At 45.1% G+C, this 72,089-nt stretch overlaps 1 protein-coding gene across 4 annotated transcripts; it reads right to left on the reverse strand.

Moving 5' to 3' along the window:
* Nucleotides 1-15,985: 15,985 nt before the first annotated feature.
* Nucleotides 15,986-49,838, reverse strand: LOC311117331 (14-3-3 protein beta/alpha-A-like). 4 transcript variants are annotated; one of them, XR_014611596.1, is made up of 7 exons: nt 48,622-49,838; nt 44,450-44,773; nt 37,463-37,586; nt 22,435-22,598; nt 20,064-20,159; nt 17,317-17,768; nt 15,986-16,422 (listed from the first exon to the last, which is right to left on the reverse strand). XR_014611596.1 is itself a non-coding variant. In XM_084192293.1 (6 exons), exons 2-6 carry the CDS (start codon nt 44,759-44,761, stop codon nt 17,712-17,714), a joined length of 753 nt encoding a protein of 250 aa, XP_084048419.1. In that variant the 5' UTR covers nt 44,762-44,773; nt 48,622-49,838; the 3' UTR covers nt 15,986-17,711. The 4 variants fall into 4 exon arrangements, 2 of the variants coding, with proteins under 2 accessions (XP_084048419.1, XP_084048420.1); XR_014611597.1 differs by having other exon boundaries at nt 16,521-17,768; XM_084192293.1 differs by having other exon boundaries at nt 15,986-17,768.
* Between the last annotated feature and the right edge of the window lie 22,251 nt (nt 49,839-72,089).

Below are 72,089 nucleotides of genomic sequence, written 5' to 3' on the forward strand. Positions count from 1 at the left end.
AAACCTAACATCAATACTCATGTTAGCTAAAATGGTGAGATTATTACGTTAACATGCCAATAAAACCAACTGAACAAAAGCCCTACCTGGTTACTGGCTATAGTCATGCTAGCTAGTAGTAGCTAATGGAAGTAAATTAGTCCCTCAACCTGCAACAAGATGAAGACAAAGATGTTTATAACTACAGTGAAATCTTTTGTCTTGTCCATTCACCCTCTAAGGCTTAGAAATCCTTCTTTAACCCGTCTCCTCCCCTTCATCTACATAGATTGAAGTGGATTTAACAGGTGACATCAATAAGGGATCATAGCTTTCACCTGGATTCACCTGGTCAGTCTATGTCATGGAAAGAGCAGGTGTTCTTAATGTTTAGTTCACTCAGTGTATGTATAATCTAGATCAGTCTATAATCTAGATCAGTCTATAATCTAGATCAGTCTATAGTCTAGATCAGTCTATAATCTAGATCTTCACAATAATGAATCATGACCTATAGGCCATGTCCTCCCTGGGAGATGTAAAGGGAGGGGGAAGCCCATATGAGACTGGCCATTGGCCGTCTATCCTAAACAGTTTAGCCAATAGGGATGCAATGCACTATAGCTACACAAGGAAGCAACCCGTCTGTATGATGCGAGAAATGGAGGTGGAAACGCCTTTATGGGAAAATATTGATATAATAACCATCATATGGAAGTAAACGCGATGACATGTTGTGTGGTTCTCCCACCACGACTCAGGAACCCCTGCAGTTTATTAGGCTACAGATTCAATCATTTATGATGAACTTCACAGGGCGGTGAAAGGGCACGGTGATGAGCTTGATGCTCCTTTCCAATAAATATCCAGGGTCTGATTCTGGTGACGTGATGATCGACGCTTGACTGCCGTTTGACAAATAAAAATATTCTCGCTCTTATCCATAATATAATGTCATCATGTAGACTAGCCAACCCACGCAGCATGACTATCTGCCAGCTGTTGGCTAGAGCGCAGGTGCCAAAGACCAGAGGAGGCACGTTCGCTTTTCAACGCAACAGTTTTTGTGACAAAACTATCCGTAGAGTTGAAAATGCAAAACAGATTGAATTAAAAATGACTTTTTGTGTGCACTAGGGAAAGGGAATACCTAGTCAGTTGCACAACGGAATGCATTCAATCGAAATGTGTCTTCCGCATTTAAAACAACCCCTCTGAATCAGAGAGTTGCTGGGGGCAGGGAGCAGCTGTTGTTGGGGGTTAACTGTCTTGCCGACTCGGGGATTCAAACCAGCAACCTTTCAGTTACTGTCCCAATGCACTTAACTGCAAGGCTACCTGCCGTTAGGGTTAAGGTTAGGGTTATGAGTTAGGTTAAAGGGTTAGGAGTTAGGTTAGGGTTAGCTAACATGCTAGTAGTTGCAAAGTTGCTAATTAGCTCAAATGCTAAAGTGTCCATGATGAGATTCAAACACACAACCTTTTGGTTGCTAGACATTCGTGTTATACACTTACTCATCCACCCTGACCATCCACCCTCCTTTAGGTTTTTCCTTATGTAACCTTCTGTCTTATGTAACTGTACAAAACCTAACATATCATACTAATTTGAGTGTCCCGGATTTACGTTTCCTCTGTTACATCTAGTTTATGAGACCAGGCTGGGACCATAGACGTTATAATAACAACAAAGTCCAATGTTCAGCAACAGTAATACAATAAATAGTCATTTAGCAGACGATCTTATCCAGAGCAATTAGGGTTAAGTGCCTTGCTCAAGGGCACATCGACAGATTTTTCAGCTAGTCGGCTCGGGGATTAGAACCAGCGACTTTTCGGTTACTGGCACAACGCTCTTAACCACTAAGCTACCTGCCGCCCCAGGTAATAATAATGATAATATTGTTCCTTTTACCAATTGAGGGGGTGCCTCATCATCGTCTTATGCTGAGGGAAGCATCACAGCTTTAGGCTAGGCTGTGTGATATGTTGTGTGGATAACATACCAGAATATAGAGCCAGTCATATTGGGGTTAGTCTAGATCTGTCGGCTCGTCCCCTTGTGTGATGTTGTGTGGATAACATACCAGAATATAGAGCCAGTCGTATTGGGGTTAGTCTAGATCTGTCGGCTCGTCCCCTTGTGTGATGTTGTGTGGATAACATACCAGAATATAGAGCCAGTCGTATTGGGGTTAGTCTAGATATGTCGGCTCGTCCCCTTGTGTGATGTTGTGTGGATAACATACCAGAATATAGAGCCAGTCGTATTGGGGTTAGTCTAGATCTGTCGGCTCGTCCCCTTGTGTGATGTTGTGTGGATAACATACCAGAATATAGAGCCAGTCATATTGGGGTTAGTCTAGATCTGTCGGCTCGTCCCCTTGTGTGATGTTGTGTGGATAACATACCAGAATATAGAGCCAGTCATATTGGGGTTAGTCTAGATCTGTCGGCTCGTCCCCTTGTGTGATGTTGTGTGGATAACATACCAGAATATAGAGCCAGTCATATTGGGGTTAGTCTAGATCTGTCGGCTCGTCCCCTTGTGTGATGTTGTGTGGATAACATACCAGAATATAGAGCCAGTCATATTGGGGTTAGTCTAGATCTGTCGGCTCGTCCCCTTGTGTGATGTTGTGTGGATAACATACCAGAATATAGAGCCAGTCGTATTGGGGTTAGTCTAGATCTGTCGGCTCGTCCCCTTGTGTGATGTTGTGTGGATAACATACCAGAATATAGAGCCAGTCATATTGGGGTTAGTCTAGATCTGTCGGCTCGTCCCCTTGTGTGATGTTGTGTGGATAACATACCAGAATATAGAGCCAGTCATATTGGGGTTAGTCTAGATCTGTCGGCTCGTCCCCTTGTGTGTTGGGCTTGATGTGCTTCTCGAAGAAGTTAGAGCCTCCTTGGCCTCCTTGGCAGTGGAAAACGTGTGTGTTGTATTCTGGAAGGTCAAGATTATCCCAAAATGCAGTGGCGCAACTTTCACTAGGGACGGGGGGGGGACATGTCCCCCCCACATTCTGAAATGTCATTTTTGTCCCCCCCCCCAGTTTTATAATTGAAATGTGATACAAAACGAGGCAACGGTGTGCTTTAAGACCATGCGGACGACTCCGAGTGGTCGGGTAGGCTGTTTGGAGTGTTTATCCGACTGATTAAAAATAATAATAATAATAATAATAATAATAATAATAATGAATGTCCCCCCCACTTCTAAAACCAAAGTTGCGCCCCTGCCAAGATGTTACGGAGCCCAACATTCCCATCAGGCTCCTAAAGGTCCCAGTACATTATACTGTCTTATTATTATAGTAGGGCTGACCCCATTTGGTCGACTGGTCGATTGTTTGGTTGATAGGTCGATAGGTCGATAGGTCGATAGGTCGATAGGTCGATAGGTCGATAGGTCGTTAGGTCGATAGGTCGTTAGGTCGATAGGTCGATAGGTCGTTAGGTCGATAGGTTATTGGACGACCGAGATTTCTTTAGTCGAGCGGTAGCAACAAAAAAAATATATCATGATGTACAAGACGCCTGTCTGATTGGCTCCTGTCTGATTGGCTCCTGTCTGATTGGCTCCTGTCTGAGTGGCTCCTGTCTGAGTGGACTGATCCATTGTGGAGGCCGTGGGGATGGCACAGACCATCAGTCTAAGACATGTGCTCCTGAAATTGTATATGGTTATATTACATAAGAACAATGGTGCAACACTAATAAAAATTATATTATTTTATAACAAATGCACTTTCTTCCTCTTTTGATGGCGGTCGCTGTCCACTATTCTGAAACACATCAGTGTGCTGTTGAATTGGCGCCTTTTCCTAGACCATGTTGCTATGTGCATAACAGCCAAGTTAACCAGCATATTGGTGTTGAGAACAATGTGGCGGAGGTAGCAGCAGAATGAGGAGATGAGAAAACAGCCCTCGCCTTATTATCGAAGTGAGGAGAGAGGAAACAGCCCTCGCCTTATTATCGAAGTGAGGAGATGAGAAAACAGCCCTCGCCTTATTATCGAAGTGAGGAGAGGAAACAGCCCTCGCCTTATTATCGAAGTGAGGAGATGAGAAAACAGCCCTCGCCTTATTATCGAAGTGAGGAGAGAGGAAACAGCCCTCGCCTTATCGTCTAAGTGAGGAGAGAGGAAACAGACCTCGCCTTATTATCTAAGTGAGGAGAGAGGAAACAGCCCTCGCCTTATTATCGAAGTGAGGAGATGAGAAAACAGCCCTCGCCTTATTATCGAAGTGAGGAGATGAGAAAACAGCCCTCGCCTTATTATCGAAGGGAGGAGATGAGAAAACAGCCCTCGCCTTATTATCGAAGTGAGGAGATGAGAAAACAGCCCTCGCCTTATTATCGAAGTGAGGAGAGAGGAAACAGCCCTCGCCTTATTATCGAAGTGAGGAGAGAGGAAACAGCCCTCGCCTTATTATCGAAGTGAGGAGAGGAGGAAACAGCCCTCGCCTTATTATCGAAGTGAGGAGAGAGGAAACAGCCCTCGCCTTATTATCGAAGGGAGGAGAGAGGAAACAGCCCTCGCCTTATTATCGAAGTGAGGAGATGAGGAAACAGCCCTCGCCTTATTATCGAAGTGAGGAGAGGAGAAAACAGCCCTCGCCTTATTATCTAAGTGAGGAGAGAGGAAACAGCCCTCGCCTTATTATCTAAATGAGGAGAGAGGAAACAGCCCTCGCCTTATTATCGAAGTGAGGAGAGAGGAAACAGCCCTCGCCTTATTATCGAAGTGAGGAGAGAGGAAACAGCCCTCGCCTTATTATCGAAGTGAGGAGAGGAGAAAACAGCCCTCGCCTTATTATCTAAGTGAGGAGAGAGGAAACAGCCCTCGCCTTATTATCTAAATGAGGAGAGAGGAAACAGCCCTCGCCTTATTATCGAAGTGAGGAGAGGAGAAAACAGCCCTCGCCTTATTATCTAAGTGAGGAGAGGAGAAAACAGCCCTCGCCTTATTATCGAAGTGAGGAGAGAGGAAACAGCCCTCGCCTTATTATCGAAGTGAGGAGAGGAGAAAACAGCCCTCGCCTTATTATCTAAGTGAGGAGAGAGGAAACAGCCCTCGCCTTATTATCTAAGTGAGGAGAGAGGAAACAGCCCTCGCCTTATTATCTAAATGAGGAGAGAGGAAACAGCCCTCGCCTTATTATCGAAGTGAGGAGAGAGGAAACAGCCCTCGCCTTATTATCGAAGTGAGGAGAGGAGAAAACAGCCCTCGCCTTATTATCTAAGTGAGGAGAGGAGAAAACAGCCCTCGCCTTATTATCGAAGTGAGGAGAGAGGAAACAGCCCTCGCCTTATTATCGAAGTGAGGAGAGGAGAAAACAGCCCTCGCCTTATTATCTAAGTGAGGAGAGAGGAAACAGCCCTCGCCTTATTATCTAAGTGAGGAGAGAGGAAACAGCCCTCGCCTTATTATCTAAATGAGGAGAGAGGAAACAGCCCTCGCCTTATTATCGAAGTGAGGAGAGAGGAAACAGCCCTCGCCTTATTATCGAAGTGAGGAGAGAGGAAACAGCCCTCGCCTTATTATCGAAGTGAGGAGAGGAGGAAACAGCCCTCGCCTTATTATCGAAGTGAGGAGAGAGGAAACAGCCCTCGCCTTATTATCGAAGGGAGGAGAGAGGAAACAGCCCTCGCCTTATTATCGAAGTGAGGAGAGGAGAAAACAGCCCTCGCCTTATTATCTAAGTGAGGAGAGAGGAAACAGCCCTCGCCTTATTATCTAAATGAGGAGAGAGGAAACAGCCCTCGCCTTATTATCGAAGTGAGGAGAGAGGGAACAGCCCTCGCCTTATTATCGAAGTGAGGAGAGAGGAAACAGCCCTCGCCTTATTATCGAAGTGAGGAGAGGAGAAAACAGCCCTCGCCTTATTATCTAAGTGAGGAGAGAGGAAACAGCCCTCGCCTTATTATCTAAATGAGGAGAGAGGAAACAGCCCTCGCCTTATTATCGAAGTGAGGAGAGGAGAAAACAGCCCTCGCCTTATTATCTAAGTGAGGAGAAGAGAAAACAGCCCTCGCCTTATTATCGAAGTGAGGAGAGAGGAGACAGCCCTCGCCTTATTATCGAAGTGAGGAGAGGAGAAAACAGCCCTCGCCTTATTATCTAAGTGAGGAGAGAGGAAACAGCCCTCGCCTCATTATCTAAGTGAGGAGAGAGGAAACAGCCCTCGCCTTATTATCTAAATGAGGAGAGAGGAAACAGCCCTCGCCTTATTATCGAAGTGAGGAGAGAGGAAACAGCCCTCGCCTTATTATCGAAGTGAGGAGAGAGGAAACAGCCCTCGCCTTATTATCGAAGGGAGGAGAGAGGAAACAGCCCTCGCCTTATTATCGAAGTGAGGAGAGAGGAAACAGCCCTCGCCTTATTATCGAAGTGAGGAGAGAGGAAACAGCCCTCGCCTTATTATCGAAGGGAGGAGAGAGGAAACAGCCCTCGCCTTATTATCGAAGTGAGGAGAGGAGAAAACAGCCCTCGCCTTATTATCTAAGTGAGGAGAGAGGAAACAGCCCTCGCCTTATTATCTAAATGAGGAGAGAGGAAACAGCCCTCGCCTTATTATCGAAGTGAGGAGAGGAGAAAACAGCCCTCGCCTTATTATCTAAGTGAGGAGAGGAGAAAACAGCCCTCGCCTTATTATCGAAGTGAGGAGAGAGGAAACAGCCCTCGCCTTATTATCGAAGTGAGGAGAGGAGAAAACAGCCCTCGCCTTATTATCTAAGTGAGGAGAGAGGAAACAGCCCTCGCCTTATTATCTAAGTGAGGAGAGAGGAAACAGCCCTCGCCTTATTATCTAAATGAGGAGAGAGGAAACAGCCCTCGCCTTATTATCGAAGTGAGGAGAGAGGAAACAGCCCTCGCCTTATTATCGAAGTGAGGAGAGAGGAAACAGCCCTCGCCTTATTATCGAAGTGAGGAGAGGAGGAAACAGCCCTCGCCTTATTATCTAAATGAGGAGAGAGGAAACAGCCCTCGCCTTATTATCGAAGTGAGGAGAGAGGAAACAGCCCTCGCCTTATTATCGAAGTGAGGAGATGAGAAAACAGCCCTCGCCTTATTATCTAAGTGAGGAGAGAGGAAACAGCCCTCGCCTTATTATCTAAATGAGGAGAGAGGAAACAGCCCTCGCCTTATTATCGAAGTGAGGAGAGGAGAAAACAGCCCTCGCCTTATTATCTAAGTGAGGAGAGGAGAAAACAGCCCTCGCCTTATTATCGAAGTGAGGAGAGAGGAAACAGCCCTCGCCTTATTATCGAAGTGAGGAGAGGAGAAAACAGCCCTCGCCTTATTATCTAAGTGAGGAGAGAGGCAACAGCCCTCGCCTTATTATCTAAGTGAGGAGAGAGGAAACAGCCCTCGCCTTATTATCTAAATGAGGAGAGAGGAAACAGCCCTCGCCTTATTATCGAAGTGAGGAGAGAGGAAACAGCCCTCGCCTTATTATCGAAGTGAGGAGAGAGGAAACAGCCCTCGCCTTATTATCGAAGGGAGGAGAGAGGAAACAGCCCTCGCCTTATTATCGAAGTGAGGAGAGGAGAAAACAGCCCTCGCCTTATTATCTAAGTGAGGAGAGCGGAAACAGCCCTCGCCTTATTATCTAAGTGAGGAGAGAGGAAACAGCCCTCGCCTTATTATCTAAATGAGGAGAGAGGAAACAGCCCTCGCCTTATTATCGAAGTGAGGAGAGAGGAAACAGCCCTCGCCTTATTATCGAAGTGAGGAGAGAGGAAACAGCCCTCGCCTTATTATCGAAGGGAGGAGAGAGGAAACAGCCCTCGCCTTATTATCGAAGTGAGGAGAGAGGAAACAGCCCTCGCCTTATTATCGAAGTGAGGAGATGAGAAAACAGCCCTTGCCTTATTATCGAAGTGAGGAGATGAGAAAACAGCCCTCGCCTTATTATCGAAGTGAGGAGATGAGAAAACAGCCCTCGCCTTATTATCGAAGTGAGGAGATGAGAAAACAGCCCTCGCCTTATTATCGAAGTGAGGAGAGAGGAAACAGCCCTCGCCTTATTATCGAAGTGAGGAGAGGAGAAAACAGCCCTCGCCTTATCGTCTAAATGAGGAGAGAGGAAACAGCCCTTGCCTTATCGTCTAAATGAGGAGAGAGGAAACAGCCCTCGCCTTATTATCGAAGTGAGGAGAGAGGAAACAGCCCTCGCCTTATTGTCGAAGGGAGGAGAGAGGAAACAGCCCTCGCCTTATTATCGAAGTGAGGAGATGAGGAAACAGCCCTCGCCTTATTATCGAAGTGAGGAGAGGAGAAAACAGCCCTCGCCTTATTATCTAAGTGAGGAGAGAGGAAACAGCCCTCGCCTTATTATCTAAATTAGGAGAGAGGAAACAGCCCTCGCCTTATTATCGAAGTGAGGAGAGAGGAAACAGCCCTCGCCTTATTATCGAAGTGAGGAGAGAGGAAACAGACCTCGCCTTATTATCGAAGTGAGGAGATGAGAAAACAGCCCTCGCCTTATTATCTAAGTGAGGAGAGAGGAAACAGCCCTCGCCTTATTATCTAAATGAGGAGAGAGGAAACAGCCCTCGCCTTATTATCGAAGTGAGGAGAGGAGAAAACAGCCCTCGCCTTATTATCTAAGTGAGGAGAGGAGAAAACAGCCCTCGCCTTATTATCGAAGTGAGGAGAGAGGAAACAGCCCTCGCCTTATTATCGAAGTGAGGAGAGGAGAAAACAGCCCTCGCCTTATTATCTAAGTGAGGAGAGAGGAAACAGCCCTCGCCTTATTATCTAAGTGAGGAGAGAGGAAACAGCCCTCGCCTTATTATCTAAGTGAGGAGAGAGGAAACAGCCCTCGCCTTATTATCTAAATGAGGAGAGAGGAAACAGCCCTCGCCTTATTATCGAAGTGAGGAGAGAGGAAACAGCCCTCGCCTTATTATCGAAGTGAGGAGAGAGGAAAGAGCCCTCGCCTTATTATCGAAGGGAGGAGAGAGGAAACAGCCCTCGCCTTATTATCGAAGTGAGGAGAGGAGAAAACAGCCCTCGCCTTATTATCTAAGTGAGGAGAGGAAACAGCCCTCGCCTTATTATCTAAGTGAGGAGAGAGGAAACAGCCCTCGCCTTATTATCTAAATGAGGAGAGAGGAAACAGCCCTCGCCTTATTATCTAAGTGAGGAGAGAGGAAACAGCCCTCGCCTTATTATCTAAATGAGGAGAGAGGAAACAGCCCTCGCCTTATTATCGAAGTGAGGAGAGAGGAAACAGCCCTCGCCTTATTATCGAAGTGAGGAGAGAGGAAAGAGCCCTCGCCTTATTATCGAAGGGAGGAGAGAGGAAACAGCCCTCGCCTTATTATCGAAGTGAGGAGAGGAGAAAACAGCCCTCGCCTTATTATCTAAGTGAGGAGAGGAAACAGCCCTCGCCTTATTATCTAAGTGAGGAGAGAGGAAACAGCCCTCGCCTTATTATCTAAATGAGGAGAGAGGAAACAGCCCTCGCCTTATTATCGAAGTGAGGAGAGAGGAAACAGCCCTCGCCTTATTATCGAAGTGAGGAGAGAGGAAACAGCCCTCGCCTTATTATCGAAGGGAGGAGAGAGGAAACAGCCCTCGCCTTATTATCGAAGTGAGGAGAGAGGAAACAGCCCTCGCCTTATTATCGAAGTGAGGAGATGAGAAAACAGCCCTCGCCTTATTATCGAAGTGAGGAGATGAGAAAACAGCCCTCGCCTTATTATCGAAGTGAGGAGATGAGAAAACAGCCCTCGCCTTATTATCGAAGTGAGGAGATGAGAAAACAGCCCTCGCCTTATTATCGAAGTGAGGAGAGAGGAAACAGCCCTCGCCTTATTATCGAAGTGAGGAGAGGAGAAAACAGCCCTCGCCTTATCGTCTAAATGAGGAGAGAGGAAACAGCCCTCGCCTTATCGTCTAAATGAGGAGAGAGGAAACAGCCCTCGCCTTATTATCGAAGTGAGGAGAGAGGAAACCCCAACTTAATTAGGTCTGTAATCAATAGCTTAACTGTTAAATGGGCCTGGCTTTAGAAATCATCAATATATCTACAGAAAATAAGACAGATCTTGCTTCTGTTGCCTGTTTGAGTGTTTATTTATAATAATAATAATATGCCATTTAGCAGACGCTTTTATCCAAAGCGACTTACAGTCATGCGTGCATAAAAAATTTTTTTTTTGTGTATGGGTGGTCCCGGGATCGAACCCACTACCTTGGCGTTACAAGCGCCGTGCTCTACCAGCTGAGCTACAGAGGACCACATATTTAATAGTCTACTGATTCCTTGAGCACCAAGCATCACACAACGACTTGTTAAGTAACAATTTCACAAATTCGTCTGTTTTTAATCTTTGCTCTGCTGTAATAAAGGCTTTACACTTTTTTGTTTTGTTAGAACTCTCTGGTATTATTTATAATTTATTCCAAATTATCCGAAAAATGATATTTATAATAATTATAAAAATAACACTCATTTTTCTTGATCTCCTTCTTATTGTCGTTATTACTGTTATTATGATCATTATAATAAGTCATGTCATTATTTCGATATTTATATCGGCTCCTCTATCAATCAATCATTCATTCGTCCAGGTCATCACACAGCATATGAGTCATTCATGATTTGAAATGCAATCAAGCATTTTCGTTTTTTAAAATAAAATAAAAAAAGTGAGCCTTTAATAATTAGCTTAAACAATAAACAGTTCCATTTCGGGAAATTGCATTCACGAATGAATGCGACTGTTTTTAGTCTTTGCTGTTATAAAGGCTTAACATACTCTCTGGTCCGCTTATACTTCATTTAGTGTTGTTTACGTTGTTCCAAACGGTTAAAAAAAATTTATATTGTAATCTATACATCACCTGTTTGGCACACAACGTTTTCTGACGCCTACAGGCTGGAGATAACATGTATGACAATGTAATGAGACGGACACTTCTTTTCTGCAGGTTTCTCCGATCAAATAGCCTAAACTAAATGGCGCTCAATCAAATAAGAAATGAGCTGTCATGTTAACAAACAACATATCCTAAAAACAGAGGACAGGTCCAAATAAAATGGACAATATGGAATGGACAATCACAACTGTTGTCCGGGAGTTTCAAGTGGTTTCAAGTTTGTACCGGTGACAAGCTTATCATTGCGAAAAAAGAAAATACTTCTGCATTTCCCGCTGTGTAAACACTAGGCCTAGGCGACATGATCTGTGTCAGTGTGTCTTTCTCTGTTTTCTTCCAACCTCGACTGCACCACAGCAGCTGATCTGACACAGCACTCGGCCCTGCAGAACCAGATCTTTTAGCAAATAAATCGGTTAATTTAGCAGCATCGGCATCAACAGCCCTTTTTCTCAGCACTACCTTTCGGGGGTTTTCTGTTCTGACTGAGTGACTCAGAGTCAGGGCGGGTTTTATGCCACCTTCAAAACAACTGGGAACTGGGAACTCGGAAATCTCCAACTTCAATGCATTCAAAATAACTGGGAACTCAGAAAAAAACTAGCTTGACTGGGAAAAATAATTTTCAACGGTCATCCAAGTTGGAAACTCTGGCATCTTTCTAGAGCTCCGACTTTTCGACCTGAAGATCACTGACATTATGATTTGACCTTGTTTTTTTTCGAGTTCCCAGTTGTCTTAAAAGCACCGTCATTCCCTCTGATGATGCACGTGGTTTGACTTTGAATGTGAATTTACGCCACCTCAGCTCAGCCAATCAGAATACCAGGTTGGCCCACACCTCAGCTCAGCCAATCAGAAAACCGTGCTGGCCCATCTTCGTAGGTCAGCCAAATGCTCAATACAGATTATTATGACAACAGAAAAATTGTGCAAAAGTCATCAATAAAACAGGCCCATGTCATGATTATTATTGAATATATATATATATATACACAATATTAAGCTGCCCATGGTGGCCAGTTTATTAGGTACACCACCACGCTCACGAAAATGGTTTGCTCCTACAGGCAGTGTGGCTGTGGCTTGCTATATAAAGCAGGCTGACAGTCATCCAGTTACTGTTTGATTGAACGTTAGAATTGGAAACAATTGTGACCTAAGTGACTTTGAGCGTGGTATGATCATCGGTGCCAGGCGCGCCGGTTCCAGTATCTCAGAAACAGCCGGCCTTCTGGGATTTTCACGCCACCACGTTCACAACAATGGTTCACTCCTACAGACAGTGTCTAGGGTTTACAGAGAACAAAAAACATCCAGTCAGCGGCAGTCCTGTGGGTGAAAACAGCTCGTTGATGAGAGGTCAAAGGAGAATGGCAAGAATGGTGCAAGCTAACAGGCAAATAACGGCGCAGTACAACCGTGGTGTGCAGAACGGCATCTCGGAACACACAACTCGTCAGTCCTTGTCATGGATGGGCTGTTGCAGCAGACGACCACACCAGGTTCCACTCCCATCAGCTAAAAACAAGAAGAAGTGGCTCCAGTGGGCAGGCCATCACCAACACTGGACAACTGAGGAGTGATAATGGCGCCGGAGGGGATGGCCGCCGTTTTATGGACTCTTAACCAACCGTGCTATTTTGTGTGTTTTTTCATATTGGTTTTAACTTATTTTGTACATTTGTTGCTGCTACCGTCTCTTATGACCTGTTGTATCGCGTCGATGCTGGTACTTATTGCTGTCAAACAAAGAGTCCGCTTAGGCTGCACTTTGATTATAAGTTTTATTTATATCACAAGATTTCAGCATAAGTTTACAGACCTGCAGTGTCTGGAGAAACAGTGTCCCAAATTAATCTGTCTGTTCTAACCCCCTCTGCCTCCAGCATATACTTATAAACAATGCAAAAATATGGGTTGCTCCCTCTGCTGTCCAATCACCTGTCTCCCCTGGGGCGTCACCCTACAAATGGCTACTTTTGAACTAAAATAAACATCCTTTCAGTTCCACATGAAAAACATTAACAAAGACATAATCCTAATACACTACAGACCGAAAAGAGCTTCTGGACATCAGAACAGCGATTACTCACCTTGAACTGGACAAATAATTTTTCTTTAATGAGTCGGACGAGAGGGATTTGCTCCCCGACAGGTAGAGTATATCATGTAGACCACACTATTTACCAAGAGAGTTTTCATCTATATTTTTCATAGCTGTCTATTTACCACCACAAACCAATACACTATCGTTGATAGAAAGCGAAGCTGCCCAGTGACACAAGACTTCCAGACGAGCTAAACCACTTCTATGCTCGCTTCGAGGCAAGCAACACTGAAGCATGCATGAGAGCACCAGCTGTTCCGGATGACTATGTGATCGCGCTCTCCGTAGCCGATGTGAGTAAGACTTTTAAACAGGTCAACATTCACAAGGACGCAGGGCCAGACGGATTACCAGGACTTGTACTCCGAGCATGCGCTGACCAACTGGCAAGTGTCTTCACTGACATTTTCAACCTCTCCCTGTCTGAGTCTGTAATACCAACATGTTTCAAGCAGACCCCGTGCCCAAGAACACTAAGGTAACCTGCCTAAATGACTACCGACCCGTAGCACTGACGTCTGTAGCCATGAAGTGCTTTGAAAGGCTGGTCATGGCTCACATCAACACCATTATCCCAGAAACCCTAGACCCACTCCAATTTGCATACCGCCCCAACAGATCCACAGATGATGCAATCTCTATTGCGCTCCACACTGCCCTTTCACACCTGGACAAAAGGAACACCTATGTGAGAATGCTATTCATTGACTACAGCTCAGAGTTCAACACCAGTGCCCTCAAAGCTCATCACTAAGCTAAGGACCCTGGGACTAAACACCTCCCTCTGCAACTGGATCCTGGACTTCCTGACGGGCTGCCCCCAGGTGGTAAGGGTAGGTAACAACACATCCGCCACACTGATCCTCAACACGGGGGCCCCTCAGGGGTGCATGCTCTGTCCCCTCCTGTACTCCCTGTTCACTCATGACTGCGTGGCCAGGCACGACTCCAACACCATCATTAAGTTTGCCGATGACACAACAGTGGTAGGCCTGATCACCGACAATGATGAGACAGCCTATAGGGAGGAGGTCAGAGACCTGGCAGTGTGGTGCCAGGACAACAACCTCTCCCTCAATGTGATCAAGACAAAGGAGATGATTGTGGACTACAGGAAAAAGAAGAGGACCGAGTACGCCCCCATTCTCAACGGGCTGTAGTGGAGCAGGTTGAGAGCTTCAAGTTCCTTGGTGTCCACATCACCAACAAGCTGAAGAGGGCACGACAAAACCTATTCCCCCTAAGGAGACTGAAAAGATTTGGTATGGTTCCTCAGATCCTCAAAAGGTTCTACAGCTGCACCATCGAGAGCATCCTGACTGGTTGCATCACTGCCTGGTATGACAACTGCTCGGCCTCTGACCACAAGGCACTACAGAGGGTAGTGCGTACGGCCCAGTACATCACTGGGGCCAAGCTTCCTGCCATCCAGGACCTCTATACCAGGCGGTGTCAGAGGAAGGCCCTAAAAATTGTCAAAGACTCCAGCCACCATAGTCATAGACTGTTCTCTCTGCTACCGCACGGCAAGCGGTACCAGAGCACCAAGTCTAGGTCCAAGATGCTTCTAAACAGCTTCTACCCCCAAGCCATAAGACTCCTGAACAGCTAATCATGGCTACCCGGACTATTTGCATTGCCCCCCCCCCCCTTTACGCTGCTGATTCTCTGTTTATTATCTATGCAGTCCCTTTAATAACTCTACCTACATGTACATTACCTCAATTACCTCGACTAACCGGTGCCCCCGCACATTGACTCGGTACCGTTACCCCCTTTATATAGCCTGTATATAGCCTGTATATAGCCTCCCTACTGTTATTTCACATTGACTCTGTACCGGTACCTCCTGTATATAGCCTCCCTACTGTTATTTTTACTGCTGCTCTTTAATTATTTGTTACTTTTATTTCTTATTTTATATAGTATTTTTTGTGTGATTTTTTTTGGTATTATTTCTTAAAACTGCATTGTTGGTTAAGGGCTTGTAAGTAAGCCTTTCACTGTAAGGTCTACACCTGTTGTATTCGGCGCATGTGACAAATCAAATTTGATTTGAAAAACATGTCCAGGTCCAACGAATCCCGGTTCCTGTTGCGTCATCTTGATGACAGTCAGGATTTGGCGTCAGCAGCATGAGTCCATGGACCCATCCTGCCTGGTGTCAACGGTACAGGCTGGTGGCGGTGGCGTAATGGTGTGGGGAATGGCCCCATCCTGCCTGGTGTCAACAGTACAGGCTGGTGGCGGTGGTGTAATGGTGTGGGGAATGTTTTCCTGGCACACGTTAGGTCCCTTGATACCAATTCAGCAACGTGTCCATGCCCAGAGAATTCAGGCTGTTCTGGGGGCAAAGGGGGGTCCGACCGGGTGCTAGATGGGTGTACCTAATAAACTGACAATTTGGGTGCACCTAGGACACGGAGTACACAAAACATTAAGAACACCTGCTCATTCCATGAAAGACTGACCAGGTGAAAGCTATGATCCCTTACTGATGTCACTTGTTAAATCCACTTCAATCAGTGTAGATGAAAGGGAGGACAGGCTAAAAAATGATTTTTAAGCCTTGAGACAATTCAGACATGGATTATGTGCGCCATTCAGAGGGTGAATGGGCAAGACAAATACTAAGTGCCTTTGAATGGGGTATGGTAATAAGTGCACCGGTTTGTGTCAAGAACTGCAATGCTGCTGGATTTTTCACGCTCAACAGTTTCCTGTGTATCAAGAATGGTCCACCACCTTGTGGGGGGGGGAGGTTCAACCAACAACCTTGTTTCCTCAGTTGAAGGGAAATACAATGTTTTGTTTGTGAACCAGCCAACCTGGACTGTTTGCAGTATGCCGATCCCTTCATTTCATACTCTGGAGAGTCATGGGACCAAAAGACTGGGTCACGGCGTTGCCAGATTTGTGATCTCTTACAAAAGGTGTGAGGAAAACTGGAGATTGGAGCTCTAAAATAATTCAGACTGGACACTGTAAACTTTTAAATTACCTTTTTATTCCACATACATGAAATAACATTTCCCTCCAGATAACAGTTATGCTTGGGTGTTTTGTATGAAAATTCCAAAAGACATGGACAAAGCTAGCCAGCCCGACAACAATCCCCTTTTCCTCCCCATTAACTAGTTCTTAGCCACAAGTATCAAAAGAAAAAACCTAAATTAAAATAAAAACCTTAACTGGAAAAAGCAGTAACTAGATAAGCATATGGGGAAATTCATCCTGCTCTGCTGGTTCAAACAGTCCCAGTATTAAGCATGTCCTCTTTGTTCTAGACTTTTCTATACCTCCTAAATGACACAGAAATACAATGACGTCAGCAGGTCAGTCAAACTGAAGAAGAAGAAACTGGAGCAGTAGAGAGACAGATTTATGGAATGTAACTATCCAAGGTCTCCTCTCAAACGGCACCCTATTCCCTTCATAGTGCACAGGTTTCTGACCAGGGCCCATAGAGTTCAGGTCTAAAGTAGTGCACTATTTAGAGAATAGGGTGCCATTTGGGGGCGCAGACAACACCACCATCGATAGATGCCTCAGGACTATCCCCTACTGCTCTTGCTGTCAGTTGTCTAGGTAGCTGTCAGTTGTCTAGCGGTAGCTGTCAGTTGTCTAGCGGTTGCTGTCAGTTGTCTAGCGGTAGCTGTCAGTTGTCTAGCGGTAGCCGTCAGTTGTCTAGCGGTAGCCGTCAGTTGTCTAGCGGTAGCCGTCAGTTGTCTAGCGGTAGCCGTCAGTTGTCTAGCGGTAGCCGTCAGTTGTCTAGCGGTAGCCGTCAGTTGTCTAGCGGTAGCCGTCAGTTGTCTAGCGGTAGCCGTCAGTTGTCTAGCGGTAGCCGTCAGTTGTCTAGCGGTAGCCGTCAGTTGTCTAGCGGTAGCCGTCAGTTGTCTAGCGGTAGCCGTCAGTTGTCTAGCGGTAGCCGTCAGTTGTCTAGCGGTAGCCGTCAGTTGTCTAGCGGTAGCCGTCAGTTGTCTAGCGGTAGCCGTCAGTTGTCTAGCGGTAGCTGTCAGTTGTCTAGCGGTAGCTGTCAGTTGTCTAGCGGTAGCTGTCAGTTGTCTAGCGGTAGCTGTCAGTTGTCTAGCGGTAGCTGTCAGTTGTCTAGGTAGCTACAGACTAAAACCGCTCGCTGCTGCCTCCTCCAATCAAGACAGACTGATGTTGAACCACAAATGAATCAAGCAATGTTGTCAAGCACAAGATCATTAACATGAACACAGGTAGTAGAGTATACCAGGTTTATTCAAAACCTGAACTTGCCACATTGCATGAGTTGAGAACTTGCCGTCACCCTTCAACATACATGGAACACCCTATTGCTGGCCACACAAATAATAATACGGTCAGTAGACAAGTGCCTCACCTCAACCTACCATGCTGGACGTCCCACCAACCCCTCACCTCAACCTACCATGCTGGACGTCCCACCAACCCCTCACCTCAACCTACCATGCTGGACGTCCCACCAACCCCTCACCTCAACCTACCATGCTGGACGTCCCACCAACCCCTCCCTGGAAAGCAACCCCCCCAACAATGACTCCAAAAGAAGAGTAAAGTATGGAGGAGAGTGAGACGTTGGGACAGAGAACTAGAGAGAGGTGCTGGGCTGGATGAGGTGGTCCGTCTGTCTGTCTGTCTCAGTGGTGATAGAAGGAGGATGATGAGTTGACAGCGATGATGACAGTCAGACAGACAGGGACCAGGTCAGTCTCTACCCTCCTCAGCATCCTCTCCATCTCCCTGGTTGTCTGAGGTCCACAACTACAGAGATGGAGAGGGGAGAGAGAGACACAGAGAGAGAGACACAGAGAGAGAGAGATAGACACAGAGAGAGACACAGAGAGAGAGAGACACAGAGAGAGAGAGAGAGAGAGAGAGAGAGAGAGAGAGAGAGAGAGAGACACAGAGAGAGAGAGAGAGAGAGAGAGAGAGAGAGAGAGAGAGAGAGAGAGACACAGAGAGAGAGAGAGAGAGAGAGAGACACAGAGAGAGAGAGATGGAGAGAGAGACACACAGAGAGAGAGAAAGATGGAGAGGGGAGAGAGAGACACAGAGAGAGAGATGGAGAGGGGAGAGAGAGGGAGAGAGAGATGGAGAGGGGAGAGAGAGGGGACAGGGATTAACAACATGTTCAAACACTGTAGGACAACATACACATTACATGTCAGCAGAGCTGAACTCGTACTGGGTACATTCACTCATTCTACATTCTAGTCATTTAGCAGGTCAAACACAGGTTACATTATTTTGCTTTGTCTCAGGAATATGTGCCAAAGGAGTGAGACACCAGCAACTGTCCAACCCCTCTACATCATAACTCAACCCAGTGACAGCAGGGGAACTATGATGTAATACATAACTCAACCCAGTGACAGCAGGGGGAACTATGATGTAATACATGACCCAACCTCTACATCATAACTCAACCCAGTGACAGCAGGGGAACTATGATGTAATACATGACCCAACCTCTCTACATCATAACTCAACCCAGTGACAGCAGGGGGAACTATGATGTAATACATGACCCAACCTCTCTACATCATAACTCAACCCAGTGACAGCAGGGGAACTATGATGTAATACATGACCCAACCTCTCTACATCATAACTCAACCCAGTGACAGCAGGGGGAACTATGATGTAATACATGACCCAACCTCTCCACATCATAACTCAACCCAGTGACAGCAGGGGGAACTATGATGTAATACATGACCCAACCTCTCTACATCATAACTCAACCCAGTGACAGCAGGGGGAACTATGATGTAATACATGACCCAACCTCTACATCATAACTCAACCCAGTGACAGCAGGGGGAACTATGATGTAATACATGACCCAAACTCTACATCATAACTCAACCCAGTGACAGCAGGGGGAACTATGATGTAATACATGACCCAACCTCTACATCATAACTCAACCCAGTGACAGCAGGGGAACTATGATGTAATACATGACCCTACCTCTCTACATCATAACTCAACCCAGTGACAGCAGGGGGAACTATGATGTAATACATGACCCAACCTCTACATCATAACTCAACCCAGTGACAGCAGGGGAACTATGATGTAATACATGATCCTACCTCTCTACATCATAACTCAACCCAGTGACAGCAGGGGAACTATGATGTAATACATGACCCAACCTCTCTACATCATAACTCAACCCAGTGACAGCAGGGGAACTATGATGTAATACATCATAACTCAACCCAGTGACAGCAGGGGAACTATGATGTAATACATAACTCAACCCAGTGACAGCAGGGGGAACTATGATGTAATACATGACCCAACCTCTCTACATCATAACTCAACCCAGTGACAGCAGGGGGAACTATGATGTAATACATGACCCAACCTCTCTACATCATAACTCAACCCAGTGACAGCAGGGGAACTATGATGTAATACATGACCCAACCTCTCTACATCATAACTCAACCCAGTGACAGCAGGGGGAACTATGATGTAATACATGACCCAACCTCTACATCATAACTCAACCCAGTGACAGCAGGGGGAACTATGATGTAATACATGACCCAACCTCTACATCATAACTCAACCCAGTGACAGCAGGGGAACTATGATGTAATACATGACCCTACCTCTCTACATCATAACTCAACCCAGTGACAGCAGGGGGAACTATGATGTAATACATGACCCAACCTCTACATCATAACTCAACCCAGTGACAGCAGGGGGAACTATGATGTAATACATGACCCAACCTCTCTACATCATAACTCAACCCAGTGACAGCAGGGGAACTATGATGTAATACATGACCCTACCTCTCTACATCATAACTCAACCCAGTGACAGCAGGGGAACTATGATGTAATACATGACCCTACCTCTCTACATCATAACTCAACCCAGTGACAGCAGGGGAACTATGATGTAATACATGACCCAACCTCTCTACATCATAACTCAACCCAGTGACAGCGGGGGAACTATGATGTAATACATGATCCTACCTCTCTACATCATCACTCAACCCAGTGACAGCAGGGGAACTAAGATACTTACTGTCAAGTTGTCTCTCAGCAGCTGCATGATCAAGGTGCTGTCTTTGTACGAGTCTTCACTCAGAGAATCAAGCTCTGCAATGGCGTCATCGAAAGCCTGCAGGAGAACAACAGTAGCATCAGATCACATTGTTGTGCTACATTGGATATTGATTACCGCATTGTTGGGTTTGGAGCTTGCAAGAAAAGGCATTTTTCGCTGTACTTGTGCACGTGACATTAAAACACGAAGGACAGAGGGACACACTAGCTAGAACCTTTTGCATCTCAACTCTGGCAAAAAGCATTTCCCCCACGTTGTTCATCAGATTCTACTGCAGGAGACGTGGAATAGAACAGCAGAAAACCGGGTGCATCAAATTAAATTAGCCAGCTGCAGTCATTTTGAGAAATATTAAGAAAAATGTTGGTGAATTTTCTTGCTCAAATTAACCAGTTATCTACCTTTGATAAGCAGCGAGTTAGCTATAGATAGCTGGTAGCTTGCTAGCGCCTTGCTAGCTAGTTAGCTCCCATGCAAATTTCAAGTCTTAACTAATATCTGACTAACTCAGAAATATGAAGTTATGAAAGTTACCTGGCTAGCGCATCATGCTTTGTGACATTATGTTAGCTAGCCATCCCCAGCTAGATCATGTTTTCACTTATTGTATCTGAAAGCTTGTTGCGTTCTCCCTGGTTTCCACTAGTTACCACAGCCACAATGTCAAAATTGTCTCGATCGTAAAAAAAATCACTGAAAACAAAATGAGCTTTTTGGTCTAAATTTAAGGTTAGAAATAAGGTTTCCAGTGTGGTTAAAGGTTAGGATTAGGTTTAAAATCAAAAGATCAATCACATTTTTTATTTCGGTTTTGATTATTTGGTTAGAATGATGTAGCACAGAAAAAAACAATTAATAAATGACGTTGGAGGCGGCTTATGGTAGAGAAATGAACATTCAATTCTCTGGGAACAGCTCTGGTGGACATTCCTGCAGTCAGCATGCCAATTGCACGCTCCCACAAATCTTGAGACATCTGTGGCATTGTGTTGTGTGACAAAACTGCACCTTTTAGAGTGGCCTTTTATTGTCCCCAGCACAAGGTGCACCAGTGTAACGATCATGCTGTTTAATCAGCTTCTTGATATGCCACACCTGTCAGGTGGATGGATTATCTTGGCAAAGGAGAAATGCTCACTAACAGTGATGTAAACAAATTTGTGCACCAAATTTGAGAGAAATGTTTTTTTTTTGCGTATGGAAAATTTCTGTGATCTTTTATTTCAGCTCATGAAACATGGGACCAACACTTTACATGTTGCGTTTATATTTTTGTTCAGTATAGATGCGCAATGGATTATGGTCACTGTAGTTAATTACCAGGTTTTATGCGCTAAACTATGTAGAATATTGGGCCTGTTGGAAACTACAACATCACACAGTTCAGGCTGGATCTGATATATCTCTGCGCACTGAGCTCACAGAAGAAGGAAAACAATTAATGGAAGTCAAATAATTGAACCTATGTCGGGTCAATTAATTGTTTAAAAAAAACAATTTACTGAGATGTTGGATAATCATTCAGCATTACCAACCAAATCACGCCCTGGGTATTCAGCCAATCAGCGGCCGCAGCGGTCACATGCGCTGAATACAACAGGTGTACACTTTACCGTGAAATGCTTAATAATATAATAATAATAATAATAATAATAATAATATGCCATTTAGCAGACACTTTTATCCAAAGCGACTTACAGTCATGCGTGCATACATTTTTGTGTATGGGTGGTCCCGGGGATCGAACCCACTACCTTGGCGTTATAAGCGCCGTGCTCTACCAGCTGAGCTACAGAGGACCACATATTTAATAGTATACTGATTCCTTGAGCACCAAGCATCACACAACGACTTGTTAAGTAACAATTTCACAAATTCGTCTGTTTTTCATCTTTGCTTACTAACAAGCCCTTAACCAACAACGCAGAGTTAAAAAGTAAGAAAAAGTTGCCAAATAAAAAAAGGAAATACTAAGACAATAACATAACAATAATGAGGCTATATACAAGGAGTAGCAGTACAGAGTCACTGTGCAGGGGTACCAGCTAGTGGAGGTAATATGTACATGTAGGTAGGGGTAAATGGGACTAGGTAATCAGGATAGATAATAAACAGAGTAGATATGACGTTATCCAAGCAAGCCGTCTTATGTACAAAGGCCCTACGGCAGTGAATCTCAACCGGTTTTGTCGAAAGGACCCACATTTCACGGGGTCACTTCAGTCACGTTCCCCAGACACCCAGGACCCTTTGAAAAACGTCCTGCGACCCACCAGTTGAGACTCACTGCCCTACAGGACTGTCAACCCTTCATCAACCGCCCACATACCGTCTTGGCCAGTTTGCAGGCCTGCTCAGGGGAGTTGAGGATCTCGTAATAGAAGACGGAGAAGTTGAGAGCCAGACCCAGACGGATAGGGTGGGTGGGCTGCATGTCGTTCTTACTGATCTCAAACGCATCCTTATAGGCCTCCTGGGAGTTACCGATGATGGCTGGAGGGAGGAGAGAGAGATTCAAAATATACTACTTTAAACAAATACATCTCTTTAAGAGGATAACATCAATTGTCATTTTCCTGAATAACTTTATTCAGACAGTGTTCTGTCTTTAAGATCAGAAATACTAAACCCAAAAAATACAACTTGAAAAACTAAGAGCAACCAAATCTAGGCATGTTGTGGTCTGGAAGTATCGGTTGTAGACAATGAGTCAAAGTGATAACGGTATCACAATGGTTGTAGTGGTGAGGGCGTACCGGGGCCTTGTAGTGGTGAGGGGTGTACTGGGCCTTGTAGTGGTGAGGGTGTACCGGGGCCTTGTAGTGGTGAGGGGTGTACTGGGCCTTGTAGTGGTGAGGGGTGTACCGGGGCCTTGTAGTGGTGAGGGTGTACCGGGGCCCTGTAGTGGTGAGGGTGTACCGGGGCCTTGTAGTGGTGAGGGCGTACGTGGGCCTTGTAGTGGTGAGGGGCGTACCGGGGCCTTGTAGTGGTGAGGGTGTACCGGGGCCTTGTAGTGGTGAGGGGCGTACCGGGGCCTTGTAGTGGTGAGGGTGTACTGGGGCCTTGTAGTGGTGAGGGGCGTACCGGGGCCTTGTAGTGGTGAGGGGCGTACCGGGGCCTTGTAGTGGTGAGGGTGTACCGGGGCCTTGTAGTGGTGAGGGCGTACTGGGCCTTGTAGTGGTGAGGGCGTACCGGGGCCTTGTAGTGGTGAGGGCGTACGTGGGCCTTGTAGTGGTGAGGGGTGTACCGGGGCCTTGTAGTGGTGAGGGGTGTACCGGGGCCTTGTAGTGGTGAGGGGTGTACGTGGGCCTTGTAGTGGTGAGGGGTGTACCGGGGCCTTGTAGTGGTGAGGGTGTACCGGGGCCTTGTAGTGGTGAGGGGTGTACTGGGCCTTGTAGTGGTGAGGGGTGTACCGGGGCCTTGTAGTGGTGAGGGGTGTACTGGGCCTTGTAGTGGTGAGGGGTGTACTGGGCCTTGTAGTGGTGAGGGGTGTACCGGGGCCTTGTAGTGGTGAGGGCGTACCGGGGCCTTGTAGTGGTGAGGGGCGTACCGGGGCCTTGTAGTGGTGAGGGTGTACCGGGGCCTTGTAGTAGTGAGGGCGTACCGGGGCCTTGTAGTGGTGAGGGTGTACGGGGCCTTGTAGTGGTGAGGGCGTACCGGGGCCTTGTAGTGGTGAGGGCGTACCGGGGCCTTGTAGTGGTGAGGGGCGTACCGGGGCCTTGTAGTGGTGAGGGTGTACCGGGGCCTTGTAGTAGTGAGGGCGTACCGGGGCCTTGTAGTGGTGAGGGTGTACGGGGCCTTGTAGTGGTGAGGGTGTACCGGGGCCTTGTAGTGGTGAGGGCGTACCGGGGCCTTGTAGTGGCGAGGGGTGTACGTGGGCCTTGTAGTGGTGAGGGTGTACGTGGCCTTGTAGTGGTGAGGGTGTACGTGGGCCTTGTAGTGGTGAGGGCGTACCGGGGCCTTGTAGTGGTGAGGGTGTACGGGGCCTTGTAGTGGCGAGGGGTGTACGGGGCCTTGTAGTGGTGAGGGGCGTACCGGGGCCTTGTAGTGGTGAGGGGTGTACGTGGGCCTTGTAGTGGTGAGGGGTGTACCGGGGCCTTGTAGTGGTGAGGGCGTACGGGGCCTTGTAGTGGTGAGGGGTGTACTGGGCCTTGTAGTGGTGAGGGTGTACTGGGGCCTTGTAGTGGTGAGGGGTGTACTGGGGCCTTGTAGTGGTGAGGGTGTACCGGGGCCTTGTAGTGGTGAGGGGTGTACTGGGCCTTGTAGTGGTGAGGGGCGTACCGGGGCCTTGTAGTGGTGAGGGTGTACCGGGGCCTTGTAGTGGTGAGGGTGTACGGGGCCTTGTAGTGGTGAGGGCGTACCGGGGCCTTGTAGTGGCGAGGGGTGTACGTGGGCCTTGTAGTGGTGAGGGTGTACGTGGCCTTGTAGTGGTGAGGGTGTACGTGGGCCTTGTAGTGGTGAGGGCGTACCGGGGCCTTGTAGTGGTGAGGGTGTACGGGGCCTTGTAGTGGCGAGGGGTGTACGGGGCCTTGTAGTGGTGAGGGCGTACCGGGGCCTTGTAGTGGTGAGGGTGTACGGGGCCTTGTAGTGGCGAGGGGTGTACGGGGCCTTGTAGTGGTGAGGGGCGTACCGGGGCCTTGTAGTGGTGAGGGGTGTACGTGGGCCTTGTAGTGGTGAGGGGTGTACCGGGGCCTTGTAGTGGTGAGGGCGTACGGGGCCTTGTAGTGGTGAGGGGTGTACTGGGCCTTGTAGTGGTGAGGGTGTACTGGGGCCTTGTAGTGGTGAGGGGTGTACTGGGGCCTTGTAGTGGTGAGGGTGTACCGGGGCCTTGTAGTGGTGAGGGGTGTACTGGGCCTTGTAGTGGTGAGGGGCGTACCGGGGCCTTGTAGTGGTGAGGGTGTACCGGGGCCTTGTAGTGGTGAGGGTGTACGGGGCCTTGTAGTGGTGAGGGCGTACCGGGGCCTTGTAGTGGCGAGGGGTGTACGTGGGCCTTGTAGTGGTGAGGGTGTACGTGGCCTTGTAGTGGTGAGGGTGTACGTGGGCCTTGTAGTGGTGAGGGCGTACCGGGGCCTTGTAGTGGTGAGGGTGTACGGGGCCTTGTAGTGGCGAGGGGTGTACGGGGCCTTGTAGTGGTGAGGGGCGTACCGGGGCCTTGTAGTGGTGAGGGGTGTACGTGGGCCTTGTAGTGGTGAGGGGTGTACCGGGGCCTTGTAGTGGTGAGGGCGTACGGGGCCTTGTAGTGGTGAGGGCGTACGGGGCCTTGTAGTGGTGAGGGGTGTACGGGGGCCTTGTAGTGGTAGGGGCGTACCGGGGCCTTGTAGTGGTGAGGGGCGTACCGGGGCCTTGTAGTGGTGAGGGCGTACGGGGCCTTGTAGTGGTGAGGGGCGTACCGGGGCCTTGTAGTGGTGAGGGCGTACGGGGCCTTGTAGTGGTGAGGGCGTATGGGGCCTTGTAGTGGTGAGGGCTGTACGGGGCCTTGTAGTGGTGAGGGTGTACGGGCCTTAGGTCTATGAGGAGCATTAAGTTGGTCTATTTCCTCTGCCAGTAACAGAGAGGTGTGTAGACTAGATTAAGTCTTCCTCTGTGCAACACAACAGACTGACACTAAGAGGAACTGCGCCCTGCTGTAACTTCCTGTTCACACATTCTCTCTCTGACTAGCCTCTACTAGCCTCCCTCACAGCTTCCTCCAGTCACTAGAACTAGCCTCTACTAGCCTCCCTCACAGCTTCCTCCAGTCACTAGAACTAGCCTCTACTGGCCTCCCTCACAGCTTCCTCCAGTCACTAGAACTAGCCTCTACTGGCCTCCCTCACAGCTTCCTCCAGTCACTAGAACTAGCCTCTACTGGCCTCCCTCACAGCTTCCTCCAGTCACTAGAACTAGCCTCAGCGTGCCCTTCATTCAGAATATCTGGCTGTCCACAAACTATGACTCCTATGAATAACACTAGGACTATGTATGAGTGGGCTGAATGAGGTCAGTTTCATGGGCGTGGTACCCTACGTAGCAGTACAGTCAGTGAGTCAGCCCTATGTTCTTGGGTGTGGCACACCATGTAGTAATGTTTATAGAAGACCTAAAGCCCTGGATCAGAGCAGACAGCCATCTTGGATCAACCAGGACACAGCTCTCCTGCTTCAGCTGCAACACAAAGCTAACAGGTCACGCCCTTCTCTCTCTCTCTCTCTGGTAGTGTGTGCTACCATCTCTCTCTCTCTGGTAGTGTGTGCTACCATCTCTCCCTCTGGTAGTGTGTGCTACCATCTCTCTCTCTCTGGTAGTGTGTGCTACCATCTCTCTCTCTCTGGTAGTGTGTGCTACCATCTCTCCCTCTGGTAGTGTGTGCTACCATCTCTCTCTCTGGTAGTGTGTGCTACCATCTCTCTCTCTGGTAGTGTGTGCTACCATCTCTCCCTCTGGTAGTGTGTGCTACCATCTCTCTCTCTCTGGTAGTGTGTGCTACCATCTCTCTCTCTCTGGTAGTGTGTGCTACCATCTCTCTCTATCTCTCTCTGGTAGTGTGTGCTACCATCTCTCTCTCTCTCTCTCTCTCTCTCTCTGGTAGTGTGTGCTACCATCTCTCTCTCTCTGGTAGTGTGTGCTACAATCTCTCTCTATCTCTCTCTGGTAGTGTGTGCTACCATCTCTCTCTCTCTCTCTCTCTCTGGTAGTGTGTGCTACCATCTCTCTCTCTCTGGTAGTGTGTGCTACCATCTCTCTCTGGTAGTGTGTGCTACCATCTCTCTCTCTGGTAGTGTGTGCTACCATCTCTCTCTCTCTGGTAGTGTGTGCTACCATCTCTCTCTCTCTGGTAGTGTCTGCTACCATCTCTCTCTCTCTGGTAGTGTGTGCTACCATCTCTCTCTCTCTCTGGTAGTGTGTGCTACCATCTCTCTCTCTCTGGTAGTGTGTGCTACCATCTCTCTCTGGTAGTGTGTGCTACCATCTCTCTCTCTGGTAGTGTCTGCTACCATCTCTCTCTCTGGTAGTGTGTGCTACCATCTCTCTCTCTGGTAGTGTCTGCTACCATCTCTCTCTCTGGTAGTGTGTGCTACCATCTCTCTCTCTGGTAGTGTGTGCTACCATCTCTCTCTCTCTGGTAGTGTGTGCTACCATCTCTCTCTCTCTGGTAGTGTGTGCTACCATCTCTCTCTCTGGTAGTGTGTGCTACCATCTCTCTCTCTGGTAGTGTCTGCTACCATCTCTCTCTCTGGTAGTGTGTGCTACCATCTCTCTCTCTGGTAGTGTCTGCTACCATCTCTCTCTCTGGTAGTGTGTGCTACCATCTCTCTCTCTCTCTGGTAGTGTGTGCTACCATCTCTCTCTCTCTCTGGTAGTGTGTGCTACCATCTCTCTCTCTGGTAGTGTGTGCTACCATCTCTCTCTCTGGTAGTGTGTGCTACCATCTCTCTCTCTGGTAGTGTGTGCTACCATCTCTCTCTCTGGTAGTGTGTGCTACCATCTCTCTCTCTGGTAGTGTGTGCTACCATCTCTCTCTGGTAGTGTGTGCTACCATCTCTCTCTCTGGTAGTGTGTGCTACCATCTCTCTCTCTGGTAGTGTGTGCTACCATCTCTCTCTCTCTCTGGTAGTGTCTGCTACCATCTCTCTCTCTGGTAGTGTGTGCTACCATCTCTCTCTCTGGTAGTGTGTGCTACCATCTCTCTCTCTGGTAGTGTCTGCTACCATCTCTCTCTCTGGTAGTGTCTGCTACCATCTCTCTCTCTCTGGTAGTGTGTGCTACCATCTCTCTCTCTGGTAGTGTGTGCTACCATCTCTCCCTCTGGTAGTGTCTGCTACCATCTCTCCCTCTGGTAGTGTGTGCTACCATCTCTCTCTCTGGTAGTGTGTGCTACCATCTCTCCCTCTGGTAGTGTCTGCTACCATCTCTCTCTGGTAGTGTGTGCTACCATCTCTCTCTGGTAGTGTGTGCTACCATCTCTCTCTCTGGTAGTGTCTGCTACCATCTCTCTCTCTCTCTGGTAGTGTCTGCTACCATCTCTCTCTGGTAGTGTGTGCTACCATCTCTCTCTGGTAGTGTGTGCTACCATCTCTCTCTCTGGTAGTGTCTGCTACCATCTCTCTCTCTCTCTGGTAGTGTGTGCTACCATCTCTCTCTCTCTCTGGTAGTGTGTGCTACCATCTCTCTCTCTGGTAGTGTGTGCTACCATCTCTCTCTCTGGTAGTGTGTGCTACCATCTCTCTCTCTGGTAGTGTGTGCTACCATCTCTCTCTCTCTCTGGTAGTGTGTGCTACCATCTCTCTCTCTCTCTGGTAGTGTCTGCTACCATCTCTCTCTCTCTCTGGTAGTGTCTGCTACCATCTCTCTCTCTGGTAGTGTGTGCTACCATCTCTCTCTCTGGTAGTGTGTGCTACCATCTCTCTCTCTGGTAGTGTGTGCTACCATCTCTCTCTCTGGTAGTGTGTGCTACCATCTCTCTCTCTGGTAGTGTGTGCTACCATCTCTCTCTCTGGTAGTGTGTGCTACCATCTCTCCCTCTGGTAGTGTGTGCTACCATCTCTCCCTCTGGTAGTGTGTGCTACCATCTCTCTCTCTGGTAGTGTGTGCTACCATCTCTCCCTCTGGTAGTGTCTGCTACCATCTCTCTCTCTGGTAGTGTGTGCTACCATCTCTTCCTCTGGTAGTGTCTGCTACCATCTCTCTCTGGTAGTGTGTGCTACCATCTCTCTCTGGTAGTGTGTGCTACCATCTCTCCCTCTGGTAGTGTGTGCTACCATCTCTCCCTCTGGTAGTGTCTGCTACCATCTCTCCCTCTGGTAGTGTCTGCTACCATCTCTCCCTCTGGTAGTGTCTGCTACCATCTCTCTCTCTGGTAGTGTGTGCTACCATCTCTCTCTCTGGTAGTGTGTGCTACCATCTCTCCCTCTGGTAGTGTCTGCTACCATCTCTCCCTCTGGTAGTGTGTGCTACCATCTCTCTCTCTGGTAGTGTGTGCTACCATCTCTCCCTCTGGTAGTGTCTGCTACCATCTCTCTCTGGTAGTGTGTGCTACCATCTCTCTCTGGTAGTGTGTGCTACCATCTCTCTCTGGTAGTGTCTGCTACCATCTCTCTCTCTGGTAGTGTCTGCTACCATCTCTCTCTCTCTGGTAGTGTGTGCTACCATCTCTCTCTCTCTCTGGTAGTGTGTGCTACCATCTCTCTCTCTCTCTGGTAGTGTGTGCTACCATCTCTCTCTCTCTGGTAGTGTTGTAACGGTTTTGACTTGAGGCATTTATAGGGGTGCCAGGTAGGTTGTGCCTACCAGAGAAAGCATAGGTTTCTCCTTTTAGTTCGGGAGGGAATGAGTCCCATCTGGTCCGTCAAGTCACACCAATACAAAGGACTTATGTAAAAGTCAAGATGGAAATATACTTTTCATAAACCCCTAAAAACCTTGGAAAGAACTTCAAACAAGTGTATACTTTTGCTTGGTTGTATTCACAACATAAATGATCACACCCACCCACACACAACAATATAACAAATCAATGCACTTATGTTCATTTAGAAATGTCCTGTACCTCGGGCATAAAAAGAGTCCAGCCCGGTAAATAAGTTCCGTGGCTCAAGTGCCCTTAGTCCCGCAACGCTTGTCCGTAGCATAAACCCAGTATATTCATACCCTCAAAATAACACTTATTTTGTAACACAACTATAAAGCGTATCAAAGACTACCCAAAGAATAATACGTCCTCACAACTACATAAATCACAGTATACATCACCCCCAAACAAAGGAAATACCGTATACAAAAAGTTGTAGTCAGTCGGTCAGTCAGACAATCCGCCAACAGCCCTCCAGCGGAGGAAAGGCCACGAAAACCAACGGAGAGTTGTAGTCCACAGCGCACAGAGTGGATCCAATCCTGGGTAAACTCGCTTTAAGGCCACAAAACACACTGTAAGGCAACCAAACAAACGTCATGGCGAAGCTTCATGAACTGAAGGTAGTACACATCCTCCTTCAGGTCTCAATCACAACTTCTCTTTTGCGCAGCTGATGCTGGCTATTTAATGGGGAATTAAAGGGGAAGCGCCCTATTAGAAGGAGAAGCCTTGAGACGGTTCAGAAATATTCAGGGCCGTCACAGTGTGTGCTACCATCTCTCTCTCTGGTAGTGTCTGCTACCATCTCTCTCTCTCTCTGGTAGTGTGTGCTACCATCTCTCTCTGGTAGTGTCTGCTACCATCTCTCTCTCTCTCTGGTAGTGTGTGCTACCATATCTCTCTCTCTGGTAGTGTCTGCTACCATCTCTCTCTCTGGTAGTGTCTGCTACCATCTCTCTCTCTCTCTGGTAGTGTGTGCTACCATCTCTCTCTCTGGTAGTGTCTGCTACCATCTCTCTCTCTGGTAGTGTCTGCTACCATCTCTCTCTCTCTCTGATAGTGTGTGCTACCATCTCTCTCTGGTAGTGTCTGCTACCATCTCTCTCTCTGGTAGTGTCTGCTACCATCTCTCTCTCTGGTAGTGTCTGCTACCATCTCTCTCTGGTAGTGTGTGCTACCATCTCTCTCTCTGGTAGTGTGTGCTACCATCTCTCTCTCTGGTAGTGTGTGCTACCATCTCTCTCTCTGGTAGTGTGTGCTACCATCTCTCTCTCTGGTAGTGTGTGCTACCATCTCTCTCTCTGGTAGTGTGTGTGCTACCATCTCTCTCTCTGGTAGTGTGTGTGCTACCATCTCTCTCTCTCTGGTAGTGTGTGCTACCATCTCTCTCTCTGGTAGTGTGTGCTACCATCTCTCTCTCTGGTAGTGTGTGTGCTACCATCTCTCTCTCTCTGGTAGTGTGTGCTACCATCTCTCTCTCTGGTAGTGTGTGCTACCATCTCTCTCTCTGGTAGTGTGTGCTACCATCTCTCTCTCTGGTAGTGTGTGCTACCATCTCTCTCTCTGGTAGTGTGTGCTACCATCTCTCTCTCTGGTAGTGTGTGCTACCATCTCTCTCTCTGGTAGTGTGTGCTACCATCTCTCTCTCTGGTAGTGTGTGCTACCATCTCTCTCTCTGGTAGTGTGTGCTACCATCTCTCCCTCTGGTAGTGTGTGCTACCATCTCTCCCTCTGGTAGTGTGTGCTACCATCTCTCTCTCTGGTAGTGTGTGCTACCATCTCTCCCTCTGGTAGTGTGTGCTACCATCTCTCTCTCTGGTAGTGTGTGCTACCATCTCTCCCTCTGGTAGTGTCTGCTACCATCTCTCTCTGGTAGTGTGTGCTACCATCTCTCTCTGGTAGTGTGTGCTACCATCTCTCCCTCTGGTAGTGTGTGCTACCATCTCTCCCTCTGGTAGTGTCTGCTACCATCTCTCCCTCTGGTAGTGTCTGCTACCATCTCTCTCTCTGGTTGTGTGTGCTACCATCTCTCTCTCTGGTAGTGTGTGCTACCATCTCTCCCTCTGGTAGTGTCTGCTACCATCTCTCTCTCTGGTAGTGTGTGCTACCATCTCTCTCTCTGGTAGTGTGTGCTACCATCTCTCCCTCTGGTAGTGTCTGCTACCATCTCTCTCTCTGGTAGTGTGTGCTACCATCTCTCCCTCTGGTAGTGTCTGCTACCATCTCTCTCTCTGGTAGTGTCTGCTACCATCTCTCTCTCTGGTAGTGTGTGCTACCATCTCTCTCTCTGGTAGTGTGTGCTACCATCTCTCTCTCTGGTAGTGTCTGCTACCATCTCTCTCTCTGGTAGTGTCTGCTACCATCTCTCCCTCTGGTAGTGTCTGCTACCATCTCTCTCTGGTAGTGTGTGCTACCATCTCTCTCTGGTAGTGTCTGCTACCATCTCTCTCTCTGGTAGTGTGTGCTACCATCTCTCTCTCTGGTAGTGTGTGCTACCATCTCTCTCTCTGGTAGTGTGTGCTACCATCTCTCTCTCTGGTAGTGTGTGCTACCATCTCTCTCTCTGGTAGTGTGTGCTACAATCTCTCTCTAGTAGCTTGGTGTGACAGTGGGCAGGGCTTGGTGTGTCAGGAGGCAGGGCTTGGTGTGTCAGGGGGCAGGGCTTGGTGTGTCAGGGGGCAGGGCTTGGTGTGTCAGGGGGCAGGGCTTGGTGTGTCAGGGGGCAGGGCTTGGTGTGTCAGGGGGCAGGGCTTGGTGTGACAGGGGGCAGGGCTTGGTGTGACAGGGGGCAGGGCTTGGTGTGACAGGGGGCAGGGCTTGGTGTGACAGGGGGCAGGGCTTGGTGTGACAGGGGGCAGGGCTTGGTGTGACAGGGGGCAGGGCTTGGTGTGACAGGGGGCAGGGCTTGGTGTGACAGGGGGCAGGGCTTGGTGTGTCAGGGGGCAGGGCTTGGTGTGACAGGGGGCAGGGCTTGGTGTGTCAGGGGGCAGGGCTTGGTGTGTCAGGGGGCAGGGCTTGGTGTGGTTAGCAGCATGCACCAGGAGGGGAGGGAGAAAGATCACTCCAGTGGCAAACAGAGTAAACTATAAAAACGGACATTACACGCGCTGGAGATGCAGATCACATTTAACAAACCAAACATTGAAATAGCGTTCTAGAAGTAATAACCCAAACCGGTCCATGCATCAATATTGGTATAAAATAAAAGGTGGTCTACCGCCCAGCCCTACTACAGTACAGGCCTCCATTTACATGTTAGTCATTTAGCAGACGCTCTTATCCAGAGCGACTTACAGTTAGTGAGTGCATACATTATTTATTTTTTTATACTGGCCCCCCGTGGGAAACGAACCCACAACCTTGGCGTTGCAAACGCCATGCTCTACCAACTGAGCCAAATCCCTGCCGGCCATTCCCTCCCCTACCCTGGACGACGCTGGGCCAATTGTGCGCCGCCCCCATGGGTCTCCCGGTCGCGGCCGGCTACGACAGAGCCTGGATTCCAACCAGGATCTCTAGTGGCACAGCTAGCACTGCGATGCAGTGCCTTAGACCACTGCGCCTCCAGACAGACTTCCTGTATACACCAACAACCCCTATGCTCCTCCTCAACTCAATCCTGTGTAGACTTGGCTACTCTTTATACTGTGGTGAAGAAGTTATGGCATCTTTTGGATTACATCAATTAAGACATCCGCAGATCCAGCAGACAAGCTTCCACTGTCATTTCATGTGTTTTCTGGAGCCATATCACAGTGTGAGGCAGGGGTAACAGAACCACACCGCTAGCTGTTACCAGCCCTCTGAACCACACCGCTAGCTGTTACCAGCCCTCTGAACCACACCGCTAGCTGTTACCAGCCCTCTGAACCACACCGCTAGCTGTTACCAGCCCTCTGAACCACACCGCTAGCTGTTACCAGCCCTCTGAACCACACCGCTAGCTGTTACCAGCCCTCTGAACCACACCGCTAGCTGTTACCAATCAATCAATCAATCAATTTTATTTTATATAGCCCTTCGTACATCAGCTGATATCTCGAAGTGCTGTACAGAAACCCAGCCTAAAACCCCAAACAGCTAGTAATGCAGGTGTAGAAGCACGGTGGCTAGGAAAAACTCCCTAGAAAGGCCAAAACCTAGGAAGAAACCTAGAGAGGAACCAGGCTATGAGGGGTGGCCAGTCCTCTTCTGGCTGTGCCGGGTGGAGATTATAACAGAACCATGCTAAGATGTTCAAAAATGTTCATAAGTGACAAGCATGGTCAAATAATAATCAGGAATAAATCTCAGTTGGCTTTTCATAGCCGATCATTAAGAGTTGAAAACAGCAGGTCTGGGACAGGTAGGGGTTCCATAACCGCAGGCAGAACAGTTGAAACTGGAATAGCAGCAAGGCCAGGCGGACTGGGGACAGCAAGGAGTCACCACGGCCGGTAGTCCCGACGTATGGTCCTAGGGCTCAGGTCTCTCAGTTGGCTTTTCATAGCCGATCATTAAGAGTTGAAAACAGCAGGTCTGGGACAGGTAGGGGTTTCGTAACCGCAGGCAGAACAGTTGAAACTGGAATAGCAGCAAGGCCAGGCGGACTGGGGACAGCAAGGTGTCATCATGCCCGGTAGTCCTGACGTATGGTCCTAGGGCTCAGGTTCTCAGAGAGAAAGAGAGAACGAGAGAATTAGAGAGAGCATACTTAAATTCACACAGGACACTGGATAAGACAGGAGAAGTACTCCAGGTATAACCAACTAACCCCAGCCCCCCGACACATAAACTACTGCAGCATAAATACTGGAGGCTGAGACAGGAGCGGTCCGGAGACACTGTGGCCCCATCCGAAGAAACCCCCGGACAGGGCCAAACAGGAAGGATATAACCCCACCCACTCTGCCAAAGCACAGCCCCCGCACCACTAGAGGGATATCCTCAACCACCAACTTACAATCCTGAGACAAGGCCGAGTATAGCCCACAGAGGTCTCCACCACAGCACAAACCAAGGGGGGGCGCCAACCCAGACAGGAAGATCACGTCAGTAACTCAACCCACTCAAGTGACGCACCCCTCCTAGGGACGGCATGAAAGAGCACCAGCAAGCCAGTGACTCAGCCCCTGTAACAGGGTTAGAGGCAGAGAACCCCAGTGGAGAGAGGGGAACCGGCCTGGCAGAGACAGCAAGGGCTGTTCGTTGCTCCAGAGCCTTTCCGTTCACCTTCACACTCCTGGGCCAGACTACACTCAATCATAAGACCTACTGAAGAGATAAGTCTTCAGTAAAGACTTAAAGGTTGAGACCGAGTCTGCGTCTCTCACATGGGTAGGCAAACTGTTCCATAAAAATGGAGATCTATAGGAGAAAGCCCTGCCTCCCGCTGTTTGCTTAGAAATTCTAGGGACAATTAGGAGGCCTGCGTCTTGTGACCGTAGCGTACGTATTGGTATGTACGGCAGGACCAACTCGGAAAGATAGGTAGGAGCAAGCCCATGTAACGCTTTATAGGTTAACAGTAAAACCTTGAAATCAGCCCTTGCCTTAACAGGAAGCCAGTGTAGGGAAGCTAGCACTGGAGTAATATGATCAAATTTCTTGGTTCTAGTCAGGATTCTAGCAGCCGTATTTAGCACTAACTGAAGTTTATTTAGTGCTTTATCCGGGTAGCCGGAAAGTAGATGGGTCATACCAGCCCTCTGAACCACACCGCTAGCTGTTACCAGCCCTCTGAACCACACCGCTAGCTGTTACCAGCCCTCTGAACCACACCGCTAGCTGTTACCAGCCCTCTGAACCACACCGCTAGCTGTTACCAGCCCTCTGAACCACACCGCTAGCTGTTACCAGCCCTCTGAACCACACCGCTAGCTGTTACCAGCCCTCTGAACCACACCGCTAGCTGTTACCAGCCCTCTGAACCACACCGCTAGCTGTTACCAGCCCTCTGAACCACACCGCTAGCTGTTACCAGCCCTCTGAACCACTCCGCTAGCTGTTACCAGCCCTCTGAACCACTCCGCTAGCTGACACCAGCCCTCTGAACCACACCGTTAGCTGTTACCAGCCCTCTGAACCACACCGCTAGCTGTTACCAGCCCTCTGAACCACTCCGCTAGCTGACACCAGCCCTCTGAACCACACCGCTAGCTGTTACCAGCCCTCTGAAGCACTCCGCTAGCTGTGATTTGAAAATGAGATCGCGATAGAAACAAATGGCCTTGGTCCATAGAACCAGGGTTATGTCAGTAACCTCCGCTAGCTGCTAGCTGCGGTTGTAATAAACAGAGTTTATGCTTCCGTTTTCTTCCTACAAATTTGGCTCCATCTTTTGAACGGTTTAAGCTAGAAAATATTATGACCCATCACTGAAAGAGAAGACTCTCAGAATGTTTCCCTCTACAATGCCCACAGGACAGGACCAGGCCAGAATGTTTCCCTCTACAATGCCCACAGGACAGGACCAGGCCAGAATGTTTCCCTCTACAAGCCCCACAGGACAGGACCAGGCCAGAATGTTTCCCTCTACAATGCCCACAGGACAGGACCAGGCCAGAATGTTTCCCTCTACAATGCCCACAGGACAGGACCAGGCCAGAATGTTTCCCTCTACAATGCCCACAGGACAGGACCAGGCCAGAATGTTTCCCTCTACAATGCCCACAGGACAGGACCAGGCCAGAATGTTTCCCTCTACAATGCCCACAGGACAGGACCAGGCCAGAATGTTTCCCTCTACAATGCCCACAGGACAGGACCAGGCCAGAATGTTTCCCTCTACAATGCCCACAGGACAGGACCAGGCCAGAATGTTTCCCTCTACAATGCCCACAGGACAGGACCAGGCCAGAATGCTTCCCTCTACAATGCCCACAGGACAGGACCAGGCCAGAATGTTTCCCTCTACAATGCCCACAGGACAGGACCAGGCCAGAATGTTTCCCTCTACAATGCCCACAGGACAGGACCAGGCCAGAATGTTTCCCTCTACAATGCCCACAGGACAGGACCAGGCCAGAATGTTTCCCTCTACAATGCCCACAGGACAGGACCAGGCCAGAATGTTTCCCTCTACAATGCCCACAGGACAGGACCAGGCCAGAATGTTTCCCTCTACAATGCCCACAGGACAGGACCAGGCCAGAATGTTTCCCTCTACAATTCCCACAGGACAGGACCAGGCCAGAATGTTTCCCTCTACAATGCCCACAGGACAGGACCAGGCCAGAATGTTTCCCTCTACAATGCCCACAGGACAGGACCAGGCCAGAATGTTTCCCTCTACAATGCCCACAGGACAGGACCAGGCCAGAATGTTTCCCTCTACAATGCCCACAGGACAGGACCAGGCCAGAATGTTTCCCTCTACAATGCCCACAGGACAGGACCAGGCCAGAATGTTTCCCTCTACAATGCCCACAGGACAGGACCAGGCCAGAATGTTTCCCTCTACAATGCCCACAGGACAGGACCAGGCCAGAATGTTTCCCTCTACAAGCCAAAAAAGTTTAGGAACCCCTGCTGTAGTGCCTAGTTAACAGGATCCGGTCCTGCCTAGTTAACAGGATCCGGTCCTGCCTAGTTAACAGGATCCGGTCCTGCCTAGTTAACAGGATCCAGTCCTGCCTAGTTAACAGGATCCAGTCCTGCCTAGTTAACAGGATCCGGTCCTGCCTAGTTAACAGGATCCGGTCCTGCCTAGTTAACAGGATCCGGTCCTGCCTAGTTAACAGGATCCAGTCCTGCCTAGTTAACAGGATCCAGTCCTGCCTAGTTAACAGGATCCAGTCCTGCCTAGTTAACAGGATCCAGTCCTGCCTAGTTAACAGGATCCAGTCCTGCCTAGTTAACAGGATCCAGTCCTGCCTAGTTAACAGGATCCAGTCCTGGTCCCGTGTACCTCTAGTGGTGTGGATTACACACCTGACTACATGTTCCAAAACACACACACACACACACACACACACACACACACACACACACACACACACACACACCTGGTTGGCTAGCACAAAAGGGGACTTATCACAGGGCTTACCGGCCTTCTCCTCGCCAACAGCCACCTCGGCTAAGTAGCGGTAGTAATCTCCTTTCATTTTCAGATAGAAGACTTTGCTCTCGGCTGGAGTAGCATTGGGGATGAGGAACTTGTCCAGAAGACCCTGTAGAGAGAGCGAGACAGAAGAGCGTTTGTTAGAAATATGCAAATAACCGCCACACTCAGTTATTTACATGTGAATTGTTAGCACCAGCCCTGGGTAAGGTGACCAATAGTACAAAGACGGACAACGTCGATGGTTTGGCTCTGAAGGCTGGCTCATTCAGACAGGAAACAATCAATGACTTGCTTCCAATCATAATGGTCAAGAATTGGAATATTCCCTCATCAGGGACCACCGAGTGGGTAAGAGAGGAGAGGCTGATGTCCCAGTGACCTGCCTCTCTCCTCCTCTCCTCTCCAGTGTAATTGGCTCAGTGTGCTTGGTTAGCTCTAGTCTACAGCACAGCACACTCATTTGCAGCTCTGCTGACTACCATCAACGTTTTTCTCTGGTTGTACTGGCAGGTCCAGACCCCAGAACCAAGGTTTCACCTAACAGTGTACTGGCAGGTCCAGACCCCAGAACCAGTTTCTCTAGAGATAAAATCAGATCAAGCCGTGTGATGTAGTAGAGAGTTGTAGTTTCCAGCCGTGTGATGTAGTAGAGAGTTGTAGTTTCCAGCCGTGTGATGTAGTAGAGAGTTGTAGTTTCCAGCCGTGTGATGTAGTAGAGAGTTGTAGTTTCCAGCCGTGTGATGTAGTAGAGAGTTGTAGTTTCCAGCCGTGTGATGTAGTAGAGAGTTGTAGTTTCCAGCCGTGTGATGTAGTAGGGAGTTGTAGTTTCCAGCCGTGTGATGTAGTAGAGAGTTGTAGTTTCCAGCCGTGTGATGTAGTAGAGAGTTGTAGTTTCCAGCCGTGTGATGTAGTAGAGAGTTGTAGTTTCCAGCCGTGTGATGTAGTAGAGAGTTGTAGTTTCCAGCCGTGTGATGTAGTAGAGAGTTGTAGTTTCCAGCCGTGTGATGTAGTAGAGAGTTGTAGTTTCCAGCCGTGTGATGTAGTAGAGAGTTGTAGTTTCCAGCCGTGTGATGTAGTAGAGAGTTGTAGTTTCCAGCCGTGTGATGTAGTAGAGAGTTGTAGTTTCCAGCCGTGTGATGTAGTAGAGAGTTGTAGTTTCCAGCCGTGTGATGTAGTAGAGAGTTGTAGTTTCCAGCCGTGTGATGTAGTAGAGAGTTGTAGTTTCCAGCCGTGTGATGTAGTAGAGAGTTGTAGTTTCCAGCCGTGTGATGTAGTAGAGAGTTGTAGTTTCCAGCCGTGTGATGTAGTAGAGAGTTGTAGTTTCCAGCCGTGTGATGTAGTAGAGAGTTGTAGTTTCCAGCCGTGTGATGTAGTAGAGAGTTGTAGTTTCCAGCCGTGTGATGTAGTAGAGAGTTGTAGTTTCCAGCCGTGTGATGTAGTAGAGAGTTGTAGTTTCCAGCCGTGTGATGTAGTAGAGAGTTGTAGTTTCCAGCCGTGTGATGTAGTAGAGAGTTGTAGTTTCCAGCCGTGTGATGTAGTAGAGAGTTGTAGTTTCCAGCCGTGTGATGTAGTAGCGAGTTGTAGTTTCCAACAGGCCAATATTCTACATAGTGTATTCAGACCCCTTGACTTTTTTCACATTTTGTTACATTACAGCGTCTTCAAAAATTGATTAAATTGTTTTTCCCCCCTCATCAATCTATACACAATACCCCATAATGACAATGCAAAAACAGGTGTATAGAAATGTTTGTAAATGTATAAAAAATTTAAATAACTGAAATATTATGTTTACATAAGTACTCAGACCCTTTACTCAGTACTTTGTTGAAGCACCTTTGGCAGCGATTACAGCCTCAAGTCGTCTTGGGTATGACACTACAAGCTTGGCATACCTGTATTTGGGGAGTTTCTCTCATTCTTCTCTGCAGATCCTCTCAAGCTCTGTCAGGTTGAATGGTTGGAGCGTCGCTGCACAGCTATTTTCAGGTCTCTCCAGAGATGTTAGATTGTGTTCAAATCTGGGCTCTGGCTGGGCCACTTAAGGACAGAGACTTGTCCCGAAACCACTCCTGCGTTGTCTTGGCTGTGTGCTTAGGGTCATTGTCCTGTTGGAAGGTGAACCTTCGCCCCCAGTCTGAGGACCTGAGCGCTCTGGAGCAGGTTTTCATCAAGGATCTCTCAGTACTTTGCTCCGTTCATCTTTCCCTCGATCCTGACTAGTTTCCCAGTCCCTGCCGCTGAAAAACATCCCCACAGCATGATGCTGCCACCACCATGCTTCACCGTAGGGATGTAGCCCTCTACATGATCATCATCAGACTCTTCATCAACCATCTCCCTGACCACCTTCCTCTGATCAGCCATGAAGTATCCCCTCCATCTTTGGAGGATGCATGTACTCAAAACACTTGGCCTCTATTGGTTGACCTAACTATAGTTAGGATACTCATGATGTTTGAGATGATTAAAAGCGCTAAAGAAATGTAATATATTATTATTTATTATGAGTATTACATTTTCTGTATTAATACTATGAGGTAATGCTTCTTCCTGTATTAATACTATGAGGTAATGCTTCTTCCTGTATTAATACTATAAGATAATGCTTTTTCCTGTATTAATACTATGGTGTGATGCTTCTTCCTGTATTAATACTATGAGGTAATGCTTCTTCCTGTATTAATACTATAAGGTAATGCTTCTTCCTGTATTAATACTACAAGGCAATGCTTCTTCCTGTATTAATAATATAAGGTAATGCTTCTTCCTGTATTAATACTATGAGGTAATGCTTCTTCCTGTATTAATACACTGCTCAAAAAAATAAAGGGAACACTTAAACAACACATCCTAGATCTGAATGAATAAAATAATCTTATTAAATACTTTTTTCTTTACATAGTTGAATGTGCTGACAACAAAATCATACAAAAATTATCAATGGAAATCAAATTTATCAACCCATGGAGGTCTGAATTTGGAGTCACCCTCAAAATTAAAGTGGAAAACCACACTACAGGCTGATCCAACTTTGATGTAATGTCCTTAAAACAAGTCAAAATGAGGCTCAGTAGTGTGTGTGGCCTCCACGTGCCTGTATGACCTCCCTACAACGCCTGGGCATGCTCCTGATGAGGTGGCGGATGGTCTCCTGAGGGATCTCCTCCCAGACCTGGACTAAAGCATCCGCCAACTCCTGGACAGTCTGTGGTGCAACGTGGCATTGGTGGATGGAGCGAGACATGATGTCCCAGATGTGCTCAATTGGATTCAGGTCTGGGGAACGGGCGGGCCAGTCCATAGCATCAATGCCTTCCTCTTGCAGGAACTGCTGACACACTCCAGCCACATGAGGTCTAGCATTGTCTTGCATTAGGAGGAACCCAGGGCCAACCGCACCAGCATATGGTCTCACAAGGGGTCTGAGGATCTCATCTCGGTACCTAATGGCAGTCAGGCTACCTCTAGCGAGCACATGGAGGGCTGTGCGGCCCCCCAAAGAAATGCCACCCCACACCATGACTGACCCACCGCTAAACCGGTCATGCTGGAGGATGTTGCAGGCAGCAGAATGTTCTCCACGGCGTCTCCAGACTCTGTCACGTCTGTCACGTGCTCAGTGTGAACCTGCTTTCATCTATGAAGAGCACAGGGCGCCAGTGGCGAATTTGCCAATCTTGGTGTTCTCTGGCAAATGCCAAACGTCCTGCACGGTGTTGGGCTGTAAGCACAACCCCAACCTGTGGACGTCGGGCCCTCATACCACCCTCATGGAGTCTGTTTCTGACCGTTTGAGCAGACACATGCACATTTGTGGCCTGCTGGAGGTCAATTTGCAGGGCTCTGGCAGTGCTCCTCCTGCTCCTCCTTGCACAAAGGCGGAGGTAGCGGTCCTGCTGCTGGGTTGTTGCCCTCCTACGGCCTCCTCCACGTCTCCTGATGTACTGGCCTGTCTCCTGGTAGCGCCTCCATGCTCTGGACACTACGCTGACAGACACAGCAAACCTTCTTGCCACAGCTCGCATTGATGTGCCATCCTGGATGAGCTGGACTACCTGAGCCACTTGTGTGGGTTGTAGACTCCGTCTCATGCTACCACTAGAGTGAAAGCACCGCCAGCATTCAAAAGTGACCAAAACATCAGCCAGGAAGCATAGGAACTGAGAAGTGGTCTGTGGTCACCACCTGCAGAACCACTTCTTTATTGGGGGTGTCTTGCTAATTGCCTATAATTTCCACCTGTTGTCTATTCCATTTGCACAACAGCATGTGAAATTGATTGTCAATCAGTGTTGCTTCCTAAGTGGACAGTTTGATTTCACAGAAGTGTGATTGACTTGGAGTTACATTGTGTTGTTTAAGTGTTCCCTTAAATTCTTTGAGCAGTGTACTATGAGGTAATGCTTCTTCCTGTATTAATACTATGAGGTAATGCTTCTTCCTATATTAATACTATAAGGTAATGCTTCTTCCCGTATTAATACTATGAGGTAATGCTTCTTCCTGTATTAATACTATGAGGTAATGCTTCTTCCTGTATTAATACTATGAGGTAATGCTTCTTCCTGTATTAATACTACGAGGTAATGCTTCTTCCTGTATTAATACTACAAGGTAATGCTTCTTCCTGTATTAATACTACAAGGCAATGCTTCTTCCTGTATTAATACTATAAGGTAATGCTTCTTCCTGTATTAATACTATGAGGTAATGCTTCTTCCTGTATTAATACTATGAGGTAATGCGTCTTCCTGTATTAATACTATAAGGTAATGCTTCTTCCTGTATTAATACTATAAGGTAATGCTTCTTCCTGTATTAATACTATGAGGTAATGCTTCTTCCTGTATTAATACTATGAGGTAATGCTTCTTCCTGTATTAATACTATGAGGTAATGCTTCTTCCTGTATTAATACTATGAGGTAATGCTTCTTCCTGTATTAATACTACGAGGTAATGCTTCTTCCTGTATTAATACTACAAGGTAATGCTTCTTCCTGTATTAATACTACAAGGCAATGCTTCTTCCTGTATTAATACTATAAGGTAATGCTTCTTCCTGTATTAATACTATGAGGTAATGCTTCTTCCTGTATTAATACTATGAGGTAATGCGTCTTCCTGTATTAATACTATGAGGTAATGCTTCTTCCTGTATTAATACTATAAGGTAATGCTTCTTCCTGTATTAATACTATGAGGTAATGCTTCTTCCTGTATTAATACTATGAGGTAATGCGTCTTCCTGTATTAATACTATAAGGTAATGCTTCTTCCTGTATTAATACTATAAGGTAATGCTTCTTCCTGTATTAATACTATGAGGTAATGCTTCTTCCTGTATTAATACTATGAGGTAATGCTTCTTCCTGTATTAATACTATAAGGTAATGCTTCTTCCTGTATTAATACGATAAGGTAATGCGTCTTCCTGTATTAATACTATGGGGTAATGCTTCTTCCTGTATTAATACTATAAGGTAATGCTTCTTCCTGTATTAATACTATGAGGTAATGCTTCTTCCTGTATTAATACTATAAGGTAATGCTTATTCCTGTATTAATACTATAAGGTAATGCTTCTGCCTGTATTAATACTATGAGGTAATGCTTCTTCCTGTATTAATACTATGAGGTAATGCTTCTTCCTGTATTAATACTATAATGTAATGCTTCTGCCTGTATTAATACTACAAGGTAATGCTTCTTCCTGTATTAATACTATGAGGTAATGCTTCTTCCTGTATTAATACTATAAGGTAATGCTTCTTCCTGTATTAATACTATAAGGTCATGCTTTTTCCTGTATTAATACTATGAGGTAATGCTTCTTCCTGTATTAATACTATAAGGTAATGTTTCTTCCTGTATTAATACTATAAGGTAATGCTTCTTCCTGTATTAATACTATGAGGTAATGCTTTTTCCTGTATTAATACTATAAGGTAATGCTTCTTCCTGTATTAATACTATAAGGTAATGTTTCTTCCTGTATTAATACTATAAGGTAATGCTTCTTCCTGTAGTGTACTGGTACCACACATTCTAATCTCCTGGGAAATGCACTGAACCACTTGACTGACTCCTCTTGAACAGGGTTTCCCAAACTCGGTCCTGCCCCCCTCCCCCCCCCCCCGTACACGTTTTAGTTTTTGCCCTAGCACCACACAGCTGATTCAAATAATCAAAGCTTGATGATGAGTTGGTTATTTGAATCAGCTGTGTAGTGCTAGGGGCAACAACCAAAACATGCACCCAGGGGACGTCTCTCTCTCACCTGAGACACTTGTCCCTGTCAGAGTGTCTCTACAACGGGACAGAGATGAGGAATGGAATAATGAGCTGAATGAGGTCCTGGGTACTGGCTGACAGCTGATTACTGACAGAACTGGACCAGGGCCAGGCACAGGCAGGAAAACCTCAATCATTACAGGATAAGGGGAGGGGCAAGGTTTGGGGGGAGAGCCCCCTGTTGTAGCACCTCCTCAATAAATGGACAGTTGATGGATAGCAAATTATATGGCATTTTGAAGGATGAAAGCTCACTATGGGTCAAGCCACCTAAAACACTTAGCATCATATCTGATGGGGATTTAGTAGCTGTAGAACCTATAGTCTAGTCCTCCTTCCTACGGTCTGGGTGAAAGACGGGTAGCATCAGAGGACATAAAGCACGAATGGCCGGAGACCCCCACACAGAGAGACTATGCTTCTCATAGAGACCCCCACACAGAGAGACTATGCCTCTCATAGAGACCCCCACACAGAGAGACTATGCCTCTCATAGAGACCCCCACACAGAGACAGACTATGCCTCTCATAGAGACCCCCACACAGAGACAGACTATGCCTCTCATAGAGACCCCCACACAGAGACAGACTATGCTTCTCATAGAGACCCCCACACAGAGACAGACTATGCCTCTCATAGAGACCCCCACACAGAGACAGACAGTAGTCTTACCAGCACATCATTACAGATCTCCTTCAGTTCCTTCTCTATCTTCTCTCTGTACTCCTTGGCCATGGCCTGCTTCTTCTCACTACCCTCAGTCTTCTGCTCGATGCTGGACACCACCCTCCAGGAGGAGCGCCGGGCCCCCACCACGTTCTTATAGGCCACGGAGAGGAGGTTCCGCTCCTCGTTGGACAACTGGGTGCCCTCCTCCGTTACAGCCTTCATGGAGGCCGCCATATCATCGTAGCGCTCGGCCTGCTCCGCCAGCTTAGCCTTCTGGACCAGCTCCTTCTGAACCACCTCGCTCTTGTCAACCATGGCTACTCAGGACTGAGGAGAGAGAAGAAGAAGACATGTCAACCATGGTTACTAGGGACTGAGGAGGGAGAAGAAGAAACATGTCAACCATGGTTACTAGGGACTGAGGAGGGAGAAGAAACATGTCAACCATGGTTACTAGGGACTGAGGAGGGAGAAGAAGAAAACATGTCAACCATGGTTACTAGGGACTGAGGAGGGAGAAGAAGAAAACATGTCAACCATGGTTACTAGGGACTGAGGAGGGAGAAGAAGAAAACATGTCAACCATGGTTACTAGGGACTGAGGAGGGAGAAGAAGAAACATGTCAACCATGGTTACTAGGGACTGAGGAGGGAGAAGAAGAAGACATGTCAACCATGGTTACTAGGGACTGAGGAGGGAGAAGAAGAAACATGTCAACCATGGTTACTAGGGACTGAGGAGGGAGAAGAAGAAGACATGTCAACCATGGTTACTAGGGACTGAGGAGGGAGAAGAAGAAACATGTCAACCATGGTTACTAGGGACTGAGGAGGGAGAAGAAGAAGACATGTCAACCATGGTTACTAGGGACTGAGGAGGGAGAAGAAGAAACATGTCAACCATGGTTACTAGGGACTGAGGAGGGAGAAGAAGAAGACATGTCAACCATGGCTACTCAGGACTGAGGAGGGAGAAGAAGAAGACATGTCAACCATGGCTACTCAGGACTGAGGAGGGAGAAGAAGAAGACATGTCAACCATGGTTACTAGGGACTGAGGAGGGAGAAGAAGAAGACATGTCAACCATGGTTACTAGGGACTGAGGAGAGAGAAGAAGAAGACATGTCAACCATGGCTACTCAGGACTGAGGAGGGAGAAGAAGAAGACATGTCAACCATGGTTACTAGGGACTGAGGAGGGAGAAGAAGAAACATGTCAACCATGGTTACTAGGGACTGAGGAGGGAGAAGAAGAAAACATGTCAACCATGGTTACTAGGGACTGAGGAGGGAGAAGAAGAAACATGTCAACCATGGTTACTAGGGACTGAGGAGGGAGAAGAAGAAACATGTCAACCATGGTTACTAGGGACTGAGGAGGGAGAAGAAGAAGACATGTCAACCATGGTTACTAGGGACTGAGGAGGGAGAAGAAGAAAACATGTCAACCATGGTTACTAGGGACTGAGGAGGGAGAAGAAGAAGACATGTCAACCATGGTTACTAGGGACTGAGGAGGGAGAAGAAGAAGACATGTCAACCATGGCTACTCAGGACTGAGGAGGGAGAAGAAGAAGACATGTCAACCATGGCTACTCAGGACTGAGGAGGGAGAAGAAGAAGACATGTCAACCATGGTTACTAGGGACTGAGGAGGGAGAAGAAGAAGACATGTCAACCATGGCTACTCAGGACTGAGGAGGGAGAAGAAGAAGACATGTCAACCATGGTTACTAGGGACTGAGGAGGGAGAAGAAGAAACATGTCAACCATGGTTACTAGGGACTGAGGAGGGAGAAGAAGAAACATGTCAACCATGGTTACTAGGGACTGAGGAGGGAGAAGAAGAAAACATGTCAACCATGGTTACTAGGGACTGAGGAGGGAGAAGAAGAAAACATGTCAACCATGGTTACTAGGGACTGAGGAGGGAGAAGAAGAAGACATGTCAACCATGGTTACTAGGGACTGAGGAGGGAGAAGAAGAAAACATGTCAACCATGGTTACTAGGGACTGAGGAGGGAGAAGAAGAAAACATGTCAACCATGGTTACTAGGGACTGAGGAGGGAGAAGAAGAAACATGTAAACCATGGTTACTAGGGACTGAGGGGGGAGAAGAAGAAACATGTCAACCATGGTTACTAGGGACTGAGGAGGGAGAAGAAAACATGTCAACCATGGTCACTAGGGACTGAGAAGAAGAAAACATGTCAGCCATGGAGAGGGACATCTTGGAATAACAGGGTTATAACACACTGTCAGACAACAGAAAAGACATGGTTACTCAGAAGAGGAGAGAGAAATGTTGCCATGACATGTTGCTGGAAGGCTGCTACACTTGATACAATACAGGGGAACACAGGGTCAAGCCGCAGTGGAGCGCACCTGGATGGAGAGCAAGTTGTGTGTTAAGTGTCTTGCTCAAGTAAGAACTCATAGGCTCAGGGTCATTTCTGATAATAAAACAAGTACCAGAAAAAGTTACAATATCACTCTGGTAAATGTAGTGAACAGTTTCTTCCTAGTAATTTAGAAACTAAAGTGAAGTGCGTTTTCATCCACAATGTAACAAAATGGTCCACAGAGCAGAAACCAGGGCCTACCCAAACAGACAGTAGTGAGAGAAGTACTACACTGGGGGGGGGTATCCGACGACAACATCTTCTTTAGTGTGAATGAATCAATAACCTACATCCGCTGGTACCATGAAGAACGGCCCACGGGTCTACTGACAGCACTGATGTTTACCATGCTCAATCAATCCCAGATTTTCCATTCCAGCATGTACATGTAGACAAGCCTGGTGTACTGTGGCTTGGGGTCACGACACATGCACTGTGGATTTCCGCTAACATGCATGGAGCCTTCGCACTGGAAACATTATCCAGGAAAGACTTAATGTGGATGGTATGCAATACACACCAGTGAAATCACGCTAGCCTGGGGCTGGGCTGCCTGGTTCCTACCGTGTAAAGAAAAACGCGGATGTGCATTCACTCCCTGCCATGCCACACCCATTTGTACCTGTTGTAATGATTAGCATAGAACAGACGGGGCTGGCTAGCATTTACATACTGTACAATTCATGTACTTTTAGTTAGCTACATTGAATGTGCAATGGATTTAACGTTAGATTGATTAATCGCCGAGCTAACTATAATCGCCAATGGGAGCATAACGAGCGAAATGCTATCGCCCCGCCTTAAAATGACAACTGTTTTACTATTGTTGCTCATCCGGAAATTACTAGCGAACCCGGCATTCCGCACAATCAAACGTGCATGTGACATAGCTTGTTAACATTAGCTACGATCGATCAAAATGAGAGGGTAGAAACAGCAAGATTAGTTAGCTACTTTATTTATACGAGTTAGCTAGCTAACAAGGCCGCTAAATAAGTTATCCATGCGAGTAAAGTGTTGGCTGTGACTGACTTGTTAGCTAGGTCGTGACCTGCCTCCAAGTCCTAATTTAGGCGGCTAGAAACCTTCAAAAACCGACGTGAATTTTTCCTATTTATTCCAACTACCCATTTTTTACATTTCGAATACTGTTGTGTGTCAGCAAATGGCGAATACTGGGTCCAAGGACGGTTTAACTTGAGTTAACTACGGAACTAGTGCCGACCAAGCCCATTTGGAATAAACTCTGTTGGTCTAGCCTGGCTTGTTGCCTTGCTAGATGTCTGCTATTGCTAACCAAATTCGATATATTAGCTAGCAGTTGGTAGAGCATGGCGCTTGTAACGTCGGGGTTGTGGGTTCGATTCCCACGGGGGTCCAGTATGAAAAATGTATGCACTCATTAACTGTAAGTCGCTCTGGATAAGAGCGTCTGCTAAATAACTAAAATAAAGTAAAAAACATGCATTGTCGATTATCACATTAGGTAAAAACGCCTTCAAAAGGTTAACTAATTGAAGCCAACTCGAAACATGACAGGATGTACAAAAAGCTGGCCTAGCGCTAAAAAAAACCCAGAAACAAAACAGCTAGCTATTGTTCTTGGTCGGCTAGTTACATTCCTAACGAACATTTAGTAGCTGGCTAACCGGAGCTCTACCGTTACACATACTACGCGCTACTTTCCCCCAGTAAGCCCCGTTAAACACACAACAGAAAACATTTCTAAACCTGAATCTGTCATTACTGTAAGGAAGAACCGCCTCTTACCTGAGCGCTAAGGGATAGTGGTGTTCTCGGTCTAGCTAGCTAGCTACGTTACACGGCTGATTCTCTCACTGAGCGCTAAGGGATAGTGGTGTTCTCGGTCTAGCTAGCTAGCTACGTTACACCGCTGATTCTCTCACTGAGCGCTAAGGGATAGTGGTGTTCTCGGTCTAGCTAGCTAGCTACGTTACACCGCTGATTCTCTCACTGAGCGCTAAGGGATAGTGGTGTTCTCGGTCTAGCTAGCTAGCTACGTTACACGGCTGATTCTCTCACTGAGCGCTAAGGGATAGTGGTGTTCTCGGTCTAGCTAGCTAGCTACGTTACACGGCTGATTCTCTCACTGAGCGCTAAGGGATAGTGGTGTTCTCGGTCTAGCTAGCTAGCTACGTTACACGGCTGATTCTCTCACTGAGCGCTAAGGGATAGTGGTGTTCTCGGTCTAGCTAGCTAGCTACGTTACACCGCTGATTCTCTCACTGAGCGCTAAGGGATAGTGGTGTTCTCGGTCTAGCTAGCTAGCTACGTTACACGGCTGATTCTCTCACTGAGTGCTAAGGGATAGTGGTGTTCTCGGTCTAGCTAGCTAGCTACGTTACACGGCTGATTCTCTCACTGAGCGCTAAGGGATAGTGGTGTTCTCGGTCTAGCTAGCTAGCTACGTTACACGGCTGATTCTCTCACTGAGCGCTAAGGGATAGTGGTGTTCTCGGTCTAGCTAGCTAGCTACGTTACACCGCTGATTCTCTCACTGAGCGCTAAGGGATAGTGGTGTTCTCGGTCTAGCTAGCTAGCTACGTTACACGGCTGATTCTCTCACAACCCGTCTGAGTGCTAAGGGATAGTGGTGTTCTCGGTCTAGCTAGCTAGCTACGTTACACGGCTGATTCTCTCACTGAGTGCTAAGGGATAGTGGTGTTCTCGGTCTAGCTAGCTAGCTACGTTACACCGCTGATTCTCTCACAACCCGTCTGAGCGCTAAGGGATAGTGGTGTTCTCGGTCTAGCTAGCTAGCTACGTTACACGGCTGATTCTCTCACTGAGCGCTAAGGGATAGTGGTGTTCTCGGTCTAGCTAGCTAGCTACGTTACACGGCTGATTCTCTCACTGAGCGCTAAGGGATAGTGGTATTCTCGGTCTAGCTAGCTAGCTACGTTACACCGCTGATTCTCTCACAACCCGTCTGAATGTAATCCACGGGGTTTCCCTCCAATTACACCCCACAAGCAGGGAGGGGTCGTCACTAGTTACCACATCCACGAAGTCATAATTATGGCTAATCCCCGCCTATTTCTACAAGTTATCTTCTTAAAATCTGATTTTAACCCTAACTTTAACCACTCTGCTAACATTATGCCTTAACCTTTTAAATGAAGACCAAAAGGAACATTTTGGTGTTCATGAATTACGATATAGCCAATTGTGACTTTACTGGCTGTGGTAACTAGTGACAACAAGCCGGGAGGGGTGACGTCAAAGGATACCATGGCAACCCGTGATTGACGTGATGGTTTATCGATTGTTCGATGAAAAACTCCTTTATCAGGAAGAGGTGGAGGGCGCGCTTTCAGAAAATGTTGTTTTTGCAACCTATTTAAAATATTATAAAAATGTACTTCTATACCCTACCTATAATAAAGGCCTGAGAGACCGTGATTGATTATCCCAGCACTACCACCTACATAGCGATTTGGGGGAACAGTCTGAATGGGGCGTAAACCAGTTACAGGTAAAAATTTCCGAATCTTCTATGGTGAACAAACATGCGGTATTGACAGACTAATACATGTAGGTAATTTGACTAATACATGTAGGTAATTTGACTAATACATGTAGGTAATTTGACTAATACATGTAGGTAATTTGACTAATACATGTAGGTAATTTGACTAATACATGTAGGTAATTTGACTAATGCATGTAGGTAATTTGACTAATACATGTAGGTAATTTGACTAATACATGTAGGTAATTTGACTAATACATGTAGGTAATTTGACTAATACATGTAGGTAATTTGACTAATACATGTAGGTAATTTGACTAATACATGTAGGTAATTTGACTAATACGTGTAGGTAATTTGACTAATACATGTAGGTAATTTGACTAATACATGTAGGTAATTTGACTAATACGTGTAGGTAATTTGACTAATACATGTAGGTAATTTGACTAATACATGTAGGTAATTTGACTAATACATGTAGGTAATTTGACTAATACATGTAGGTAATTTGACTAATACGTGTAGGTAATTTGACTAATACGTGTAGGTAATTTGACTAATACATGTAGGTAATTTGACTAATACATGTAGGTAATTTGACTAATGCATGTAGGTCATTTGACTAATACATGTAGGTAATTTGACTAATACATGTAGGTAATTTGACTAATACATGTAGGTAATTTGACTAATACATGTAGGTAATTTGACTAATACATGTAGGTAATTTGACTAATACGTGTAGGTAATTTGACTAATACATGTAGGTAATTTGACTAATACATGTAGGTAATTTGACTAATGCATGTAGGTCATTTGACTAATACATGTAGGTAATTTGACTAATACATGTAGGTAATTTGACTAATACATGTAGGTAATTTGACTAATACATGTAGGTAATTTGACTAATACATGTAGGTAATTTGACTAATACATGTAGGTAATTTGTGAGTGTGTTTGAGGACATCACAAACGACCTAACTCCAACACAGAACACAGAGCTTGCCTGATAGAAGGTCTATTTCTGTTCTCCATCCAGTTTCCATGGGGAAAGTGGTTCTATTTTTAACTAGTCACATGTTCTCCCCTAAGACTGTGATATTAAGCGGGTAACCTATTTAAGGGAAGATCTCTTACTGATAGTTCAGTTTCAGACTGACAGACAGACAGACAGACAGACAGACAGACAGACAGACAGACAGACAGACAGACAGACAGACAGACAGACCTACAGACAGACAGACACAGACACAGATTACTTTGAGTGTCAACATCAATTAAACCTTACATTGTACTGGAAAGGGCTGTGGCCAGGAGTGGTTTTGAGATTTGAGATAGAGGAAGAGTGAGTGAGTCAGTGTGTGTTTCACACACACACACACACACACACACACACACACACACACACACACACACACACATACATAAACACACACACACACACACACACACACACACACACACACACACACACACACACACACACACACACACACACACACACACACACACACACACACACACACACACACACACAGTCTTGTATAGCTAACCTTGTGGGGACACACAATTCAATCCCATTCAAAATCCTATTTTCCCTAACCCCTAAACCTAACCCTAACCTTAACCCCAAAACCTAACCTTAACCCTAACCCTAACTCTTAACCCTAAAACTAACCCTAATTCTAACCCTAACTCTAATTCTAACCATAACCCTAAACCCACTAGAAATAGCATTTGACCTTGTGGGGACTAACACAAGTTAGTTTTTGTTTGTTTACTATTCTTGTGGGGACTTCTGATCAAGTATAGTTAAACACGTCCACACACACACACACAGGAGTAGTGAGTGACGCTCTGACAAAAGTAACAACTCGCTGAGATTCCCATGGTGTTTGTGATAGATAGAGAGAGAGAGAGAGAGAGAGAGAGAGAAGTGTGTGGGAGAGAGAGAGAAAGAGAGAGAGAGAAGTGTGTGGGAGAGAGAGAGAAAGAGAGAGAGAGAGAGAGAGAGAGAGAGAGAGAAGTGTGTGGGAGAGAGAGAAAGAGAGAGAGAGAGAGAGAGAGAGAGAGAGAGAGAGAGAGAAAGAGATATAGGGAGATAGAGGGAGGGAGAGAGAGAGAGAGAGAGAGAGAGATAACCATTGAACGGTGTGTTTCTCTAAACCCGTCTGTCCAGTTCCTCTGTAGGTCTATAGAACAGTACAGACAAGGTATGTTGTGTCAGCAACCTATTTACCATCTAGAGTCCTGAGGCTTTACCACTAGAAGAAACAGATTGAAGATTTACATTTAACCAGTCAGGATTTCTTTATTTTCTTCTAGAAAAATATATTTGATGATCATCTCTAAAGAGATGATGAGATAAGCGGGAAAAGTGAAATTACGCATGAAAAAACCTAATTATCAGCTGTTGTTAGTCAGTGTTATTCTGAACAGTAGATATTCTTATCCTAGCCTGGAACCTCAATTGATCTGGTGGTGAAACAGAGCATACAGGTTAGGATTCCAGGCTATGCCTGTTGTGACCATGATGGGTGACTAACTAGAGGAGTCATTAACTGGGATGAGCTCTGGGAGACTCACTATCGTGTGGAAGTGATAAGGGACTATGACTCAGTGCAGAAAAGGGCCCAGTCCCTAATGGCACCCAATTCCCTTTATAGTGCACTACTTTGACCAGGGCCCACATGGCAAAAGTAGTGCACTATTTATGAAATAGGGTGCCGTTCAGGATACAGCCAAGGTCCACAAGTAATGATAAAGAGTGAGGACTCATCTCAGTGTCACAAACTCACAGTGCCTCTACAGGGAATTCAGGATATTACTGCCGGGAGTAGTAGCAGCAGCTATGAATGGTCACAGCCATGCATGTACTTGGCATGGGAACAAGTGATGGCTTGAAAACGCTCCTGTTTGATCTCTACATTTGGAAGCATCATTTGAATTGGTCTGGTCCACAAACATATTGTTGCGTCTCAAATGGCATCCTATCCCCTATAACTGCCACACTTTGGACCAGGGTCCATACATGGGTATGTGAGATGGGAGTGAGGGGGGTTTGGAAACGGACCCATCTCCTGTTCTTCCCACCAGCTGTAGCTGTAGGTGAAACTGACCTGGCAGAACAGTCCTGTACCGTCCATCTGGTGCCAGCATAACCAGGACATCATGAACAACAAACAAACATAACAATATTCACCTGCTGAGGAGAAGGGCCGGACCTCTGTTCCACTTCCTTGATTCCTCACACCCTGTCTCCTTGCCTCCTTCTCTTAATACATTGGTGGAGAAAATCAGAAGAGAGGAACCTCAGATCTTCGACTCCAATATTCTTTGAAAAAGGAGATGAGGGAGGGAGGATGTGAGGAATCAAGGAAATACAATTGAGATTCACCCAAGGTGTTGGGGTATTCAGATACATCCCCCCCCATCAGTACAGACAGCAGTAGATCCAAATCCACTGAGAAAATACAACATTCTCATGAGCAGATTTGTAGCTACCCCTCGGGTCAAACAGAGTTACAATACTAGGATAGATACATCTTTCAGATGTAAGGTTATTAAATGAGGTTAATCACACTGATCTAGGTCACCGGGAAAAGGCAATTAACTGTGAGAAGGATGTCCCTGAAGGACAACAGAGAGACAGAGACAGGAACTTAGAGGTTGGGAGATACAACTGGGTGACTTGGAGACAGTGTATGGCCTGTTTTCAGCGACCACTGACTGGCCATTGGTCATTTACATTTTAGTCATTTTAGTCATGTTATGTAGTGTATTATGTAGTGTATTATGTAGTGTATTATGTAGTGTATTATGTAGTGTATTCTGTAGTGTAATATGTATTGTATTATGTAGTGTATTATGTATTGCATTATGTATTGTTATGTAGTGTATTATGTAGTGTATTATGTATTGTATTATGTAGTGTTATGTAGCGTATTATGTAGTGTATTATGTAGTGTATTATGTATTGTATTATGTAGTGTTATGTAGTGTATTCTGTAGTGTAATATGTATTGTATTATGTATTGCATTATGTATTGTAATATGTAGTGTATTATGTATTGTATTATGTAGTGTATTATGTAGTGTATTATGTAGTGTATTATGTATCGTAATATGTCGTGTATTATGTATTGTATTATGTATTGTATTATGTAGTGTAATATGTAGTGTATTATGTAGTATATTATGTAGTGTTATGTAGTGTATTATGTAGCGTATTATGTATTGTATTATGTAGTGTATTATGTAGTGTATTATGTATCGTAATATGTCGTGTATTATGTATTGTATTATGTATTGTATTATGTATTGTAATATGTAGTGTATTATGTAGTATATTATGTAGTGTTATGTAGTGTATTATGTAGTGTTATGTAGTGTATTATGTATTGTATCATGTAGTGTATTATGTAGTGTATTATGTAGTGTTATGTAGTGTATTATGTAGTGTTATGTAGTGTATTATGTATTGTATTATGTAGTGTATTATGTATTGTATTATGTAGTATATTATGTATCGTATTCTGTATTGTATTATATAGTATATTATGTATTGTATTATGTATTGTATTATATAGTGTTATGTATTGTAATATATATTGAATTATGTAGTGTATTATGTAATGCATTATGTAGTGTATTATGTAGTGTTATGTAGTATATTATGTATTGTATTATGTAGTGTATTATGTATTGTATTATCTAGTATTATGTATTGTATTATCTAGTATTATGTAGTGTATTACGTATTGTAATATGTAGTGTATTATGTATTTTATTGTATTATGAATTGTATTATGTATTGTATTATCTATTGTATTATGTAGTGTATTATGTATTGTATTATGTAGTGTATTATGTATTGTATTATCTAGTGTTATGTAGTGTATTATGTATTGTATTGTGTATTGTATTATGTAGTGTATTATGTAGTGTTATGTAGTGTATTATGTAGTGTATTATGTATTGTATTATGTAGTGTATTATGTAGTGTTATGTATTGTAATATATATTGAATTATGTAGTGTATTATGTAATGCATTATGTAGTGTATTATGTAGTGTTATGTAGTGTATTATGTATTGTATTGTGTATTGTATTATGTAGTGTATTATGTAGTGTTATGTAGTGTATTATGTAGTGTATTATGTATTGTATTACGTAGTGTATTATGTATTGTATTGTATTATGTATTGTATTATGTAGTGTTATGTAGTGTATTATGTAGTGTATTATGTATTGTATTACGTAGTGTATTATGTATTGTATTATGTATTGTATTGTGTAGTGTATTATGTAGTGCATTTTGTAGTGTATTATGTATTGTATTATCTATTGTATTATGTAATGTATTATGTATTGTATTATGTAGTGTATTATGTATTGTATTATCTAGTGTTATGGAGTGTATTACATATTGTAATATGTCGTGTTTTATGTATTGTATTGTATGATGTATTGTATTATGTCGTGTTTATGTATTGTATTTAGTAGTGTTATGTAGTGTATTATGTATTATTTTATGTATTGTATTATGTAGTGTATTATGTAGTTTATTATGTATTGTATTATGTAGTGTAATATGCAGTGTATTATGTAGTAAATTATGTAGTGTATTATGTATTGTATTATGTTGTGTATTATGTATTGTATTGTGTATTGTCTTATGTATTGTATTGTGTATTGTATTATGTAGTGTATTATGTATCGTATTCTGTATTGTATTATGTAGTATATTATGTATTGTATTATGTATTGTATTATGTATTATGTAGTGTTATGTATTGTAATATATATTGAATGATGGTTTGGGATGAGTCGGACCGCAGACTGAAGGAAAAGCAGCCAACAAGTGCTCAGCATATGTGGGAACTCCTTCAAGCCTGTTGGAAAAGCATTCCAGGTGAAGCTGGTTAAGAGAATGCCAAGAGTGTGCAAAGCTGTCATCAAGGCAAAGGGTGGCTATTTGAAGAATTTCAAATATAAAATACTTTTTTGGTTACTACATGATTCCATATGTGTTATTTCATAGTTTTGATGTCTTCACTATTATTCTACAATGTAGAAAATTGTAAAAATAAAGAAAAACCCTTGGATGAGTTGGTGTTCTAAAACGTTTGACTGGTAGTGTATATTAATCATTACTCCCACATTTGTAAATTATAGTAAATTAGTTATTCACAAATGTACACTATATATACAGTGGGGGGGAAAAGTATTTAGTCAGCCACCAATTGTGCAAGTTCTCCCACTTAAAAAGATGAGAGAGGCCTGTAATTTTCATTATAGGTACACGTCAACTATGACAGACAAAATGAGAAAAAAAAAATATCCAGAAAATCACATTGTAGGATTTTTAATGAATTTATTTGCAAATTATGGTGGAAAATAAGTATTTGGTCAATAACAAAAGTTTCTCAATACTTTGTTATATACCCTTTGTTGGCAATGACACAGGTCAAACGTTTTCTGTAAGTCTTCACAAGGTTTTCACACACTGTTGCTGGTATTTTGGCCCATTCCTCCATGCAGATATCCTCTAGAGCAGTGATGTTTTGGGGCTGTCGCTGGGCAACACGGACTTTCAACTCCCTCCAAAGATTTTCTATGGGGTTGAGATCTGGAGACTGGCTAGGCCACTCCAGGACCTTGAAATGCTTCTTACGAAGCCACTCCTTCGTTGCCCGGGTGGTGTGTTTGGGATCATTGTCATGCTGAAAGACCCAGCCACGTTTCATCTTCAATGCCCTTGCTGATTAAACCCCTACAACTCATCCAGAATGCCGCAGCCCGTCTGGTGTTCAACCTTCCCAAGTTCTCTCACGTCACCCCCCTCCTCCGCACACTCCACTGGCTTCCAGTTGAAGCTCGCATCTGTTACAAGACCATGGTGCTTGCCTATGGAGCTGTGAGGGGAACGGCACCTCCGTACCTTCAGGCTCTGATCAGTCCCTACACCCAAACGAGGGCATTGCGTTCATCCACCTCTGGCCTGCTGGCTCCCCTTCCTCTGCGGAAGCATAGTTCCCGCTCAGCCCAGTCAAAACTGTTCGCTGCTCTGGCACCCCAATGGTGGAACAAGCTCCCTCACGACGCCAGGACAGCGGAGTCACTCACCACCTTCCAGAGACATTTGAAACCCCACCTCTTTAAGGAATACCTGGGATAGGATAAAGTAATCCTTCTACCCCTCCCTTACCCCAACCCCCCCCCCAAAAAAAAAATCGAAAACAAAAACAACAAAAACAACTAAAAAATAAATTATAATAAAAAAATAAAAAAATATAAAGGATGAAAACTAAAGAAAAAAAGATAAAAATAAATAAGAAAAACACATTGTAAAGTGGTTATCCCACTGGCTATAAGGTGAATGCACCAATTTGTAAGTCGCTCTGGATAAGAGCGTCTGCTAAATGACGTAAATGTAAATGTTAATGTCTGATGGAAGGAGGTTTTCACTCAAAATCTCACGATACATGGCCCCATTCATTCTTTCTTTTACACGGATCAGTCCTGGTCCCTTTGCAGAAAAACAGCCCCAAAGCATGATGTTTCCACCCCCATGCTTCACAGTAGGTATGGTGTTCTTTGGATGCAACTCAGCATTCTTTGTCCTCCAAACACGACGAGTTGAGTTTTTACCAAAAAGTTCTATTTTGGTTTCATCTGACCATATGATATTCTCCCAATCCTCTTCTGGATCATCCAAATGCACTCTAGCAAACTTCAGACGGGCCTGGACATGTACTGGCTTAAGCAGGGGGACACGTCTGACACTGCAGGATTTGAGTCCCTGGCGGCGTAGTGTGTTACTGATGGTAGGCTTTGTTACTTTGGTCCCAGCTCTCTGCAGGTCATTCACTAGGTCCCCCCGTGTGGTTCTGGGATTTTTGCTCACCGTTCTTGTGATCATTTTGACCCCACGGGGTGAGATTTTGCGTGGAGCCCCAGATCGAGGGAGATTATCAGTGGTCTTGTATGTCTTCCATTTCCTAATAATTGCTCCCACAGTTGATTTCTTCAAACCAAGCTGCTTACCTATTGCAGATTCAGTCTTCCCAGCCTGGTGCAGGTCTACAATTTTGTTTCTGGTGTCCTTTGACAGCTCTTTGGTCTTGGCCATAGTGGAGTTTGGAGTGTGACTGTTTGAGGTTGTGGACAGGTGTCTTTTATACTGATAACAAGTTCAAACAGGTGCCATTAATACAGGTAACGAGTGGAGGACAGAGGAGCCTCTTAAAGAATAAGTTACAGGTCTGTGAGAGCCAGAAATCTTGCTTGTTTGTAGGTGACCAAATACTTATTTTCCACCATAATTTGCAAATAAATTCATAAAAAATCCTACAATGTGATTTTCTGGATTTTTTTTTATTCATAGTTGACGTGTACCTATGATGAAAATTACAGGCCTCTCTCATCTTTTTAAGTGGGAGAACTTGCACAACTGGTGGCTGACTAAATACTTTTTTCCCCCACTGTATATTTCCTTAAACAGAGAGAGAGAGAGAAGGAGAGAGAGAGAGACTGCCAGTTCCTTAATGTTGTGGCTGTATAATAAGGCCAATGTTACATTAAGGAACTGGCAGTCTCTCTCTCTCTGCTTCCCTCTCGGTTTTCTTCTATTGAATTCAATACACAACCTTATGTGTTTGACATAGAATGACGCCTGGACTAGTTTATGTGGATGCGGAAAGATTTCCAGCCCTGTGCTTTGTTTGACAGTGTATGCTCATCTTTCTGCCAAGAAGTGACAAGCCTTTTCAGTGAATGAAATAAGCGGGAGATAGGCGGGACTTTCCAGCCTTCGGTGGCGGTGGGCTATGTGATGTAATCCGACACTTATTTGCTCATCACTCGTTACTACAGCTCATAAAACCCATTCGCTGAAGAGACTCAGAGATTCACAAGCTAATAAACATTGATAAAACAATTCAAATACACAGACAGTCCCCGAATTTGACCTTTATTGCAATACATGATGACTTGTGTTTAATAATAAAAAAGCACTGTATAAATGTCTAGTAGATGGCTATTGCTTTATTTGTGTTATGAAAGTCAATCTAGCAACTTGTTAGGCTATATTTCAAATAGCCTAGTGTCTAAATGTCCCCCCGAATCCCTCCTTCCCTAATTAGCCTACTATAGTAGGTATGAAATATATTTAATACAATATACAGCCAGATTATTAGGCGTAACTGGCAACACTAGGCCTAGGCTACATGATCTGTGTCAGTGTGTCTTTCTCTGTTTTCTTCCTGCACCACAGCAGCTGATCTTACACAGCACTCGGACCTGCAGAACCAAATAAAACATTTAGCAGCGTTGGCCTCAAGACCCCTTTTGTTGGTCTCTCAACCTTTTGGGCCACTACCTTTCCGCTTTTCTGTTCTGACTGAGTGACTGACAGAGTTAATGACTGACACAGTTAATGACTGACAGAGTTAATGACTGACAGAGTTAATGACTGACAGAGTTAATGCATAAACTGAACCTTCAAACACATTTTACATTTGGAACAACTTCGAAATGTGATGTTTGAGAAACATGGATGAACGTCTAATTCTGATGTGAGACTGTGAGAACTGGTAGGACAGAGAGTCCGAGCGGGTTTTATGGTGCTTTCAAGACAACTGGGACCTTGGGGAAAAAAACGAGGTCAATTCATGACCTCAGTGATCTTAATGTCGGAAAGTCTGAGCTCTAAAAAAAAAAAAAAGCTCTGACTGGGAAAAATAGTTTTGAACGGTCATCCAACTCGGAATTCCAAGTAGGGAAAATCTGGCATATTTCTAGAGCTCTGACGTTCCGAACTGAACATCACTGATGTCATGATTTGACCTCGTTTTCTTCAGAGTTCCCAGTTGTCTTGAAAGTGTCATCATTCCCTTTGATGATGTGCTTTTGACTTTGAATGTGAATTTGCGCCACCTCAGCTCGGCCACCAATGGTCAATATAGATTATTATTATAACAGAGAAATTGCGCAAAACTCCTAAATTAAACGGGCCTATGGGCCGCAGGCTGTGTCCTATTTATTTTTTAAACCAAACATATATATATTTTTTTTGTTGTTGTCAATTTCGACCGGCCCACCTCAATAAAAGTTGGTCCAGCCCCTCTGGCATTTGCCAGAATTGCCAAACGGCCAATCCGCCCATGTCCTGAAATCAGTTTTCCTTCCCCTAATCATTTTTCAGAAATGTTCTATTTCCCGATGTCCCCTTTTAAAACATCGCCATTTTCCTTCCTTCAGTGTGTAGTACCAATATGTTCCACCAGGTGGCATAATATCCCTGAAAACAACTCGTCATCCCCCAGAGAGAGGTCCTGTCCATCTACTTACTGTAGTATCAAAACTCTCCGGCTCAGACATTAATACGATTACACACTGTGATTCGCTCATGTTAGGATGTCTCACCTTGTTTGAGGATCTAACTGATCTGCCATCGGCAGCATCCTGGCTCAGAGCATCTCTAAAGGCTATTGGTCAATAATATAATTATCCAGCATAGTATACTGCTTGCCTCCATAAGACACAAGGCCAACTAGCCATCAGACTAAAATGGAATATTGTTAGTAATTGTGATGGCTAAGCAACCTAGTCTCATAGACTACACGTAACATAGTACACGTAAATCCGGGACATTAAAATGAGTGTGATATGTTACGTCAGGTATGGTTAAATAATACAGAAGGTTACTTAAGGCAAACAGGAAGTAGGGTGGTTGGTCGGGGGTGGACAGGTGGGCGTATAACGCAAACGTCTAGGACCCGAAGGTTGCGTGTTCAAATCTCATCACGGACAACTTTATTGTTTTAGTTAATTAGCAACTTTGCATCTACTTACTGCTTCTAAGCTCTTTGCTACTACTTAGCATGTTAGCTAACCCTTCCCTTAACCCTAACCCTTTATTTTTGTATTTTATTTATTTATTTAACCTTTATTTAACCAGGTAAGCCAGTTGAGAACAAGTTCTCATTTACTACTGCGACCTGGCCAAGATAAAGCAAAGCAGTGCGATTAAAAACAACAACACAGAGTTACATATGGGGTAAAACAAAACATAAAGTCAAAAAATACAACAGAAGATATATATACAGTGTGTGCAAATGTAGCAAGTTATGGAGGTAAGGCAATAAATAGGCTATAGTGCAAAATAATTACAATTAGTATTAACACTGGAATGATAGATGTGCAAGAGATGATGTGCAAATAGAGATACTGGGGTGCAAATGAGCTTAATAAATAACAATATAGGGATGAGGTAGTTGGGCGGGCTAATTTCAGATGGGCTGTGTACAGGTGCAGTGATCGGTAAGGTGCTCTGACAACTGATGCTTAAAGTTAGTAACCCTAACCCTAACCTTAACCCTTTAACCTAACCCTAACCTTGAACATAACCTTAACCCTAATCTTAACCCCTAACCTTAACCCTTTAACCTAATTCCTAACCCTAACCCTAACCTTAACCCCTGAACTTAATCTCTCATCAAAGAATGGCGCTGCAATGGACAGCACACGTTTTCCCCCGGGTCCTGACCAATTGTTTTTGCCCTGATTTTAACTTCTTTGTACATAATGTTTCTGCGATAGAGGTTAGTGGTCGCTGTTTTGATGTCCAGAAGCTCTTTTCGGTCATAGGAAACGATGGCAGAAACATTATATACAAAGAAGTTAAAATCAGCGCAAAAAAATTGTCCAGGACCCGGGGGAAAACGTGTGCTATCCATTGCAGCGCCATTCTTTTACGAGAGATTAAGGTTAGGGGTTAGGGTTAAGGTTAAGGTTAGGGTTAAGGTTTGGGTTAGGATTTAGGTTAAAGAGTTTAGGTTAGGGTTAGGAATTAGGTCAAAGGAATTAGGTCAAAGGTCAAGTAACATTTCCAACCTCCCCCTGACCCAGTCTGTAACCTAGATCTTTCAAGCAGACCACCATAGTCTCTGTGCCCAAGAACGCCAAGGTAACCTGCCTAAATGATTATCGCCCCGTAGCACTCACGTCTGTAGCCATGAAATGCTTTGAAAGGCTGGTCATGGCTCACATCAACACCATCATCCCAGACACCCTGGACCCACTCCAATTCGCATACCGCCACAACAGATCCACAGATGACACAATCTCTATTGCACTCCACACTGCCCTTTCCCACCTGGACAAGAGGAACACCTATGTGAGAATGCTATTCATTGACTACAGCTCAGCGTTCAACACCATAGTACCCTCCAAGCTCATCACTAAGCTAAGGACCCTGGGACTGAACACCTCCCTCTGCAACTGGATCCTGGACTTCCTGACGGGCCGCCCCCAGGTGGTGAGGGTAGGTAACAACACATCCGCCACGCTGACCCTCAACACGGGGGCCCCTCAGGGGTGCGTTCTTAGTCCCCTCCTGTACTCCCTGTTCACAACTGCGTGGCCGTGCATGATACATTTTCTATTCAGGCTGTAATACAACAAAATCTGGAAAAAGTCAAGGGGGGTGAATACTTTCTGAATGCACTGTAACTAGTTTGTTAAATAGTTAATCAAATAGCTACCCGGACTATCTGCATTGACCCTTTCTGTACTCATTTTCTTGACTCATCACATACTGTCTATTATCTGTCACTTTATTCCTGGTTACAGTAGAGGGAAATATCTACCTCAATCACATCGACTCGGTACTGGTACACCGTGTATAGCCCAGTTATCGTTACTCATTGTGTATTTATTATTACTTTTAGTATTACCTGTTTTACTTTCCTATTATTTCTCTATTTTCCATCTGTCGGCGTTGTCGTGAACGTCCCGTAAGTAAACATTTCACTGTTAGTCTACACCTGTTGTTTACCAAGCATGTGACGAATAAAATTAGATTTGATTTAACCCTAACCCCAACCCTAGCTAACGTTAGCCACAACAAATTGGAATTCGTAACATATCATACGTTTTGCTATTCATAACATATCATACAAATTGTAATTCATAACATATCATCCGAAATGGATGATGGACATCCACATATTAATACATACCATACGAAACATAACATATCTACCCCTGAGTCCAGGTTGGCCTAAGGCCCACCGGCCATGTGCATCAGTTACTACAGTACAGAGCTGTGAACACTAGACCCTGTGTAACCTACAGACAGCTACAGAGTTGGGTCACACCTCTGTAGGGCAGAGTTTAGGACTGGCAACACCTTCATCCATCAAAATTATTTCGGTAGAGTACCGGAGGAAACTAAGATTGACATAATGCATCTTACAACTCTATGAATCTGTTGCGGACATTTCTCTCTCCAGACATTTCTCTCTCCAGTCATTTCTCTCTCCAGACATTTCTCTCTCCAGTCATTTCTCTCTCCAGTCATTTCTCTCTCCAGTCATTTCCTTTCCGACCAGTGAAGTGTTATCATTGTGAGAACACCCCTGAGTCTGAGGTGATAGAGAATATTATATATCTCCTCTGTCTCCCTACCATCCAGGAGCCAATCCCTGCTCTGATCCTCTGTCTCCCTACCATCCAGGAGCCAATCCCTGCTCTGATCCTCTGTCTCCCTACCATCCAGGAGCCAATCCCTGCTCTGATCCTCTGTCTCCCTACCATCCAGGAGCCAATCCCTGCTCTGATCCTCTGTCTCCCTACCATCCAGGAGCCAATCCCTGCTCTGAACCTCTGTCTCCCTACCATCCAGGAGCCAATCCCTGCTCTGATCCTCTTTGTCTAGGGTCGTATTCTTCCCCGTGACCTCCACACAATTCCCCTGACGCTGCAGCCTGGGAGTTGTTCACTGAATCACTGTGTACCAAGTACCAACTGTGTATCTATAACTGGATAGCTTTAGCTTTAGGACATATTATTGATTTTCAATCAACATACCCACCACAAAGCCATATAGCTGTTCATGAATCATAAACCATTTACAGAACATGCAGTTGGTGGACGTGTCCCACATTCCCCAATAGCAACCAGGATCCATTCCCTCCCTGTGTGTGTTTCCTGGTAATGTCCAGACATGAAACTGGTTCCCATGGAATACCTGGCATACAACACACCTTTCACCTTTATCAGTTATAACAACACACCTTTCACCTTTATCTACTATAACAACACTTGATCTACACTACTACTGCCTATCTGGCTGACTGGTTGACTGACTGGCTGACTGACTGGCTGACTGACTGGCTGATTGACTGACTGACTGACTGGCTAACTGGCTGACTGGCTGACTCTCTGGCTGACTGTCTGACTGCCTAAATGGCTGACTGACTGGCTGACGGACTGGTTGACTGACAGACTGGCTGAATGACTGACTGGGTGACTGACTGCCTAAATGGCTGAATGCCTAACTAGCTGGCTGACTGACTGCCTAAATGTCTGACTGACTGACTGACTGACTGACAGACTGGCTGACTGACTGACTGGCTGACTGACTGACTGGCTGACTGACTGACTGGCTGACTGATTGCCTAAATGTCTGACTGACTGACTGACTGATATACTGGCTGACTGACTGGCTGACTGATTGCCTAACTAGCTGGCTGAATGCCTAACTAGCTGGCTGACTGATGACTGACTGTCTAACTAACTGGCTGACTGACTGGCTGACTGGCTGACTGCCTAACTGGCTGACTGGTTGACTGACAGAGTGGCTGACTGACTGAATGAATGATTGGCTGACTGAATGACTGACTGGCTGACTGGCTGATTGACTGCCTAACTAGCTGACTGCCTGACTGGCTATACTGACTGCCTGACTGGCTGACTGCCTGACTGGCTATACTGACTGCCTAACTGGTTGACTGACTGCCTAACTGGTTGACTGACTGGTTGACTGCCTGACTGCCTAACTGGTTGACTGACTGCCTAACTGGTTGACTGACTGGTTGACTGCCTGACTGCCTAACTGGTTGACTGACTGTCTAACTGTACAGGGACAAAGATGACAGAGAGAACAGTGAGAACATCAGCCTTGTCCAGACCTGCTCTCAATGCAATTCAATTTCAATTTAAGGGCTTTATTGGCATGGGAAACGTGTGTTAACGTTGCCAAAGCAAGTGAAGTAGATAGTAAACAAAAGTGAAATAAACAATAAATATTAACAGTAAACATTACACTCAGAAGTTCCAAAATAATAAAGACATTTCAAATATATTATATATAATATTATGTCTATATACAGTGTTGTAACAATGTGCAAATAGTTAAAGTACAAAAGGTAAATAAATAAACATAAATATAGGTTGTATTTACAATAGTGTTTGTTCTTCACTGGCTACCCTTTTCTTGTGGCAACAGGTCACAAATCTTGCTGCTGTGATGGCACACTGTGGTATTTCACCCAGTAGATATGGGAGGGAAATATGTGTCTCTAATATGGTCATACATTTGGCAGGAGGTTAGGAAGTGCAGCTCAGTTTCCACCTCATTTTGTGGGCAGTGTGCACATAGCCTGTCTTCTCTTGAGAGCCAGGTCTGCCTACGGCGGCCTTTCTCAATAGCAAGGCTATGGTCACTGAGTCTGTACATAGTCAAAGCTTTCCTTAAGTTTGGTTCAGTCACAGTGGTCAGGTATTCTGCCACTGTGTGCTCTCTGTTTAGGGCCAAACAGTAATTATCTTTTTGTTTTCTCATAATTTGGTTGGGTCTAATTGTGTTGCTATCCTGGGGCTCTGTGGGATCTGTTTGTGTTTGTGAACAGAGCCCCAGGACCAGCTTGCTTAGGGGACTCTTCTCCAGGTTAATCTCTCTGTAGGTGATGGCTTTGTTATGGAAGGTTTGGGAATCGCTTCCTTTTAGGTGGTTGTAGAATTTAATGGCTCTTTTCTGGATTTGGATAATTAGCGGGTATCGGCCTAATTCTGCTCTGCATGCATAATTTGGTGTTTTACATTGTACACCAAGGATATTTTTGCAGAATTCTGCATGCATTTTGTGAATTATTGGTTGGTGAGCGGACCCCAGACCTCACAATTATAAAGGGCAATGGGTTCTATAACTGATTCAAGTATTTTTAGCCAGATCCTAATTGGTATGTCGAATTTTATGTTCCTTTTGATGGCATAGAAGGCCCTTCTTGCCTTGTATCTCAGATCGTTCACAGCTTTGTGAAAGTTACCTGTGGTGCTGATGTTTAGGCCGAGGTATGTATAGTTTTTTTGTGTGCTCTAGGGCAACGGTGTCTAGATGGAATTTGTATTTGTGGTCCTGGCAACTGGACCCTTTTTTGGAACACCATTATTTTTGTCTAACTGGGATTTACTCTCTCTCTCTCTCTCTCTCTCTCTCTCTCTCTCTCTCTCTCTCTCTCTCTCTCTCTCTCTCTCTCTCTCTCTCTCTCTCTCTCTCTCTCTCTCTCTCTCTCTCTCTCTCTCTCTCTCTCTCTCTCTCTCTCTCTCTCTCTCTCTATTATTGCAGGTCAAATCAAATCAAAGTTTGTTGGTCGTGTACACAGATTTCCAGATGCTATCGCAGGTGCAGTGAAATACTTGTGTTTCTAGCTCCAACAGAGCAGTAATACAAAGCATTACGCCCATAATCTAAAAAGTAAAAAATAAAGAAATTAAGAAATATCAGAACGAGCAATGTAAGAGTCCGGAATATACTGTAAATATACTGTATGGCTTGTTAGTGTGGCTTGCGAAAGTATTCACCCCCCTTGGCATTTTTCCTATGTTGTTGCCTTACAACCTGGAATTAAAATTGATTTTGGGGGGGTTTGATTTACACAACATGCCTACCACTTTGAAGATGCAAAATATTTTTTATTGTGAAACAAACAAGAAACAAGACAAAAAAACAGAAAACTTGAGCGTGCATAACTATTCACCCCCCCCAAAGTAAATACTTTGTAGAGCCACCTTTTGAAGCAATTACAGCTGCAAGTCTCTTGGGGTATGTCTCTATAAGCTTGGCACATCTAGCCACTGGGATTTTTGCCCATTCTTCAAGAACTGCTCCAGCTCCTTCAAGTTTGATGGGTTCCGCTGGTGTACAGCAATCTTTAAGTCATACCACAGATTCTCAATTGGATTGAGGTCTGGGCTTTGACTAGGCCATTCCAAGACATTTAAATGTTTCCCCTTAAACCACTCAAGTGTTGCTTTAGCAGTATGCTTAGGGTCATTGTCCTGCTGGAAGGTGAACCTCTGTCCCAGTCTCAAATCTCTGGAAGACTGAAACAGGTTTCCCCCAAGAATTTCCCTGTATTTAGCGCCATCCATCATTCCTTCAATTCTGACCAGTTTCCCAGTCCCTGCCGATGGTGTTCTCGGGGTGATGAGAGGTGTTGGGTTTGCGCCAGACATAGCGTTTTCCTTGATGGCCAAAAAGCTAAATTTTTGTCTCATCTGACCAGAGTACCTTCTTCCATATTTTGGGGAGTCTCCCACATGCCTTTTGGCGAACACCAAACGTGTTTGCTTATTTTTTTCTTTAAGCAATGGCTTTTTTCTGGCCACTCTTCCGTAAAGCCCAGCTCTGTGGAGTGTATGGCTTAAAGTGGTCCTATGGACAGATACTCCGATCTCCGCTGTGGAGCTTTGCAGCTCCTTCAGGGTTATCTTTGGTCTCTTTGTTGCCTCTCTGATTAATGCCCTCCTTGCCTGGTCTGTGAGTTTTGGTGGGCGGCCCTCTCTTGGCAGGTTTGTTGTGGTGCCATATTCTTTCCATTTTTTAATAATGGATTTAATGGTGCTCCGTGGGATGTTCAAAGTTTCAGATGTTTTTTTATAATGTCGTATCGAGTGAGTGGTGGCAATTAGTGCTGATAAACAAAGGAGTCCGCTCATACTGAATCCTCGATCATAAGTTTATTCAGATCACAAGCTTTAGCATAAGTGACAGGTGACATGACACCCGGAGAGCGACGCCTCAGAATGGCTGCTCTGCCCTTTCTGTAGTCTAGCCCCCTATTTATAAACAATGCAAAAAGATGCTCCCTCTTCTGGCCAATCACCAGTCTCTCCTGTCTACAACACACTTCCTGTCTATTGTATGTGGCGTTACACTAAAACATTCCCTCTTGATACTAAAATCAACATTATTTCAGTTACACTTAAAAAACATTTAACACCATCATAATCTTAATACACTACATTCCCCCCTTTCGAGACCAACTAAAAGTCTCGAAAACAAACAGAATAGGATTATGACAAGTAACAATTTATCTTATTGAGTATCTTTAACATTAAACCAAAAACATTCTCCTCTAGAGTGTAAATACCTTTCTATGAAATATTAACAACTGTTTATGAAGTGTGAATACATTACTATGACACATGAACAAATCTTTATGAAGTGTGAATACATTACTATGAAATATGAACAAATCTCTATGGAGTGTAAGAGCGAAAAACTGTCCGGCAACCTTCCATCCATCAATCAAGACAGTAAAATTCTCTCACGGTCCCTCTGCCCCAGGCAACCACCTTCGGTACTCCAGATAAACTCATTAACCATGTAAATGCATTTGAAACTATGATGCAATTAAATACACATGTAAGCCCCTGCAAACAAAATCCTATCCAATAAATATCCATTGTAAGGCTGGTCAACCCATTGGACCCTACAGTGAACCTCTCCCTGCCTAAATTCCCTGTCCCTAATCATTCACGAAATAAACAAAAACATCTAAGATCCTCACATGTATTCAATAACATCAAACATCATTCTACAAAAATTAATACCTAAGAATATGACACAATTATGTATTACACATGTCTATATTTCATTGCAGACACTGGAATGTAGTCCACTACACTTCATCTCCCCGTAGTCTCCTCTTCCAATGGATTTGTTGATGATGGAATCGGCCACACCCTCCTTGTTTCATCTCCTCCAGTCATATTGTCCCTTCATATTGTCGTTGTTTGAGTATTTCAATCTCCATATGTTCCCCCAAATGCTTCTGAAAGAAAAGGAAAGACCAAACAGTATCTTTTGCAAAACAACACTTTCAAATTAACCATCAATATCAACTAAGAATATAAAAATGATATATAAATGATGCATGAATCACACAAACCCATTCCCCCCTTTGATTCATAAATCATACTACAAATCACACCAATATTGGAAAATAAAATTTGAAAAATGATCAAAACATCAAAAATGATATTTATCCATTAGTTCCACTTGTCCATTTTCATCCAGATCAGGAACAGTCAACACCGGCATCTGAGTGTTGTCTCCAGGCATCACTCTCCAACCTATCTCAATATCATAGCTTTCTCAAAGGTCAGTAACAAATTACAAACATCACACAGTGTTATCAAAGCTGCCATTAAAATGTAACCCATCACTGCCCCTACTGGCCTACCTGATCTTGCAACCAAGTCTTCTCTGACTTCTCCCAAACGCATCCCTTATATTCTTCAATGCATATATAACTATCTGAACTATCTGGACTCAAAGTATAACTAACCTTATGTTACACCATACCATGGAAAAAGTCCCCCCTTCTCCCTTAGATTTATCCTTCAATGATAGGCTTGAAGACTATGACATGTAGCCATGTCTCTTTTCATCCAATTTCAAATATAGCTTCAGATTTCTGTGTCCGGTGCTACCCCTCTTATAATGGTAGAAACCTCATATGGAAGCTTCAACGTTGACATGTAACAAAATCCTATCCATCCATAGGGTAAGAATATATACGCTTTATCACCACAAACCCTCCAAATATCTCTAAAATTCCCCATAGTCACATTGTCAGGCAAAAGCTAATTTTTTAACCATCAAAGTCCTGCTGTTCCTACTACCTGGAACATAAAAATTACATTATATTTGTCATCTCTAACCTTATGTTCATGCTTATCCAAAGTCATCATATAATCATCACAATCTGATATTCCCATAAACATACCCCTTACCTCATATGTTTTATTAGAACAAAAACAACTTTTAGCCCTCAATGGTTACACCTCAAATGCTTCAGGGTTTGCTGTTACCTGAGTTTCCTTCCCATCTAACAAATTCACACAAGTTAATTCACTTAACCTAATAACACCTAACCCTAGGCTTAAACAAATGTTTTGACAATGACATTATTTTATCTGTTACTGACTGTTGCTGATACCACAGTCATGACAAAGCATAATACTGACACACACTTGATAAAGGTCGAACGACCGTCTCTAACATGTTTGACTGGAATTCTAACCAGACATGGACCCTCAAGATTCCTCACTGATATTACAGAATGAGCTGCTGGAACCTGCCCATCTATCTCTAATTTTCACAACAGAAGAATCAAACCACTCCCTTTAGTTTCTCTCTCCCCTAACGAGCGGTACTGATCAGATACCTCTCCTTGTCTGTCATTAAAATCAAAGACCTCATCCTGTACCTCCATGATGAATCTATATTCCCTCTACTACTATCTGTTCTCCTATTTTAATCCTATTCGTCTTGCTACCCCCTTTAATTTCAGAAAAGTTGTTGTCGGTGTCATACTTCCTACATTTGCTATTGCCATCGTATCATTAATCCCTTCCAAAGTTACCATTAAAGTATGTATTAACCTTAATTATTTCTAGTGACAAAGCTACTGATAACCTATGTGTATTATTCACTGTTGGAGTGACTACTGTAACATATTCTTCCTGAACTCCTTTGGTGACTGTGGAACTTCAACAGATTTCAAATCTTCCATCATAAGCGTTACTTTATGAATTACATAGCCTTTTAACCAATAATTCTTAACCGGAACAAATTCTAATGCTTGCACTAGATAAGTATACTTCTTCTCCATAATTATCTCTCCATGGGGGAGAAACGTCCCCATCCTAACCCTAATAAGTATTTTTTCCCCTAAAATTGGTGCTGTATTGGTTCCCTTATAATCAAATGCGATATATTTATGGCTTTAATAACTATCAATGTTGAAAGAGTTAAATTGCTTCTCACTGTTGTTATAATAGACTGAAGTGTTAATGTCCTTAGTTACTTCTAGTTTTTCCCCAAAGAAAAGTTGTCTTTGCTTGTACTTCCATCTATCACCACTAGTGTCACTTTTTCCCAACTCTCAGTCCTATCTCTAATCCCTGACTTTCAAACTTTTGATTATAAAAAATACACCTATAATTACCTTGATCTCCCTGCTGGGAACTGTAACTATAGATACTCAATCACCCTCAATCTTCTCTTATCATTCAGCAACACATACTTTCTCAATGCATCTGCTCCTAACAGATCTAAACTCCTACCATATCTTCCCACTAAACTTTAAAATGTCCTTCACTACTGTTCTCTCTCTCTTACTACTAACTTTGAAACTTAGCTTACTGTCTTAGAGTTCCTTCAACCTAGTTCTCCTAACTTATTTTAATCTAATCTTTTCTCTCATAACCTTTAAAAACTTTTTCCACTGATTTATTCACAAAATGCCTTTACCACCAAATTTAGACTATGTGATTGGGAAAGTCCCCACCTGCTTCTGACTTTTTTTACACACAGACTTGGCAAACGACTAAACACCTTTTAGCCTAGCCTGAAATATCTTAGTGTAAGAATGTAACCCAGAACAACAGTCACCCCTTTTAACTTTATTTTTCAGACAGATTGTCTAATAGACAGAATAATAGATTATCATCCTTCCTATGATATTATCTTTTTAAGCAAATGATTCCCAAAAACCTACTTTTTAAAATCTTCTACCAGACAGCCGTTTAGTGTACATCCTATTGTACAGTTCAATTTAAACAATGCATCTCTTCCCAACAATGCAATAGGTACTAATAT

The sequence above is a fragment of the Coregonus lavaretus genome, assembly GCF_964263955.1.
Source record: "Coregonus lavaretus genome assembly, contig: HAP1_SCAFFOLD_413, whole genome shotgun sequence".
In the NCBI taxonomy this organism is placed as follows: Eukaryota; Metazoa; Chordata; class Actinopteri; order Salmoniformes; family Salmonidae; genus Coregonus; species Coregonus lavaretus.

Bases quoted from the DNA above. Each gene is read 5' to 3' on its own strand.
- LOC311117331 (XM_084192293.1), bottom strand. From the start codon at position 44,761: ATGGTTGACAAGAGCGAGGTGGTTCAGAAGGAGCTGGTCCAGAAGGCT. The intron at 37,587-44,449 runs GTAAGACTACTG...CTCTCTCTACAG, and splicing joins AGATCTGTAATGATGTGCTG to GGTCTTCTGGACAAGTTCCT. The intron at 20,160-22,434 runs GTATGTGGGCGG...GTTCTCCTGCAG, and splicing joins CCTGCAAACTGGCCAAGACG to GCTTTCGATGACGCCATTGC.